The 58,350-nt window shown below is 50.0% G+C and overlaps 6 protein-coding genes and 1 pseudogene across 6 annotated transcripts; 3 read left to right on the top strand and 4 right to left on the bottom strand.

Moving 5' to 3' along the window:
* The first annotated feature begins 2,455 nt into the window (after positions 1 to 2,455).
* LOC112902913 (CRM-domain containing factor CFM3, chloroplastic/mitochondrial-like) lies at positions 2,456 to 8,231 on the top strand. The gene is made up of 9 exons (XM_025972105.1): positions 2,456 to 3,237; positions 4,200 to 4,683; positions 4,774 to 4,904; positions 5,346 to 5,693; positions 6,135 to 6,291; positions 6,847 to 7,139; positions 7,422 to 7,481; positions 7,584 to 7,673; positions 7,794 to 8,231. Exons 1-9 carry the CDS (start codon positions 2,488 to 2,490, stop codon positions 8,169 to 8,171), a joined length of 2,691 nt encoding a protein of 896 aa, XP_025827890.1. The 5' UTR covers positions 2,456 to 2,487; the 3' UTR covers positions 8,172 to 8,231.
* Positions 8,232 to 9,729: 1,498 nt separating this feature from the next.
* On the top strand, positions 9,730 to 13,425 carry LOC112902462 (probable galacturonosyltransferase 4). The gene is made up of 7 exons (XM_025971556.1): positions 9,730 to 9,996; positions 10,180 to 10,232; positions 10,327 to 10,371; positions 11,117 to 11,352; positions 11,459 to 11,816; positions 12,222 to 12,740; positions 12,867 to 13,425. The coding sequence occupies exons 1-7, from the start codon at positions 9,867 to 9,869 to the stop codon at positions 13,140 to 13,142; spliced, it is 1,617 nt and encodes a 538-aa protein (XP_025827341.1). The 5' UTR covers positions 9,730 to 9,866; the 3' UTR covers positions 13,143 to 13,425.
* A 1,323-nt stretch (positions 13,426 to 14,748) lies between these two features.
* On the bottom strand, positions 14,749 to 15,943 carry LOC112902464 (barwin-like). The gene is made up of 3 exons (XM_025971557.1): positions 15,802 to 15,943; positions 15,399 to 15,688; positions 14,749 to 15,060 (listed from the first exon to the last, which is right to left on the bottom strand). Exons 2-3 carry the CDS (start codon positions 15,672 to 15,674, stop codon positions 14,893 to 14,895), a joined length of 444 nt encoding a protein of 147 aa, XP_025827342.1. The 5' UTR covers positions 15,675 to 15,688; positions 15,802 to 15,943; the 3' UTR covers positions 14,749 to 14,892.
* Positions 15,944 to 19,607: 3,664 nt separating this feature from the next.
* LOC112902896 (barwin-like) lies at positions 19,608 to 20,787 on the bottom strand. Its single transcript, XM_025972087.1, has 2 exons — positions 20,045 to 20,787; positions 19,608 to 19,927 (listed from the first exon to the last, which is right to left on the bottom strand). The coding sequence occupies exons 1-2, from the start codon at positions 20,315 to 20,317 to the stop codon at positions 19,760 to 19,762; spliced, it is 441 nt and encodes a 146-aa protein (XP_025827872.1). The 5' UTR covers positions 20,318 to 20,787; the 3' UTR covers positions 19,608 to 19,759.
* Positions 20,788 to 30,530: 9,743 nt separating this feature from the next.
* On the top strand, positions 30,531 to 31,311 carry LOC112903829. The gene is made up of 2 exons (XM_025973023.1): positions 30,531 to 31,051; positions 31,113 to 31,311. The coding sequence occupies exons 1-2, from the start codon at positions 30,531 to 30,533 to the stop codon at positions 31,309 to 31,311; spliced, it is 720 nt and encodes a 239-aa protein (XP_025828808.1).
* Positions 31,312 to 33,761: 2,450 nt separating this feature from the next.
* On the bottom strand, positions 33,762 to 34,698 carry LOC112902023 (barwin-like). The gene is made up of 2 exons (XM_025970918.1): positions 34,319 to 34,698; positions 33,762 to 34,166 (listed from the first exon to the last, which is right to left on the bottom strand). Exons 1-2 carry the CDS (start codon positions 34,604 to 34,606, stop codon positions 33,990 to 33,992), a joined length of 465 nt encoding a protein of 154 aa, XP_025826703.1. The 5' UTR covers positions 34,607 to 34,698; the 3' UTR covers positions 33,762 to 33,989.
* Positions 34,699 to 39,294: 4,596 nt separating this feature from the next.
* On the bottom strand, positions 39,295 to 39,763 carry LOC112903828 (annotated as a pseudogene).
* Between the last annotated feature and the right edge of the window lie 18,587 nt (positions 39,764 to 58,350).

The raw sequence follows: 58,350 nt of genomic DNA, 5'->3' as shown, positions 1-58,350 counted from the left end.
CTAATCCCTCCTAGACAGACAAATGTTATTCAACTGCACACGTGTGATTGTCATCGCCATGCTCGTCGGTTTAAAGCCTTTTACCCTCCAAACAAAAATCAGAAGGAATCCAGGGAGAAAAGGACACAAGACTAGAGAAGGAACAACAGCATTGCGCCACAGATCACAGAGCACATGATCAGATCAACTCAGCGCAAGAACTCTGTGCGTCCTGTCTCGATCTCATCTTCATGGTCAATCATCACCTGCTGATGAATTAATGGACAAGAAAAAAAATCATGTCTCCCTGCGCACATTGGATATATGATTGTGCTAGGCAACCATGACTTGCTACCAACCCTGTATATACACGCATCACCTACAATAATCATAATACTTTTTTGGGTACACTGAAAATTCCAGTCTTTTTGTTTCAGCTGATTGCTGGGGGTGCCGTCGGATCAACAGTCCAGTCTCTCTGAAAGATGCATTGGGATACACATCTCTCTCTCTCTCTCATGAGTGAACAGTTCAACTGCACAAGTGGACATGGTACCTTCAATTTTTCTTTTCCTGGAGAAGTTTCGCTGATGCTGAAACGACCAAAGCTCGAAAGCGATGCAGTAGGATATGCAGAATTAGAGCTCGATCACTGAAAACATGCATGAGTTTGGAAATAGTGTCAAAAGGAATAATAGGATACCGGTTTTTTTTCATAATAATAAAGATAATAATAGGCGCACGCAAGCAACCGACGTCGTCTGTGGCGGGGGCCATTATTGGTACTGTAGGCTGAGAGGTGGCTGACAGTGGCGAGTGGAGCTACTAGGTAGTTAGCTAGGCCCGGTGCCGGTGCAGGCTCATTGGTGCCAATCGTGTGCGGTGCGAACCACCATGCAAAAGAAAAGAAAAAAGAAGAAGAGTTGGTGCTCTCTCGCACGTGTGGCAGGCATGCCTTCAATTTCTTCCTCGATAAACTTTATCTAGAGCTCTGGCTGGCATGTAGCTGGTCATCATCTTACGGCGGCACGAAGCTTGGACGAACGCCAGAAGGAATCATTGCATGGATGGACTCATATCCTCAAACTTTTCTCCTAATTCGTTCCCGTTGACAGCGTGATCTGACCCCCCCCCCCAACAAACTAACGCCGTATTATTCACCGTCAAACATAACCCTGTTTGTTTCCGCTTATTTTGGATTTTGAAGGCTCGATTTTAGAAAATCCAAAAGTCGGAGAATGGTATGACTTTTGGATTTTCTAAAATCGAGCTTTCAAAATTCAAAATTCCATTCTCGATTCTCGATTATGGAAGTCATCCGACTTTTGGATTTTCTAAAATCGAGCCTTCAAAATTCAAAATAGGCGGAAACAAACAGGTCCATAATGGATGGCACGCTTTCTCTTTAATCTCATCATCAGGTAGCCCCCTACGTGCATACGCACGTACTTACAGCTACCGACCAGTGACCACGCACACACAACAAGTGAATCAGAACAGCATTTGCTCTAACCAGAAGCGAAGTAACATTCAGATACATAATAACCTAGCTGGCTAGCTAGCTTCAGGACGACGACGTCCAGGCAAGTAATCTGGTGAGCACGATGTAGACGGGAGATCGAGCTGGCTGCGTGTCCATGCGAGCGCGAGGCTCAGAGCTCCTAGGAATAACCATGCTCCTGATGGGCGCGTGCGGTTGCATGCGGCGGCGCTTTCATTGGCGGCCGGGCGTGCTCGATCATCTCCTCCTCTCAGTACTGGGAAGATCTCATCCGACAGATGATCTTGCGACCGACCAGATCATGATCAAACAATCAAACCCCCACAACCAATCGTGCATCGGTTAGTGAGCGAGTGGCAGGCATGTACGCATCCTTGATGAGTTCCAGCGACCTTCGAGCTGCGTATTATTAGTTGTGGTGTTACAAAATACACTAGCTGGTAGTGTGTGGTCGTAGCGTTCGACGACATGGATCGCAGCTACCGAGCTGAACGACGGCTGGCCGGCCGGTCAGCTAGCTACTCTGCATCCGGACCGGGCGGCAGCCAAAGCTGGCCCGTTGCGCGCGTGCCCTCGCCACCGGGAGGCCGGCCGGGGCAGGCCAGCCAGCCGGCGCGCGTCGGTTGGCCTGGCTCACCAGCGCCCCGGCCGTCTGCCGGCAGCCGTTGACGACGCGCGCGCGCGCGGATCGCGCAGGCGATTCTTTCCCCTCTTGCGTGCGCCACCCGCCGGCGACGTCGCGCTCGCAGAGGAATTGTTCTAACGAAATAAACACGCGGTGTTATAAAAATGCATGGAATTCTGACAGCCTATATTCAGCGGTCTGCGAAAGAAAATCGAATATAATCCGGTGCCATCAAAATTAAGCAGCTCAGCTTTAATCCGAGCCGTCAGTCTCCGATCAGACGGCCGAGGATGGCCGAAGGATTCATCCTGCGGACCAAAATATCCCCAATCCCCTAAACCCCCGCCCCCCCACCACTCCGCCATCCACCTCACCGCCACCCATGGCCGCTGCGGCCATGGCGTCCTCCCCGGCGGCCTCCCACCTCCGCCACCCCCCTCGCCTCCGCCTCCTCCTCCTCTCCTCCCGCCCTCTCTCCACCTCCGCCTCCTCCCCCTACCCGTGGCTCTCCGCCTGGTCCCGCCCCGGCCGGCGCGGCCGCCTCCGCGCGCCGGCCTCCGCGCTCGACCTCCGCCCGGAGCCCTCGCCCTCCTCCGACTCCGACGACGAGGACGCCGTCGGCGCCAGCCGCTCCTCAGGCCGCTCCACCATGGCCCTCATCCTCCGCCGCCTCCAGCGCGCCGGCTTCTCCCCGGAGGCGCCCCCGGCGCCCCCGCCGACGCACCCGCCGCGGGGGTCCGTCGAGGACGTGTTCCGCGCCGACGACGGCGTGCTCCCCAACGCGCGCGGCGGGTTCGACCCCGACACCTCCTACGCCGGGGAGGAGGAGGAGGGGCGGGCGCTCGGGGACGCGCGGTTCCCGTGGGAGCGCCCGATGCCGCCGCCCGAGGCCGCGCCGCGGGCCGCGCGGTCGCCGACGTGGATGGCCGAGCTGACGCTCCCCGCCGCCGAGCTCAGGCGGCTGCGGCACGCGGCCATGAGGGTCAAGTCGAGGACCAAGGTCGGCGGCGCCGGGGTCACGCGCGAGGTCGTGGAGAAGATCAGGGAGAAATGGAGGACGGAGGAGGTGGTCAGGGTCAAGGTCTCCGGCACGCCCGCGCTCAACATGCGCCTCTTCCACGAGATACTCGAGGTGTGTGTCACGGATTCTACTGAAATTGTGCTTGCGTAGCTCCCATTCATGTGCATAAACTACTTGAAGCGACTCGAGCTGCAACATGCAGCTTACTGGAAGTATGCTGGAACCTTTTAGAATTAGCTTGTACTGATGCCTAGGCAGTGCATAATTACTGTGGTTTTAGCATTTCTCTGAGAATACAAAAGATGAGTTCCCACGTTTGCACATTAACAAGGAAAAGAACAATGTTAATGCGTCCTGAAATAAATCCAGAACTCTTTGACAGTCTGTTACAGTTTACAATCAGTGCCAAGGAGAGAATTAGAATCACCAGCCGACCCCACCAATCTACATTGTTCAAACTCCTCTATGCCATCTGTTACCTTCATCACCTGAAGGTCCAAGCTGTTCTGTACTGAAAATGTATGCATTTTGGGTGTTTGCTGTAGTTACCACATGTATCATAAAGCTTTTGGTTACTCTTGGTGTGAGACAGGGTAATGATGAATTGCATCTTTGTAGTGCTTGAAAGTTTCAAATGATTATAGTTTGTATGCTAACTATCAATACTGTTGTTTCACCTATTGTGGTTCTTTACCACTGTAGAATTGAGTTAAAAACAGCACTCAACATCCTATTGCTATTGTTTAGTCAAGTTGAGAAAAGTTGCTAGAAAAATTGCATTAAAAATGCTGATCATATCATGGTATATTTTGATAAACTAATGCAGTATATTTATAGCACAAATTGATGGGTTTGGTTTAAAATTAGATCTTTTAAAAACCACCATACTTTTTTGAATCTCTGTTGCCTCTTTTTATTACAAACTGAACTGTTCCCATGAAAGAAAGAATAAGTTGAATATAGAGGCCAGTTAGACTGATTCTAAACTCAAGTTTGTTCAAATATCTTGAAGTACTTGTCATCTGACATCATTTCCCCCCTTATTTCTTTGTGTGTTGTTGGTCGGTGATTAGAGAAAAACAGGAGGCTTGGTAATATGGAGGTCAGGGACTTCAGTTTCTCTGTACAGGGGAATAGACTATGATGAAGCTGAATCCACTAAGGGGTCAAACAAGGTTTCACAGTCCCTTGGTATGAAGCCCTCAGTTAACGGGTCTCCAAGTCCTTCCTTACGACCCACTGAGAAAGTGGGCAGCGCACAAGATAGCAATGGAGCCTTTATTTCTAATTCTGGGAAAGAGGAACTAGTTGAACAAGCACCAGAAATCAAGTATGAAGATGAAATTGACAAGCTATTAGATGAACTTGGCCCAAGGTACAGTGACTGGCCTGGATCTGATCCATTACCAGTGGATGCAGATTTGCTGCCTGCAACTATTCCAGGTTACAAGCCCCCCTTCAGAGTTCTTCCGTACGGTGTTCGGCCATCTCTTGGCCGAAGGGACATGACCAATTTACGCCGTCTTGCCCGGGGATTGCCTCCTCACTTTGCTCTTGGTAATTCCTATGTTGCTTTAGTGAGCTTTGAGCTTTTATTGGTCAATTGTGCTATCTTGTTTTGATTTTCCACTTATCGATGGATGTTAGGACGAAGCAGACAACTCCAAGGCTTAGCCAATGCTATGGTCAAGCTGTGGGAGAAAAGTTCAATTGCTAAAATATCTTTGAAGAGAGGGGTACAGCTTACCACCAGTGAGAGGATGGCTGAAGATATCAAAGTAAGTATAGAAAGTATTTCTTGTTAGAAATTTGTGTAGCATGTACAGCTTAGAGCCTAGTTACTAGTTAGAAACGTTCATTTATTATTAGCAACAGTGCATTATGGATCCATATGTGCAACAGAAGTGCTTCTAGTTTATTTTATTTTCATACTTGTCCCTTCGTGCACCTTGAAGTTTGTAGTCTTCCTAAATGAATGTCAAGTGCTGTATATGAACTCATTTGGGCTCTTGATCAATAAATGTTTGGCTGTTTTTTGCAAGAAAGAAACCATAGCTTCTAGGATGGCCTAAATTCACATTTTGGTCCCTGGTTATAGAGAACAATCTTTTATCCTGCTGTTGCTGTGTTTCTTTTCACCTTTCCATTTCTCCAGGTTTTTAGTTAGGTCTTCTAGTGAACTAATGATTCATACTTAATATTCTTTTGGCCCACCTTAGAAATTAACAGGTGGTGTAATGCTGTCAAGGAACAACGAATTTATAGTCTTCTACAGAGGGAAGGATTTCTTGTCCTCAGAACTTGCTGAGGTGCTTCTAGACAGAGAAAGATTAGCAAAGTCCCTTCAAGATGAAGAGCAGGCGCGATTAAAGGCAGTGTCTTCATTTTCTTCGAGCATTGACGCATATGTACAACCTACTGTAGCTGGTACTCTAGAAGAGACTCTTGAGGCTAACTCCAAATATGGAAATAAACTGGATGAGGATCATGCGGACAAGATGGCAAGAACAGTTGCAGCTGCAAGACATGCTGACCTTGTGAGAAAGCTAGAGTGGAAGCTTGCACTTGTAAGTGACCAAGTTTGAATAATCTAAGCTCACTTTGTTTGATTCCATCTTATCTGAGCTATGTTTTGTGAAAAAAGTAGTCCTTTTAATCTGTCCATCAATATTTCTTAATTATACTATCACAATAAGGAGTATGGATTACACTCTAATTTAAAAATGAAATATACCTGGTGCTAATTCAATTTTATTTTCCCGTCATATATAACTTGAGAACTTGTAGAGGACCTAATTCAATTTTATTTTCCGGTCATATATAAGTTGACCTAGCTCATTTGTTTTTCTTCAGAGTGCTGATGCGCAATTTAAATTGCAAATAATTTAGTGTGCTGACATTGCAATTAAGTTTATGTGTTAAAATGCTTGCATGTATCATATAAAACACGCTTGACGATGCATGTTATGCAATTTGAATTGAACTGATTGCACTTTATTTATGTGCAGGCACAAAAAAAGATGGAGAAAGCTGAAAGGGTACTAGGAAAAGTCGAGACAGCCCTGAATCCAACTGAAGGTTCCAAGCCGCCTGAAACAATAACAGATGAAGAGAGATTCATGTTTCGGAAACTTGGTCTAAGGATGAAGGCATTTCTGCTCCTTGGTATTTCCTTCTTTTTTTATATATATTTCGTTTGTTGGACTTTTGCACACTTATTTAGGAAAAGAGCAACAGGCACAAGATGACCATATGCCATATTACATTTTTGTCAGCTTGCCTGCCTCTTCAACAGTCTTTTTTTTTTATCTTAGTAACCAAATAACAAATTGATTCTTGATATTGTAAGCGTGGTAGTGGCTATTTAGGAAGATGAAGCTATGCCAATTCTCTATCGTATAACTCTTGTAGCACTAAATAGAAAGCTATGCCAATTCCCTAAAATATCAAATAGAAAGTTACGGAGGTAGTAACCTATGTTAACGTTTTTAAGTGTCATTGTATTTCCTTTTTCATTCTTTAGGGATTGAAAAACTATTTGGATCATACTACGCATTCCTTGCTATCCCTTTCGTTTTTTATGGAAGGATCAGCAAGTTTTTCTTTTTGTTGAAATCTGAGCAGTTATTTACTCCCATGAGATATAGTCTCCTTATTGGCCCCTGTGTCACTTTTTCTTTAGCTCCAGTTTCTAAAGTTTGTTCTTCTCACCGCTTTCAGGCAGAAGGGGAGTTTTTGATGGAACGATTGAAAACATGCACTTGCACTGGAAGTACAGGGAATTAGTGAAGATTCTAGTGAAATCAAAATCTTTTACAGAAGTCAAGCAGACAGCATTGTCACTTGAAGCTGAAAGCGGTGGTATTTTAGTTTCTGTGGACAAAGTCTCCAAAGGCTACGCCATTGTTGTGTTCCGCGGGAAGAACTACAAACGCCCTTCGACGCTCAGACCGAGGAATCTCTTGTCCAAGCGGAAGGCTCTAGCTAGATCCATTGAGCTTCAGAGACACCAGGTACTATTTATATCTTATTGTGTTGGGTTCCTCAAGTTCAGTCTAGTTAGGTGTTCGAAAACAAAGGAGCAGTTCAATCTACGTTGGATGTTTGGAAACAAGGGGAACAGGTTCAATCTATGTTTGGTGTTCAAAAATAAGGGAACATATTCTGTCACAGTATCATGTTCATATTCTGTTTGACTTACTGTTATTCATCTGGCATAGGTTTCCCTAATAGTAAACGCTCATTCATCTCCATCCCTTTTTCTTCACTCGTTCCGTTCCTTGAAACCATGACAGGCCCTGAGTCGTCACTTTGCAAAGTTGAACAAAAGGGTGGAGCAGCTGAAAGCGGAACTGGTATGTACATGGCACCCAACCGATTTGGTCAGAGTGAACTATTTATTACTCGCTTATATAATGGATACATGATGCCATGGCATACTTTGATTTTCTTTTCAGGTCCAAATGGAGGGCGTGAAGGAGCAAGGCGACGAGGAGCTGTACGCCAAACTGGACTCCGCGTACTCGAGCGACGAGGAAGACATGGAGGTGAGCACCGAGCACGCTGAACTTTACGGCCATGCATGGTCAACTGAGTGTACGTTCCGTCGACGTCCTGTTGGAATTTCGTAAACGGTAAACCTTCTTCCCAACTTCGCTGCTGCCCAGGATGAGGACGACGAGGCCTACCTCAAGCGCTTTGACGACGAGGTCGCCGGTGCCACCACCGAGGGCAGGACCTCGCTGGACGGCAGCGACCCCGTGTACGACGAGGCCGATTACCCTGATTCTGAAGACGAAGCCGGTGATTACTACGCCGGAGAAGACGAGGGCGACGAGAGCTTCGATTCCGAAGATGACGAGGAAGACGAGCCTGCCGGGACTCCCGACGGCGATTTCCGGAACGAAGCGGATTTCGAGTCTTCTGCCCGAGAGTACAGGTTAGAAGGCGGTCTGAGTGGAGAGTGTGGCACTGCACGTGAGCCCACGAGCTCGCACGCCGGTGAGCAGCCGACCGAGCTGACTAACACGAGCTCTTGTAGCTAGGCGTTCGTGTATGTACAGGAGGTAAAAATCGCAGCATTATCTGTCGATCTATTCGATCGCTGCCAGGCTCCCACCGTTCGACCAGGTTGCACCGCTCGGCCCCCGCTTGATCCGGTCCCGGTGGAGGTGGCGAGGCAACGGGTGGCTCCTTGCGGTGCTCCCCGCCCGGGACTGGACTGGGCGGCGGACCCCTCCTGCCACGCCGCTCCGGATCATGCGCTGATGCGCCTGACGTCCTCGTACTCCGGCCGCGTCGGGTCAGGACTCAGGAGCACGGATAGAAACAATAACATCCTAGCGTCCGCTTCTATGTTTCAAATAAATAAAATATATAGTAAATAGAGATCCGAGCACAGGGCCTCGGCGGCGTGCACGTGACCGCCGAGCCCGGTTCCTCCGCAAACCGCACATGCCGTGGTTGCCGGATCGAGGCGACGCCGGGTCGACCAGCCGAGTGCAGTGCAGCTGTACCATGTAATGCGCGCGTGGCACCATCTACACGTTACGCTGCGTGTGGTCCTCTCCACTCCCAGCACGGCTCTGGGGTCGCGCCTGAGCACGTCCACAAGCTTTTGCTTCATCGTTTCGAAAACGGGGGGTAGTTTACAAACGCCCGGATTTGAAACTTCACAAGTTCGTAAGTTGGTACACGTTGAGGTCTCATGTTTGTACGGAGCGGTGCAGGATCTGTACCTGACTAACTTAAGGCTATCTCCAGCGATATCCTCCAAATTCCATCCCCTTCCCGCTTTCTACATATCAACTTCATTCTCTATACCAAACTTAACTCCAACAACATCCTCTATTTCCATCTTTTATACCCCACAATTTTACTTTTCTATCCTTTCTTCCAACCTCCGTTTCCCCTCCCGGCGTGCCCGCCGCACCCCGCCGCCCCGCCGCGCCGCCTGCCGCGCCACCCCGCAGCGACGCCTGCCGCGCCCCGCCGCCCCTCCCGCGCCGGCAGTTTCCTCCTGCGCGCGCGGAAGGGGCTGGTGGAGATGCGCTGGAGGGCGACCGGGATGGAGGACGCCGCTCCTGCCTTCCTCTGTGCGGGACGCAGCGCTCCTCCTCCATTTTACCGCACGCGATAGCGGGTCGCGCTGGAGCGTTACGGGTGCTGCAGTATCCCGTATTTTAGAGAACAGATGCTTTTACCGCACACCGCTGAAGATAGCCTAAATCTTGGAGAACTTACCCGGTGGGCCCCATCGAGGGAGGGATGGAGGGACAGGGTCCCAGCACCTGCCCCAAGTCCAATCCATCCAAAAAGCAAAAAAGAAAAGAAAAAAAAGGGAAAAGGGGATTTCCAGAAGCGCGTCCTGGCAGCCGTCCCTCCCCGCGAAAGTCGAGCGCCTCCCGCACCCGGATCGGAAGTTCGGAACCCACACCGCACCCGTCCAGCGGGCCCGGCCACCGCCACGCCTCCCTGCCGTGCGGGGCCCGCTCCTTCCCGGCCCCCACGCGTCAGTGGCACGCGCCCACGATCCCCACCACCGCTCCCCACCCCACCCCCACCCCCCCGGCCCCCCGCCTCCCGAACTCTGAACTCAACCCCCAACGCCCCTCCTCCTGCTCGGCTGCTGCTCCGCCTGCGCTTCCACACGGGTGTGCCAGTAGCCGTAGGCGGGGCGGCCGAACCCGAGTGCGGCGGCGCGCAGGCCCCGTCTCTCCCTGTGTGGCGCCGCGGCGGCGATGAGGGCGGCCGCCGGCGGGAGGGACTCGTCGTCGGTCGCGCTGCGGGCGCTGCTGATCGCGACCGCCTGCGGCCTCGTCTTCGCGCTGCTCAACCTCCCCGACGGCCGCGCCGGCTCCACGCCCCCCGGTGAGTCCAGGGCCCGCTCTCCACCCACCCACTCCCCCATCCCCCGCCGGCGCTGCTGCTGGTAATGCTAGTAAGCCCCGTGCTGTGCTTATGCGGCGCCTAATTTGGTTGGGGGGAGCGCGGGTTTAGCGGCGCGTTTGGTGTGCGTTCGCTGATGGCGACGGGAATTTGCTTTGCGTGCAGGTGGGGAGCGCGGCGCGGGTGGGGGAGGCGGGGCCCGCCTGTCGGTGGAGCAGGTGGGAGGCCGTCCCCGGACGATTCTCTGATTCTTCGTTCGGCCTTTTCGGATTTGACTGAATTCCTTGCTTGTTTTTTTTTCTTTCTCCGCAGGGGCTGATCCGAGAGGCCAGGAGGCTTAACACTGTCGCCGAAGAGGTAGTTTTTGTAACAAATTTGGGAACGGGATGTTCGATTTTCATGCCTGGAAGTTGCCATTCCTGGTATCGATGAAGAGCAGAGAAGTTCAGTGGTTGCTGTGCGATGAGTTTGTACTGAATAAGACTAGTGTCGAGGTGCCGAATTGGTGTGTACTTGTAGCCTGAATATGAAGTGTGGCTGCTGTAGAAAGGGGGATGGGTAGTTATTTACTGTACTAGGGAATAGTGGTTCGAGTAGGTTTATTTTCCCTGCCTTTTTGTTGGTTATAGCGTCCAAGACTGATGCTTTCTCAGTCCACAATGAACATTGCACAGGTTTTTTTCCTACGGTTTCCATAGACCTTTTTATAGAAAGAAATAGAAACAAGTTGTTTTTTTTAATACTTGAAACAAGTAAGATTTTCATCCCTGGAAGTAGTATTACTAGTATGCCTGGGTGCCAATCTAGAGCAGAGAAGTTCAGTGGTTTCAGTCTGCTGAATTTATTCTAAAGAGTAGCACTGAGTTGCCAAATTGTTGTGTTCTGTAGCCTTAACATGAAATGGGACTACAGTACATCGGGGGATGGCTAGTCAATGAACATTGCCCAGTTTTTGGCTGATTTCCTCTGCAAAATGACTTGTTCTTTTTTCTATATGCTTCTGAAATATATAACGATATCTCACTGACCAGGTTTACAATCACTCTTGTCTGCTTCAACCGAATGCACTTAGAGATACTTATGTGGGTGAAGTTTTCTGCAGATAGATGGGCAAACCGATGAAATTGCTGCTGAAGAAGATGAAAGAATTTCAAAATCTCCCCCAGACACTAAAGAGAAGATATGGATGATGCAAGATCAGCTAATTATGGCCAAGGCGTACTTGCATTTCGCTTCTCCCCAAGGCAGTGCACATTTAGTTCGAGAGCTGAAATTGAGGATAAAAGAGATAGAGAGGGCAATAAGCCACTCAAGTGGAGGTTCCCGTATACCTGGGAGGTAAGTTTGTCCAACGATTATTAGAGTTGTTCTGTTAAAACCATGCAAATACTTCATGAAAGAAAACAGCTGTCACTGATATATAAAACACACACGCTCCATGCAGTGCATTGCAGAAAATGAAGGCCATGGAACAGACCCTTTCCAAGGCTCAGAGGACCTACCCACGTTGCTCTCAGATGACATCAAAGCTACGTGCAATGACACACAACAGTGAAGAATTAGTAAGAGCACACCAAAGTGAATCCTCATTCCTTGAGCAGGTTGCTGTGAGGACATTACCCAAAGGCCATCACTGCCTAGCAATGCGACTTACTACAGAGTACTTTTCGTTAGATCCTAAGGAACGTGAATTCCCTAAAAGAGACAACAGGCAGTTAGACGACTATTATCATTATGCAATATTCTCAGACAATGTACTTGCAAGCGCTGTGGTTGTCAACTCTACAATTGCTGCATCAAAGGTATGACCTTACATCCATCAAGCAATAATACCCCGCATGCTTTTCTATGAGCTATGTGCCTTACTGAATGATCTTTAATTGCAAACTTGTGTCCTAGCTTATTCACCCATAGTAAACAATGACTGAACTTCGAGTGACAACTGTTGCTGTAGACAGATGTTTTACTTTCTGTATGCATTTCGCGTATCTATATTTGGTCTGTCTTTGGTTTTCTATGTCTATGAGGGACTTATTTGATGGACACTTATTTTGATTATTTTGTTACTCATGTGGTGTGATGAGAACTTATATGCAAGGAACATGGAACCAAGGCCTTGCACTATAACTTCTTCAGTCTAACTTTGTTGCATGGGTTTTATTTCAGCCTAGAATTTTCTCTTGATTCATCCTTTTTTTTTATGGCAGGATCCTGGAAGGATAATGTTGCATATTGTAACTGATGCATTGAATTATCCTGCAATGAGGATGTGGTTTCTGACAAACCCACCAACTCCAGCAGCAATAGAAGTCGAAAGCCTGGATGATTTCAAATGGTTGCCTGGTGATTTCAGTTCTAGATTTAAGCTGAAGGGTGTTCGAGATCCAAGATACACTTCTGCACTTAACCACTTGCGTTTTTATTTGCCAGAAGTGTTTCCCTCTTTGAGCAAGGTTTTACTCTTGGACCATGATGTGGTAGTCCAGAAAGACTTGAGTGGATTATGGAACATAGATATGAAGGGTAAAATAATGGGTGCTGTCGAGACATGCACTTCTGGTGAAGGTTACCATCGATTGGATAGCCTTGTTGATTTTTCTAATCCAAGTATCTCCAACAAATTTGATGCAAAGGCTTGTACCTTTGCTTTTGGGATGAACATATTTGACCTGAGTGAATGGTGCAAACAGGGTTTGACTGCAACCTATCATAAATGGTTTCAAGTGGTAAGTGTTAAATCTTCTAATTATTCATGGGAACATCAGCTTTTACACGAAGTATTTCTGCACTTTTTTTCTTGTTCTTTTTATTTCTTATCAACACCCTGTTCCTCTTTGATTTCCAATTCTCAGGGCAAAAGGCAGAGGTTATGGAAGGCAGGAAGCTTGCCACTGGGCCAACTCGTCTTCTACAACCAAACACTGCCTCTCGACCGCCGGTGGCATGTTTTAGGGCTTGGCCATGATTTTAGCATTGGAAGAGATGAACTTGAGAGCGCCTCTGTCATCCATTACAGCGGGAAACTCAAACCCTGGCTGGAAATCTCCATCCCAAAGTACAGAGACAACTGGCACATACACCTTAACTACGATAACGCATACTTGCAGCAGTGCAACATCCATGGATAGAAGTGATTACGGGCAAGAAGATATTTGCACAGTGGAACATGGATACAGTTTTGCTCTATAGTGCTTATTAGGAATCTGATCTTATTCTCTCTCTTTTTTTTTCTTTTTCTTTTTACTTCTCTTGCTAGATGCCCTGTTCTGTATTTAGGTGTATACATTTTTTTTACCAAGTAGCTACAATCTGTGCAAAAGGGACAGAAGACTAAAAGTGATTAAAAGGGCTACAATTCCAAATGAGTCTGAAGTTTCGGGGGAAAAAATTAGTAGCTGGCATTGCGGATTATTCCCGTGTTCCCCGAGTTGCCCATGTTGAGTTGAGACATTGGTGCCCAGGATTGATTTTTTACTTTCACGGATTTTATTGTATCCTCTGTTTTTACGAAGAAGATATTACTATTGTCGTTTAGGAAAGCATGGCGTGGTGCTGTCATTGTCACACTGAATGTGTGTCCACTGCAGATATTTCAGCGGAGAGGAAAAAAATATCTGGATACGTGCTGCGTAGCTACATACAGTTACATCTTGTATTTATCTCTACTTCCGTTTTCTCTGACTGGAACGAGAAGCAATTAATTTCCATGTGAATATGGCTCAACACCATGGCAAAAAAAAAAGAAAAAAATTCTAGACCATGGTCAAAAGTATACAGGATACAGTACAGTAGACTCCTCTTCTTCTCAGTTGGGCAGCCGAAACGGCCACACATTTCTTTTTCTTTGTTGAAAGTAAACACACATTTCTTGTTTCTACGGCACTAGATTGCTAAAGAGCCTGGACCATCCATCACAGTCTTGATTGTTTCTTGCAACTTTCCTATCCGTCTTGACTTCGGACGCCAGATTAATCCCCCACTACCGCGCGCAATGGTTCTTCCTGTCGATCCTTCCAAGCCGGCATGACTTTCCACGCAGGGCAGCACCCGGTCGGGCAATCCGATCGAGGTGCCAACGCAGCTGGGCTCATCAGTCGACAGCTACGGACGTACTGTTTGGAAGAACAAAAACCGTTTGGGTTTGCTAGTTGCAATGGGTGGCCACTGACCATGTACGCCTGCCGGCTACGTACAGCCAAACGGGAGTAATTGTGTACCATGTCGAAACACGTTACGCTCCCTCGTAGGGCTTCATGCTTGGCTGATGATGGATGGCGGTAAGCTGATGAAAAGGATATGGTACGGTTAAATGGTGAACGGTCGGTATAGTGTCACGTGTTATGCGTGTATACAATATAAAAACGTACATCTCTCTTTTAGCATAACTTCTCCTGAATCCTCCATTGCCACAACTCCAATTCCTAGTTTGAGAAGAACAAAAACCGTTTGGTTTATATATCCTACAGGGTTACGTGCTATATATATATCTGACTAAGCTACCGGAAAACATTGATCAATATATTCCCGCACGTTGTTCTTGTAATAGAAAATAATAATAATAATAATAATAATAATAATAAAAGGCATAATTCTCGATTATTTAAATATATCTCTCCATGAGCTTAATTTCTTCTGAATATTTTATTTTCCCCAACTTTAACCGGAAACAGAGTAAGCTGACCTAGTATGCAGAGTTTTGAAGTAAAACTGAAGCCGGAAGTGACATAGAGACAGTTAATATGCAAAACCCACTTTATTTACTCCAATACGGTTTTGTTTATTCAGCAGTACTAGCATCATCCGGGCCTTTGTTCCCTTTTATTCCATCACGCCACACATCTAAGCGAGGCTTGTATTGTTACATCCGGCCGAGTTCACTCAGCAGGAGACGAACTGGTAGTCGACGTTGAGGTGTCCCATCTGGTAGCCCTGCCCGTTGGTGTCGATCTTCTTGAACACCGTCTCGAAGTCCAGGTCCAGCCCGCCGTTGCTGCACTGGTCCACGATCCTCGCCACCGTCGACGCCCTCGTCGCACGGTTGGTCACCTACCGTGGTCGAATTCAGAATTGATGATTGAAGCAGGAGTGGATTGCATTGCACAATCGGTTCGGCAATAAAAACAACTTTTAGCAGTTTTTGCGTACACCGTGGTCAACCTCAAAGCATCATTTTCGTATCATCAGGTGCGGTATGACTCGGCAAGGCTTACCAGACTACACTATTTTTGACCTTAAATTTTATTCTAAAACTAGTGTCAATAGTGGATTTAGTGTTGTACTAATCATGTAGGCCAAAGTCTACATAACAAGATGTGAGTTGTTGATTATGCGTACATACTATGCGTTTTAATGGGCATTCAGAACGAATAGAATGTCAAGGGTACCTTGATGCACTTGCCGCAGGAGGCCTGGCCCCTAGGGCCTGAGGGCCCGCAGAAGGCGGTCCAGCCGTACTTCTGGCGCCACGACAGTGGCTTGTTGGCGTCCCACGTGGCGCAGTAGGCGCTGACGCGGTTGAGGTCCCAGCCGTTCTGCGCCGGGTTGTACAGGTGGTACGTCGCGCGCACGTTGGACGCCTGCTGCGCAGCGGCCACTGCCAACATGGCGCAGAGGAGCGCGGCCACCGCGAGCGCCGCCCTTCCGCCGGTGATCGCCGCCATAGCTGATGCTGGGTCTGGATTCGTTCACAGCAACATGTACATCACAAGAAGCAAGTCAGTATCTTGCTGTGTTTATGGCGATCGAGGACAGCATGGAATAGAGGAGGACACCGATCGAGTTACCGACCTTGTCGTGAGCTCCTAGTTAGATGATGATGTGCCAAATCGAAGAAGAATGCAGGGGAACGCTAGGTGTTGTAGTGCAATGGCTTGGAGGTACGCAGCAGAGGCTGCCGCCTTATATAGAGTAGAGGTTGGGTGCCGGACAATGTGGCATTTTCTTTCAAGGACAGAAGAGAAGTCACGTCAGGGTTATAACTGTCATTTCAGCACAAGTATGGCAGTCCTGTCATTACTTTTAAGTACTTAAATTGATTAGGAGCATCCTAGCACTAACAATGTGGTTATATACAAAGTTACACTGAAACTGAAAAGCTATCACAAGACTGCACTTCTTTAAACAGCCAGTTTTACAACTTCTGTTGGCGTGGTTTGTACTAAGACTATACTACTTTGGTGAATCAACTTCATAGAGGTATACGGATATCTTCCGTATCTCACATCGCAAAACTACATATATGTATTCTCATTCTGTACCGTGGAACTTTTCACTTTTAAGTAAGGAAAATAAATGAAGTTTTGTGATATGAAATTAGCATAGAGTGCGTAGTTTTGTAACGCGAGTTATCTTGTGAATGTGAAACTTGCTCAAAAAAAAAGTGGAGTTTTGTGGAATTCACTCTTTCCTCCCTCTTATGAACTGGTGTTTTATTTTTGGGGTGAATGAACTGACCCTCTTATTATTGCCGGTTTCCAATTATTCTACCCCAGCCGGTGAATCGGTGATCGCCGCCGGTCTAGTCCTAGCTTTATCCTCTGTTCCCCATCCTCATGTGGCCATGTTCCAAGTTGACCGTCCGGCGCGGCGGCTCGAGATCGGTCAAGCGAGAGCTGCCAGCTGCCCACTCGCCGATGCAACCTCACTCCTCGCGTTGCGTGCGCTGGATGGCAACGGAAAGCAGCGAGCCACGCATCAGCGTGCAAACGACACGAGAGGTGGTGAAGAACGGTAAATTTTAATCTAGATAATATAATATAATATAATATAAGTACAGGATCCTAAAAGGATCTGTCTCTAATTTTATTCAATTTAAGCTAAATATATATAAGGTCATATTAGATTATGAAGAATGCATTAGAGATATAATCTTATTACCACCCCTACGGCTAGATAGTCGTCATCGCACCCGACTGACGATGACGTGCACTAAAGGATCGTAAATTTTAGTCTAGATAATATAATATAAGTACCGGATCTTAAAAGGATCGGATTCTAATCTTATTCAATTTAAGCTAAATATATATAAGAGTCAAATTAGACTGTGAGGAGAGTACTAAACTCTACGGCACTCTACGGCTACGGCTGGATAGTCGTCGTCGCACCCATCTAACGATGAGGACTGGCCCGTCACCGTCAGCCTCCGACGTGCGTACGCCGCCACGGCATGGAATTCCAGCAGCCGCCCGGACTCCTCTGGACTCTGGGCTCCGGAAGGAGCTGGTCTCTTGTGGCCTGCGCACGTACAATGTGTTAGGATGGATCGAGGAGGAAGCAGGCAAGCTAGGTGGCACACAAATCTTGACCTATCTCACCTAGGAGATAACAGAAAAGATGATTGACGCCTTGACGGCTGTTGCAGCAACCACGTTGGGTGCGTCATATTAGCACACGTCCATGCATTTAACTCCTTAGAAATCCGGTAAAGGCAACTAGGCAAGGATTGGTTCAGTTTAGGTGTTTGGGGGTGATAGTCGGCTGAAAGAAATGGCAATTCCATGGAGGAAGATCCAAGCAAGAGTTCATGCATGTGTGGCACCATGGACAATTTCAACAGGACACGGGCTTTCATTAGGAAGAGTTTCCCATTCTTGATTCTTGTAGTTTTCAACGAACCACCGTAGAAAAGTTTATTAGCCGTCGCGTCAGCCGTTCACTACTACTTCCGGTTTAATATGCAAGATGACGTAGTTTTATTGTAATTCATTTTTTTTCAATTTTAATCAAGTTTATAGGAAAAAATGTTGGCATATGCAGTAACAAATGAATGCACTATCAACACATAATTGGAGATAGATTAAAAACCAATTTGATATTGTAGATGGTGGTGTATTTTCCTATAGACTTGTCAAAACTAAAACGTCTACATTTTCAGTCCACGGGAGTATTTATAATTATCTCTAAATAAAAGAATCGTTCTCTTGTTGATTACAAAGGAAACTTATTATAGAAAGACAGTTCAAAGGTTTGTATTTATGCAACATTTCTTTCTTTAGTGACTTTGTTCCGGCTGGCCGTACGTTTGCACTATTACACGGCAGACTAAATTTGCCATCCACCAGCGCTTAGAGTTTACTATTGGGGCAATGGGAGTTGCTATTGCACATGCAAATCATTTTAAAACTAAAAAGTTGTAGTTTTTAAACCATTCATCAAGTTTAAATTCTGATTGCACAGTTATATCTTTTTCGAAGAGATCTTCAAAACAAGACCCCAAGACTCCACTTGTATATGTTTCGGCAATATTTTTCAAAGACACAGAAATTTCTCTACGTATAATGGAAAAATACCAAAATAAATTAGTTAAATGCTCAACTGATCTGCTAAAGTTGCCTATTATTGATCATGCAATAAACATTCACCTACCCAACAAAGTTGTTTACCCTACCACTAATCATACCAAATAATCTATCTTCACAACATGAGCATCAATATCCACTTAGCTGAACTTAGGCGTATGAAGCAACATTCTGTGAAGCTATAAGCAATTTTTGCAAACATTATAAGCAAATTAGAATAGGCTAAAAAGTATTTTCTCTCACAAAAAATATATAATTGAAATATAGTGTTGTAGATCTTGTTTTGAAGCTCTTATTGAAACAAACACAACTGCGTAATCGGATTTTGATTTTGATGCTCTGTTTTGAAACTATAGTTTTTTATTTTCAAATTATGTGAATGAATGCGCTTACGTCATTCATATCTTTATGGAATAGTTTTTTTTTATTCTGTTGGGGTGGATGGGTGGTAGAAAATATGCGGAAATATTAGGAGTCACACGTGTAATTGACAGTTAAACCATCACACACATGTGGAATATATTTTTATATTGTTGGAACAATTGTTGCGGCAACAAAAAAGATTGTTCCGCGTTCAAAAAAATATTCTAAAATAATCATCCAAGTTACCAAGTATGATCTTATTTTGATGATTTCATCGTAAGAAACATAGTGGCGCAGTCGGATTTTAATTTGGAAATACGATTTTGGAAAATATAACTCCATAACGCTGTAACTGCCGGTCACGACTCCTAATATCCTCCGGAAATATGTCTGCTACCTGCAGCGACAGTGGCGAGGTTGATTGCTAAAATGGGAAGCTAATCTAATTGCTTTCCTAAAACGGGGCTGTCATGCGGCCCGTCGCCGCGTCCTTCTTTTTTAAAAAACTTTTTTTTGTGTGCAGCATGCATTATTTGCACATTCTAAAATACTTTATGTCAAACTTGTGGTATAGGATGTGATTTATTTATTTATTTTGGCGTCTCATTGTGCAAGATAGTCAATTGTAAGGTGGTGCCAATTTGAGATAACACTATGTCCTTGAAAATATTAGTTTTTTTAGGAAAAATCCAATTTACACTTTTGAACTATCTTAAAAATTCAATTTTCAACATTCAACTAACTATGAAACCGAATAACAAGGTGTCTGTTGTGTATGTGTGTTGCTCATAGCGTACTCATGTATGTAGTAATGTCACTCCACGTCTCTTTTTGTCAAGATCTGAGGTGTAGTGGGTACGGTGAACATGATTCATCTCATATGTTTTCGGGAGGTAATAAATTAAAGAACTTCAGAATTATTTGCATGCGAGAAACATTGATAATGCGAGTTATTTCTGCTGTGGTTCCATTTATTTAGCATGCATATGCCTGCACATACAGTTGCAAGCTTATTATTGTGTTATCCATCTTCTTATTCCACGGCACCGAACGTCGTCTGATACTCTGCCTGCTGGCTCTCTCGATCAGCATCCGACGAACTGGTAGTCGACGTCGAGGTGCCCCATCTGGAAGCCGCGGCCGTCGGTGTCGATCCTCTTGAACACCGTCTCGAAGTCCAGGTCCAGCCCGCCGTTGCTGCATTGGTCCACGATCCTCGCCGTGACCGACGCCCCCGTCCCGCGGTTCGTTACCTGCACAATGTCACAGTCATTCATCATCGCCATGAAGAAGCATCCGTGCTGAACTCCGGCGAGCATGTGCTGTTTCTCGATCGACCAAAAAGGTTGCTCTCCTTTCTTCCTACGTACCCGGATGCACTGGCCACAGGCGGCCTGGCCCCTGGGTCCTGCGGGCCCGCAGAAGGCGGTCCAGCCGTACTGCTGCCGCCACGCCGGCGGCCTGCCGGCGTCCCAGGTGGCGCAGTAGGCGCCGACGCGGTTCAGATCCCACCCGTTCTCCGCCGGGTTGTACAGGTGGTACGTCGCGCGGACGTTGGACGCCTGCTGCGCCGCGGCCGCCGCCGCCGCGGCGCAGAGGAGGGCGGCCACCGCGAGCGCCCGCGCACCGGCGATCTCCGCCATCGCTAGCTGCTGGCCTGGGAGAGCTTCACAACAATATGTCAGTGATGGTACTGCTCGAGCTCGACTGCAGTGGTGGTGGTACGGTGCTAGCTAGCTCGATCGGGGACTTTATAGCTAGCGATCTCCCTCGGCGCCGGACAACGTGGACTTCTCATCTCCGGCGCAATTCCTGGATCGTCTCCGATCCATCCATCTCGGCGGCGTTCATGAGATCAGCGTCGTCGATCGCCGGCGGCCGGCCTCATGTGCTAGCTAGCTAGGATGCAGCACCCTGTGTGCCGGAGTTTCCGGACTCCAGAAGAGATCAACAAGCTGTGACTTGCAGGGTTGCATCTCGAGATGGGAAGAAGCTAGTGGCTAGCGAGCCTGCAAATCTTGACCAGTACGTACGCCTTGGCCGTCTATTTGGATCGAGGAGCTGACTGAAACTTCATGTGTATTTGTTGAATGGAGGCCGTATTATCCTTTTACTTCCGATCTTATTAGCTTGTCCTAAAAATTCTAGAAATACTTATTAAATTCATGGTCGGAGGAAGTAAGTGATGATACAATTTGCTTGGCCTAAAAGGAATGATAGAGGGAAGAGGCCGGCAAGGGTCCAAATAGACACAATAATTCTTGTTACAAGTGAATAGAAAGCAGCAGTTTCCCTGCATTCAGAATCTAATATATATGCCGAGATGAATAAACCTAGAAACATCAATTTTCCTATGTGACACAATTGTTGAAGTTAGGGATCGGCTAATGCGTTAATTAGACTAGGAAATACTCTGTAAATTGCTTGATCTAGAAACAGAGAGAGGGATTGAGAGATGCAAGAGAGGGCACGGGGTTATACCTTCGTGCCCTAGGCCGGCGGCGGATGCAGAGGTGCCTGCCATGGCGGTGTAGCGCAGGGATGGGAGTAGTTCGGCCGTAGGCGTACGGGTGGCGGCGGCCGGTCAACCTCGTCGATCCGAGCCGCTGGCCCCCACCCCCTTTTATATTGCGCGGCGCGACGGGGGCCCACCAGTTAGGGTTGAGCTGGGGCGCCCCCGATCAGGGCGCTTGGGTGAGGTAGACCATCGGCCCGTTAGGGTCCGATGGGCTATGAGATCAATCTAACAGTCTCCCCCTTGATCTCACCCTGTCCTTTTCTTTTACTTTTACTTTTACGCGTTTCGTCATGGATTTGTGTATAGAGCATGCCTCATCGTTCACGATCAACTGTCGATAGATTTAGCAGCTACAATCCACGCTTCCATTCAGAGACGGATTCTTTAACCTTTTGGGCCCTTGTAGTCCGAAGATCACAGGCTATCCCTTAGCCCCATGCCAGCTACGTGTTCCTTGAACACGTTGGGTGGTAAGCCTTTCGTTAGCGGATCCGCAAGCATTTTCACTGTGCTTATATGTTCAAGATTTATGATCTGATCTCGGACTTTATCTTTCACAACATAATACTTTATGTCTATGTGTTTGGCAGCACCACTTGTCTTGTTGTTGTGAGCGTACATTACTGCGGGCTCGTTATCGCAGTACAACTGTAATGGTTTAGATATATTATCAACCATTCTCAGACCGGGTACGAACTTCTTTAGCCAGTTCACCTGCCCCGTAGCCTCATAACACGCAACAAACTCGGCATACATTGTGGACGATGTAGTGACGGTTTGTTTGCAACTTTTCCACGATATTGCTCCCCCGGCTAGGGTGAACACATATCCTGACGTGGATTTTCTGTCATCTCCTGCGTAATCGGAATCTGAGTATCCTACGATACGCAGAGATTCTGTTCTCCTGTACGTTAACATGAGGCTTTTTGTTCCTTGCAAATAGCGCAGAACTTTCTTTACCAATTTCCAGTGTTCTGGTCCTGGATTACTCTGGAATCTGCCAAGCAACCCGGTAACATAAGCTATGTCAGGGCGTGTGCACACTTGTGCATACTGTAAGCTTCCCACAGCGGAAGCATATGGTACCATTTTCATTTGCTCAATCTCATATTGAGTCTTGGGGCATTGAAATTCCCCATATCTGTCGCCCTTAACTATAGGTGCAGGTGAGGCACTGCATTTGTGCATATTAAATTACTTCAGGACCTTTTCTATATATGTCTTTTGAGACAGTCCTAATACCCCTTTTAATCTATCTCGATGAATCTCGATTCCTAGAACAAATCTTGCTTCACCGAGGTCTTTCATCTCGAAATGCGAGGATAAAAACTTTTTTGTCTCTAGTAGCAGATTGACATCGCTACTTGCCAGTAGAATATCATCCACGTACAAGATTAGAAAGATGTACTTTCCATTCTTGAACTTTGCGTAAACGCAATTATCCTCGATATTTTCTTTAAACCCGAATTCTTTTATTGTCTTATCAAACTTCAAGTACCACTGTCTTGAAGCTTGCTTTAGCCTATAAATCGATTTTCTTAGACGGCATCCCAATTTTTCTTTGCCTTTCACGACAAAACCTTTCGGCTGTGCCATGTAGACGGTTTCATCTAAGTCCCCGTTAAGGAATGCTGTCTTCACATCCATCTGATGTAATTCTAGATCGTAATGAGCTACAAGAGCCATTACGATTCTGAAGGAATCTTTACAAGAGACTGGGGAAAAAGTCTCGTTGTAATCAATTCCTTCTCTTTGTGTGTATCCTTTTGCCACGAGTCGTGCTTTAAACTTATCTATATTCCCTTGGGAGTCATATTTGGTTTTGTAGACCCATTTGCAGCCTACTGTTTTGGCTCCTTTAGGAATCTCCTCTAGGTCCCACACTTTGTTGGTACTCATCGATTTTATTTCGTCTTCCATAGCGTCAAGCCATTTCGACGAATGTTCACTTCTCATGGCTTCTTCAAATGAAGTGGGATCATCCTCCATTTGAATCTCTTCGCTATTATAGACTTCATAGTCATTCGAAATAGCGCGCTTTCTTATTCTTTGAGGTCTCCCGTGAGCCTGAGCCTGCGGTGCCTCATCTATTTGGGGCTGCTGGTGCTCCTCTTCTTGTGCGGTAACTGGCTCGTCAGGACCCTGATGAATGGGTTCCTCTTCCTCATTCATCGTCACCACAGAAGGAGTCATTACAGGTATCGGCATCGCAGTGACTTGCACTGGCGGTGCAGATACAACGGGCAGCGAGAAAAAAGATTCCTGAATCACGGGATTTGGTGTATACACCCTCTTCTCCTCAAGATCAATTTTCCTTGCTGTGCCGCTCCCCCGGACCATTTGATCCTCAAGAAAAACTGCATGCCTCGTTTCTACAAATTTCGTTGATCTATCTGGGCAGTAGAAACGAAACCCCTTTGATCTTTCTGGATAGCCAATGAAATGGCAAGATACCGTTCTTTAATCTAGTTTTGCAATGGTCGGGTTAAACACTTTTGCCTCAGCAGGACTCCCCCACACCCGCAGGTGATTTAGTGAGGGTACTCTTCCTGTCCACATTTCATACGGCGTTTTCGGCACCGATTTACTCGGAACTCTGTTGAGAATGTGAATGGCGGTTTTCAGTGCCTCCATCCATAACCTCACTGGTAATGTAGAGTAACTGATCATGCTTCGCACCATATCCATTAGGGTGCGATTGCGTCTTTCAGCCACTCCGTTCTGCTGAGGCTCGCCCGGCATCGAGTACTGGGCTACTATGCCTTGTTCCATCAGGAACTTCGCAAAAGGTCCTGGAACTTGGCCATATTGGGTTTGTCGACCGTAGTATTCCCCTCCACGATCGGATCTTACGATTTTAATCTTTAAATCGTGTTGATTTTCTACTTCGGCCTTGAATATTTTAAACTTATCCAAAGCCTCCGATCTTTCTTTAATTGGATAAATGTATCCATAACGGGAATAATCGTCTGTGAATATTATGAACGAGTCATAACCATCCACACTCTTTACATTAAACGGACCACAGATATCTGTGTGAATTATTTCTAACACGCCTGTGCTCCTCTTAGCATTTTTCTTTATTTTCTTAACGAATTTGCCTTTTATGCATTCAATGCATTGTTCTAAGTCAGAGAGCTCTAATGGAGCAAGAATTTCGTTTTTAATTAATCTTTCTATTCTCCCCCTCGAAATATGGCCTAAACGACAGTGCCATAATTTCGACGACGTATCTTGAGTTCTCTTACGTTTTTTATTTGCGAGTGTAGGCGAGGATACATTCGCACTGTTATCGCATACGGAATTAATACTTTCGCGTAACGATATCAAATAAAGATCATTCTTTCTAAATGCAGTGGAAATTACTGTATCATTACATTCAATCAAACATTTCCCATCTCCAAATAGATAAGAATAACCATCTGTATCCAGGCGAGACACACTAATTAAGTTTCTGTGTAGAGAAGGAACAAATAAAACATCTCTAAGTACAATAATGAAGCCAGTGTCGAGTTCCAAATGAACGTCTCCTACTGCTTCAACGTCTGCCTGATCTCCATTCGCCACTCTAACTTGCTTTTCGCTTCTTTGAGTGGTTCTCGTCGAACGGAATCCCTGTAAAGAATTTGCAACATGAACAGTTGCTCCTGAGTCAATCCACCAAGTAGATTTTGAATATTCTATATACAAGGATTCATTTACAAATAAAATAACATTCTCACCTCTTTTTTCCATGATCATCTTTAAGTATTTGTGACAGTTCTTCTTGTAGTGACCCCTCTCTTTGCAGTAGAGACACTGATCCTTATCTACTAGAGCGTGTCCCTCCTGCGGTCTGTGCTGTTGAGAGTTTTTACCTTTAGAGGAGGATGAAGAAGAAGATGAAAAATTGCCTTTAAAGTTGGCATGTTTCTTCTTGTTCACATAGTTTAAGGATCCTCCAGTGGTGGACCTGATCCTTTCCTCCTCCTGAACACACATCGCAATAGTCTTTTCTATGTCCCAAGTTTGTGGTTGGGTGTTGTAATTGACAACAAAAGTGTCAAACTCTTTTGGTAACGAAGCAAAAACCAGATGGACAATGTGATCCTCCTTGAAGGCAAGGTCCAATGATTTTAGCTTGTTATTCAGGTTGACCATGCGATGAATGTGTTCTCTAATGCCACCGCCAGTGTATCTCTCTGAAACCAGTTGTTTGATCAACTGGGTTGCATAAGTCTTTGAAGAACCAGTGTATTGGTTCTTTAATTTTTCAAGATACTCTATGACGGTGGCACAGTCTGAGATTGAGCCCATAATTGCAGGCTCAATCGTATTCTTTACCACTGCCAAATATTTCTTGTTGGCAGGGAGCCATTTTGCATACAGCCTCTCATATTTTGCTTTTGCTTTCTTGTAATCAAGCTCTGTTTGCTTCCAAGAAGCATCTGTGTCTGTGTCCTCCCTTTCAGAAAGCACAGGCTCTGTAGGAGTCGGTGTAGCTAGGACCCAATCTAATTCACCCATGATGAAATAGAGATCTAGCTTTCTGTACCATTCATTGTAATTATCTCCCTTTAATATTGGAATATCGTTGATGGAAAACATCATTGATACTCCTCCTGAAAAATATCCATGAGTGGTGAAAACATTAAATTAAGTTCAAATAAAATTTATTGCATATGTAAAATACGACGTTGGTCATAAATTAAAATATGCAATAACCTTGTGTATTAAAACTAAAACACCGTTGGGCAGAATTAGAATTAATACAGAAAAATTATCTATTAAAATTAAGGCATAATCTCTTTTTGTATTAAATCTAGAATACCGTTGGGCATAAATAGAGATAATACATGAAAAATATCTATGAAAAGTAATTCAGTAAAAAATTGCAATATTATCACTTGTTAACGTTGGTCAAAAGATAATAATATTACAATTCAGAAAAATATCTATTTGCCTCGAAGAATTTAAATTATTCCGTTGGTTCAAATTTAAATTTCAAGGCAATTAAACAAAAACATATAAAGTATGTGATCTTTGCAGCGGAAAAACTGTAATTATATCAAAATATATCGAAAAATATCTTTTATAAACAGTGCACCAAAGTTCAATCAATTTTGAATTTGAAATGCATCAAATTCATCTAAATTCTATTGGAAAATTGCTTCTGGAAATTGAAAAGTGATGCACAGCTCTTTCTTTTGCAACCAGCCCAGCCGGCCCATCCCCTCGCGTCAGCCCAGTGGCAACAGTCCCGCGCACAAACGCGCGCGGCCCGCGACAGTGGCCCACCACTGCTCGGCCTTCTGGCCCTTGCACGCGCTCGCGCGAGCGCTTGCAGCCGCGGGCAATGCAACCTGGGCCCGGGCCGCGCATTCGCTCGCCCGCGTGGGCCAAAAGCAGCCCGGTGCCCTGCGGTCCGATTGCTACCGTTCGATTGAGATCGACAGCTGTGCGTTGATTTCGCGAGATCAAAACCCCGTCGCCGTTCGCTCCCCAAACCCTAGCTTCATTCTTTCCTTTCCCCGGCGCCTGCTTCTTCTCCACCCCGAGCGAGAGTGAGGGCACGGCGGCCGAGCGGGCGGCGGCTGCGGCGGCAGCCGCGGTGGCGGCGCCACGGCGAGCCCCCTCGCCGGCGCGCGCGTCCACCGCTGGGTGGGCGCGCCGCCGTCGAGCGGCTTCTCTGTGGTGCCCGGCGAGCGGCCCGAAGTCAGCTCGCGCGAGCTCTGTCCTCGCTGGGCCAAAGGCCTCGCGGGCGGTCTGGTCGGCGCACCGGTGTGCCGTGTTCGCCGACGGTGGGCGGCGCAAGAAGGGCCAGGTAAGTAGCCCCTTTGCCGCTGCCCCTGTTCTGCTCAGATCTAGGGTTAGGGTTAGGCATTCGGGGTTGAGCTCTGGGGATCTTTTAAGGGGATTTCTTTTGGTGTTTTTCTCTGTTGTCTCCTAGACCTAATCAACGCTAGAAGCTAGAGGTGACTGATACCATTGTTGAAGTTAGGGATCGGCTAATGCGTTAATTAGACTAGGAAATACTCTGTAAATTGCTTGATCTAGAAACAGAGAGAGGGATTGAGAGATGCAAGAGAGGGCACGGGGTTATACCTTCGTGCCCTAGGCCGGCGGTGGATGCAGAGGTGCCTGCCATGGCGGTGTAGCGCAGGGATGGGAGTAGTTCGGCCGTAGGCGTACGGGTGGCGGCGGCCGGTCAACCTCGTCGATCCGAGCCGCTGGCCCCCACCCCCTTTTATATTGCGCGGCGCGACGGGGGCCCACCAGTTAGGGTTGAGCTGGGGCGCCCCCGATCAGGGCGCTTGGGTGAGGTAGCCCATCGGCCCGTTAGGGTCCGATGGGCTAGGAGATCAATCTAACAACAATGGCTTACTTTTTGCTATACTCTCAATGGCTTATTTTGGTATAGTAAGTGCAAGTTAATATAGGAAGAAAGAAACCAGTAAAGTAGTAAACAAACAAATATGCCAATTTCAACTTGCGTGTAAAAGGAAAAATAGTGTGTTTGTTCTTTTACATCATGCAGAATTTGACCAAGCTAGCTAGTAACCGTTCCTAAAAACATCTCCAGCAGGTTACTCATCCCTCATACCCTATATATTTTCTCTCTCCATCATTAATAACACTTTTTATATTTTTTTAGTTAATGCTATAGCAGATTACTCAATAGATACGGTGGAGGGAGGAATCCCCTGCATTTGATCAAGAGTGAGGTGTGTTTTGACGATCATAAAAAATATTTTAGTATTAGCAATGTAATTAGAAATCTGCTGGAGCACCACCCACTACCAAAGGATAACTTTTTGGTATTAGGGAGACAGACGAGTAATCTGTTGGAGATGCTCTAAAGTCTACATTCTTTTTCCAACCAGGAACAATGTCAATCGTGCAATGTAGATGTATGACAATGTCCCTAACCTATATGCTAACAAACAAAAGCAAGATGGAGTGACAAAATTTTTGACAAACAGAACAAGCCTAAGTGCATTTCACTCAAAAGCGCAAGCATGGTTCATGAAACGTTACATCAGCTAAAAGTTAAGAAGCAGCGGGGAATTATCCTGAGAAGGCGTACGATAAAATCCGTTGGAGCTTTGTCAAGGAAGTGCTGGCCAAGAAAGGCTTCCCACATAAATGGATAGATTGGGTGATGCAAGCCATGTCGAGGGGAAGAGTGGTTGTTAACTTAAATGGCAAACTAGGATATTTCTTTAGAAGCTATAAGGGGGTGAGACAGAGCGACCCCCTTTCGCCGTTTCTTTTCAACTTAGCTGTGGATGTCCTCCCAGAAATTCTGAATAAGGCTAGAAGGAAAGGGATAGTTAGGGGGTAGTGCAAGAGCTGGTGGAGGGAGGCTTGACGCAGCTGCAGTACGCGGACGATACTATCCTCTTCACGGAAGATACGGAAAGCAACATTGTAAATCTCAAATTTCTTCTATTTTTCTTTGAGGAGATATCAGGCCTAACGCCTAAGGATTAATTACAATAAAAGTGAAGTTGTTGTGGTTGGAGGGGATGGCTAACATGCGGAGTCAGTAGCACATGCCTTCAATTGCAAGATTGGTTGCTTCCCTATGAAATACTTAGATATTCCAATTGATAAAGATAGACGCTCTAAAGAAGAGCTTAGTGAGCCAGCGTGCAAAGTGGAGCGGCGGGTTGAGACCTGGAAATATGGGTAGCTTTCATATGTTGGGAAGGCGATCCTGATTAACTCAAGCCTTACTAGCATCCCCATGTATACGATGGGGGTATACTGGCTGCATGAGGGCGCACAGCAGAGGCTAGATACTGCCAGAGCTAGATTCTTTTGGCAGGGTGTGGGGAAGAAGAAAAAGTACCACATGATCGAATGAGATGCTCTGAACAAACCAAAGGAGTTTGGGGGGCTTGGCTTTATTGATACTAGGGCCATGAATGTTGCTCTGCTGCCAAGGTGGATATACAGAATTGAGTGTGGAGAGGATAGCCCGTGCATCAATTTGTTGCGGAGGAAATACCTTTGCAGTGGTGGTCTTTTTCAAAAAACCTATAGGAATAGCTCACAGTTTTGGTAAGGACTGCAGAAAGCTAAGGATTGGTTCTACTTTGGGAGAGCTGTGTGTGTAGGAGATGGAAGAAACACAAAACTTTGGTTGGATGTTTGGGTGGGAGATTACAGCCTGAAAAATCTCTATCCTAAAATTTATCATATCTGCTCTGAGCAAACGATATCGGTGGGTGAAGCAGCAGCAAGGAGCTGGTGTCTCAGGTTCAGAAGGAACCTGGGTGAGGTGGAGGCAAATGAATGGCAGCAGCTGCAGGCGACCCTAAGCAGCCAAGTGCTGTCGAATCAACAAGATAGGGTGTGGTGGAGATTAGACAAAAAAAGGCAGCTACACAGTCAGATCTCTGTATAGATTTATGGTTGACCGGGGTGTCGAGACTTGCGGGCGACTGATGTTTGGAACACCACTTTGCCGCTAAAAATCCAAATCTTCTTGTGGATGATGTTCCATGATAGGCTCCAGACAGCGGTTCAACTGAAGTGCAGAAAATGGGTAGGCCCGAAGGAGTGTAAACTTTGTGGGGTGATTGAAGATCTTGATCATCTATTCTTTAGATGCCCCACCTCTCAATTCATCTGGTGCTGGGTGAGAGAATTTCCAACCTCCTTAGAGGAGTTCTTATCAGTGGTGGTAGGCGACCCGGGGAGAGTCTGCAACAGAACCTTCATCTCCCTGTTGGCCGGTGTCACTTGGGCTATTTGGAAGACGAGAAACGATTGGGTGTTTTCTAACGAACTAGTCCCATCTCCTAACGTGCTAACAGACCTCTTTTGAGCTCTGCTGGTTGCAGCCAGTCTCTACCTGTCTTTTTTCTACTGCTGCGTCAGCACCTCTCGTTTAGGCTTGTAAGCACTTTCCCTGAATGCTGTAAGCTGGTAACCCCAGCATAACACTGTAATGCTTTCGATATAAGCAGGACCAAGGGGTCTTTGGTCTAAACATACCCGTCAACCTTACTCTACCAAGTTGTAAATGCAGTAGCAAATAAAACTGCAAAAGCTTCCTTTTGGGCTTCAGTTTCAGCTGTGCAAGCAGAATCAGACTCGAAAGCTGTCTTGTTGGCTTCCTTTTCAACTCCATAGAATGCACGATCAGCTCCAGATGTAACGGTGTCGTTGCAGGTGGACGAAGTGGATGAAAAAGTTGGCTTCACTCCTCTGGGTCCAACAAGGGCCTGCTGAATTTTCTGTGTGTGTGTATCTCTTTTGGAGCGCACCTCGTCTCGGCGAGTCGGCGGTGATCACGAGATCACGAACCCATCATCATCCGATTCCCCTCGGCGACGGCGGCGGCGCCCATGGAAACCGAGGCGACGCAGCAGCCACCCCCCGGCTCGTCGGCAGTCACCGCCGCCTACCCCCGGTCGGTGCTGCTCAAGCACTACGCCGAAGACGTGGACGTGGGTTCCTGCCCCGCTGCCGACGCCAGGACGCTGGCGGTCTCCCGCACCTCCACCGGCCACCCCGTCGCCGTCTCCCTCAGCCTCGCGGCGCCGCCGGCGCTCTCGTCCGTGCGCGTCCACTTCCCGCGCGGAGTCGAGGGCGCCACCGGCTACGTCTTCGCAGCCCACGGCGACTCCCTTCTCATCTGCGCTTATTTCAAGGAAGGGTACCGCGGCGGCAGACCCAACTACTTCGTCTACGACGCGGGCGCCGCCTCCGCCGAGCCCCCGGGGCAGCCGTCGCTGTTCCTGCTGCCGCCGCACTGGCTCGCCGAGCAGGGGCCGGGATCGGAAGGGCGGAGCCGAGGCGGCGGCGCCCCTGCGTGGCGTTTTCGGGACAAGCGAGGCACCGGACTCCTGCGCCGCGGGGAGGACGAGTTCGCGGCGGAACTCAAGATTGCGACGGTGGGATACGGCACGCCGGCGGCGCGGGAGGAGGCCGAGCTCACGCTGTTCCGCCGCGGCCAGTGGAGCGTCGAGCAGCCAGCGGTGGTCATCCACCACGACAGCCAGGACGACGGGGACGAGGACGAGGACCCGCTGCTGTCCTCGTGGTCAACCCACACCGTCCTTCCCGTCGGCGACGCGCAGCTCTGCTGGGTCGACCAGCACCTCGGCCTCCTCTTCTGAAGCGTGAAACTTGCTTCTAAGTTTTGAACTATACATGCTTTTGTATGACGAGTATCAGGTCCGGTGGATTTTTGTCATAAAGGAGTACTCCTGGGAGTGGATTGGACTTTGGCATTTGGATTCTACTGGATTTGGATCTAGTTAGATATGGACACACATTTGCTATAGAACTGGATTCTATTGGATAAAAGGTAGGGGATAATCTAAATCTTGACGGACTAGAGGAGGGGAGCCTACAAGGAATCCAACCCCACGCACTTCTTTCCCCCGCCGCCGTGTGTCTCTCCCCCCGCCGCCGCGCCTCTTCTCGCATGCTCTCACCACGTGGAGCACCTTCAGCCCCGGCTCTTCACTCGGGCACATGCCAGAGCACCTCTCTTCCTTGCCGCTGTTCCCCGTGGTTGTTCCCTCTCGCTCCACTGTGAATTAGTAAATGCTTTATTAGGTCATACGTATCTCGGAATTTCAAGGAGCAGCGGCGAACATTGACTGGGCCAATGTCGATCCAATGGGGAAGAAAACGTACATGTGGTTATTGCACGCGCGCGGCAGCTTAACTTGCTTGGAGAGCCTAGTGACGCTTCAAGTTGTAACTTGCATGTTATCTCTTGCGTGCCGTCGTTGGATTAACAAAGGAAAATGATTTAGTCTCAAAAAAAATCAAAGGAAAATGATTTATTTAATTTTTTTTAGTTTTGGTGCATGTATCTGTATGCATAATTGTTCTCTTCGATATTTCCCTTTTGTATTGTATATCTAAAGAATATCTGCAGCAAGCAAGAAGAAGAGATATCTAGGAACATGGATTTTCCACATGCCACTGCGGTCGCTAGGGTTAGCCGGACTGTCGGAGCACTACCACGCGTGGAGATATGTGAAAAGTAGTGGGACGTAGGGAGTACAGAGAGAGGACGGTGATGTGTGCTGGGATAAAATTAAAAAATCCTCCACATCTCTTTCGTCTCTTCTTCCTCCGTTTAGGTGTTCCCTTCTCTTCTTCCTCTGACGGTCGCAGGATCTCCGCAAGCACCGCGCCCCCGCCACCACCCCACGGCCCACCTGCCCCGCGGGCAACGATGCCGTCACTGGTGCCGCGGCCTCCGTCCGTACCCCTGCTGGCCGCTTCCACCACCCGCAGTTGGCGGCGACCACACCGCCGACCACGCCACGGACCAACCGCCCTTACTGCCTCCACCCCCACCCTCCAATTGCTCGCCCCCGCCTCCTACTCTGCCCACCGGTTCTCATCCACCGCCTGGCAGATGACGCCCTCGCTGTCCCGCCTCCGATCCGCCTCCCTCGCCATCCCACCTCCCACCTCCTTCGCCAGGCCGGACGCCACCCGCGGCCATCTCTTTAAGGCCATCGGCCATGGATACCTCCCCAACAGTCCCAAATCCAGATCTCTAACCTTAATCTCGCGGCGTCCCATCTCCAGCATCTCCAGCGCAGCGGCGAGGAGGAGCGAGGGTGAGTGCTGGGAGGGCTGAGGAGTGAGGCCAGGGCCGGGGTGACGGTGATGATGAGCTTGAGCTTCTGCACCAGCCAAGTGAGTGGTGAGGAGGAGGAGGATCCGAGCATGGCGAGAGGGCGAGCTGTAGCTTCTCCGCATCTGGTCCGCGTGGTGGTGGTCGCAAGTGCATGTGGAATGACATTTTCGGATATCTATTAAGTAAAGCAAACATCTATTAGCCTCTTTGGAGTGGTTTACAAAAATCACTGTTCAAGGCTTGCTCCAATAGCAGATAAGGTCATTTATACCAAGAAAAAATGATCTGGAAAGAGTAGTAATGTACTCTTACGTGATGTCTGCATGAACTTAGTGCTAAGAAACAATTTGTGATCGTTTGAAGCTTAACTCTGAGAAAGCCTCCCATGCATAAAGTAAAAGAGATGGACTTTTCCGAATGAGGTGATGAGAAAGAACAACTTTTGCGAGCAGTGGATCTCCTGGATCGAACACGGTGAGGAAGGTGGAAGAGTAAGCGTGCGAGCCCGTTGCCAACATTGACCCGGGCCAGCGCCCAAGGGCGACGGCGAGGACATGTGGTGGCAGCACCCAGGTGAAGTACGTATAGCCATCAGGCATCCACTACAAAACACCAATCGCTAGTGATCAGAGTTTTCATGTGGTTGCGTTCGACATGATGCCTTGTGATGTTGTTGCTTCATATCAACTAGCTAGAATGCCTGTGACAAGGAACGGGTCGAGCTCGCCGCATAAGACTTCAAAGGGATGACCTGCCGGCCGCCGGCATTTGTCTGGGGCCGGCATGCTGCTCCGAGAAGAAGCGTGTGCTTTCTAAAGTACTCCCTCCGTTCTCTCTTAATAGTCCTATTTCAAAAATTTAAATGTTCACAAATGATAGTCCTATTTTCTATATATATTGGCATGAACTATGGCAATAAATAGCACTAGTAACAAGGAGTTCTCAGTTAAAATATTGGAGGACTAACTTAAAAAGTCTATGTTGCATTTATTATATGATAGGTAAGGTTGCAACATGCCTTGTGTGATACAGTATAACTTTTTATTCCATATTGTTCAACAATAACAAAGCTTTATTTGCATTGGGCGCCCACTTATTCATCCTCAAGTTTAATAATTTGGCCATGTGGGGTTACATATATAATCCTGTACGTGCACCAGCAGCTGCTGCTATCCTACTGGTGATGGAGTCATCATCAGTTGTCGCCGCAGTTGACGAACTGGTAGCTGACGGTGAGGTGGCCGTCCCGGACGCCGTCCCCGTTGGTGTCGATCTTGCTGAACGCCGTGTCGTAGTCCAGGTCCAGCCCGCCGTTGCTGCACTGGTCCACGATCCTCACCGTGATCGACGCGCCCGTCGCCGAGTTCGTCACCTACGTACACAAAGATTGTTCAGAATTTCAGAGATCAGATAGATCATCATCACTTCGCTGCTCATTACCTTCGTCTTCTCCAAACCATCCACAACGAAGCTCGTGCCCGTCATCATCTATCTAGGAGCCTAGAACGAAGAAGCTTATATTACCTGGAGGCACTGCCCGCACGCGGCCTGGCCGGTGGGGCCGGCGGGCCCGCAGAAGGCGGTCCAGCCGTACCTGCTGCGCCACTCGAGCGACTTGCCGGCGTCCCAGGTGGCGCAGTACGCGCTGGCGGCGTTCAGGTCCCAGTTGATGTTCTGCGGGCGATAGTAGTTGTAGGTGGCGCGCACGCCGGACGCCTGCTGCGCCGCGGCGGCCGCCGCCGCCGCGCACAGCAGCGCCGCCACCAGCGCCACCCGCCTTCCTCCTCCGGTCAGCATCCTCCCGGCCGCCATGGCAACTTCAAGCTCAGATGAGAGTTTATTCTCGCCGGTAAGCTGTGCAAGAGATCTCTTCGCTACCAGCTTGATTGTGCTGCCGCTACGAGCTATGCCAGGTGGCCATGATATAGGCGCTAGCCGAGAGAGACTGAGAGCATTGCATTGACTCTTCTCGTCCGAAATTCGCGGCAAAATTGTGGTCGATAATTTCCTTGCCAAATCTAGATTCTAGACGCATGCATGCGGGACCTTCTTGGAATTCCACGAGCCAGTTGCCAACATTGACCGGGGCAGCGAAGCGAGCATGCAGCCCGACGGAGAAGAAGACGTGTGTGGTTGGGCTCCTGCGCTGGACATGGCTGATCTGATATTTTTTGCTTGGGTAGAGTTTTATGCCGCTGCGACGCCGTCTCATGTTGGCTTTTCCACCGGCCGACATACTAGTGTGGTGACATGGCCAGTGGCTGAAATGGCATTTGAATTTCAAAAGTTTCATGAAAGGCTTCAAAACACTAAAAGAAGAATCTCATTTGTACCAGTGTCTATTTACACCCTTAGTTTTTTTAAGTGGATAATGTCAGACCTAGGGTCACGAAACTGTGCACGTATCATAAAATATTCAAAAATAAGGAATGTAGCATGTCTCGTACCTTATATTTGTTGTAAATTACTTAGATACGAGTAGGACTAGTCGGTACTGAAGAAAACTACCCGAGTAATATTTGGGTAGGTCTCCTAATCTAGTATGGGCGTAGGATTTCGGTAACTCTATCCCCACGGAGTATATAAGGGCGGCCAGGGACCCCTCCAAAGAACATCATAAAATTTCTACAGTCGTCTGTAACCTTCTTTCCCAGCGGTCAATTCACCCAACACTCCTCACATGGCGAGGTCCACTACCCATGTCTTTATCCCAGCAGCTCCACCCGTTCCTCCAGTTCATTTTCTTCACTCGGTCTCCTTAGATCCAGATCTCAGCGTCCTTTCTCTTTCTCTTTCCCGGAGGCGATCGCCGGAACGCCCGAGCTAGCAATAGCGGGAGAGCTCCTCGACGGCGGCGGCAGCGCGCACCCCAGGAGGAGAGGCGGCAACCCTCCCCCAGGCGAGCTCCGCAACGGCGGCAGCGTGCTCACCGGGGGGAGCAGCGGTGGGCTAGCTCCCCGGCGGCGGCGGTGGCAGCGCGCTCCATGGGGTGAGCGACAGCGACACCCGAGGTGGAGCGACGTTTTGGTCTTTTTGTTTTTTATGCAAAAGTTTTTCACGAAACATTTGTAAAAGTTTTTTTATTTTTGCCGCAAAAGTTTTTTACAAAACATTTGCAAAAGTTTTTTCCTCGCTGAACACTTTTTTTAGAAAACATTTTGCACAAGTTTTTTTTGCAAAAGTTTTTTACAAAACATTTTCCCAATTTTTTTAATTTTGGATGCAAAACTTTTTTCTTCGAATTTTTTTTGATTTTTCTCAAAACTTTCTCTTTCAAATTTTTTCTTATTAAAATTTTCTGTTCTCTCCAAATATTTACCTAAAAAATTTCTGAAAATTTTTTGTCAGAAAATGACAAAAAAATACTAAAAAAGGAAAGAAAAAAAGACGGTTGGAAGATCGACCATAGGGGGCCCTCCTGTGATCGACGTAAACTAAAATCACTGGTAGGATATTACGCACGTCATGGCTCAAACTTGTGTAAATCTTATGGTTCTTGCACCTTTGAGTTCCTGATCTCGGCGACACCCTACCTACAAATCTACTATCTTGGGGTATACCTAGGTAGACTTGCCGGTAAAATACCAACAGCTGGCGCGTCAGGTAGAGGTGTTCATCAAAGATCCTGGCGAGCTCGATGGCATCGTTTTAACCTCAGTGTCGCACTGAAAGAAGGCGCGGCTTTCGTCTTCGGCTCTTGGGTCTGCATCGCCTATGGCTCTCATAGCTTCGATAGCCACCTCACCAACCCTAGGGAGCCGAAGTCATCAACGCCAATATCCAGCCGCAACATCGATGAACTTGCCGACAATCTCGGCAAAATCCAAATTTCCCTATCGACATTGGAAAAGTTCTTGGATGATCTATTCCAACTCGAACTTCAACCTCAGCTCGCATAGCAATATCGACATGTCGCAGCTACTTCGACTTCACGAGGACACCCGGCGACCCGTCGATGGCTACTTCGACTACTTGTCTTGACTAGAAAACTAGTCGGGAGCAGTCAATAACTAGTCGGGCTTCATCAACAAATCATCACGGCTCCATCAACAATCGCTCACAAATCAAGCTAAGTCACTTATAACTTTCCCGACTAGTTCTCCACAGGATCGGCTACTTATCCGTGTACGCCTCTGAATGGGCATGAAACCATCTAGAGCTATAATTCGCCACCTAATTTCTGCGACAAGCATTCTCTTTGTTGCAAGCCAACTACTTTTTTATGCTCGTTGTCCTCTTTTTTCGGTCGCTAATCTGCTCGGGTAGTATTACGTCTTAATCCGTGAAGCCTCGAGTATTCAGTCTTGACCTAAGCAACTCATATATAGTATGAGCAAAGGCTAGAATGGGGATAGGTTATTAAACGTAGGAGGTGGGCTACCCGGGAGATTTAGATATCCTAAAAAATAGCTCGACACAGCAAATTTTTTTTTACACCAAATAAATTTCGGTATCTTTGCATTGATCCAAATAAATTTTGATCTCTTCGTATTATGCTACATAATGTGTATATCTCCTGGTCAAGCTTCGGTGATGACTCTCCAGGACGCTCAGCATACCTCGACGTGACTCCATTAGCTCCCAGACTTGGGGGCTGGACGCCAATAACTACTTGACGTGGCTCCTTCGACTCTCTTGGCTCATAAGCTCAAGGGTTGGATGACGTGGCTCCTTCGACTCTCTTGGCTCATAAGCTCAGGGGTTGGACGCTGCAAAACTACTCGGAAGACTCGAAAGAGAACCGATTTAAGATGCATTTTAGGATTTATCTCGGGAAGATAATTGTTTAACTATTATTTTAGAGATTTTATTCCGAAATAAGGGGATTTTCAAATTTTTAACACAGAGATCTTATCTAGCCATTAAATTAGCGATATGATTTGTTTTGAGAGATAATTTAGGATAATTTTTAGGAAGTTATTTGATTAACCATTTTTCAGAGATTTTATCCAAAAAGAGGTTTTTTTTAGAATTTCAAACTAATTTTTTCTATTTTTACCACCATTGCAAATATATAAAATACATATGCTATGTTCATTTGGATCTCTTTTTCCAAACTTTTTGGGATTTAGATTTAAAACTCGGGGGTTACGAAATACGTATCATTAATGGCTTATTTTTTAAATTCTTTGAAAGATACGGAAAGAAGATTCAAGACTAATTTGATCCTCAGCCTGATTCTTCGATTCAACGTAAGACTCGGGGGCTACTCCATATGGAGTGCGATTTTCATCGCACCACATATAAAACAAGACTTAAAACTACTCGGAGCATGAGCACCTCACATCCTCGAAGCAGCCAAGAAAGTACTCGGAAGACGCTTTTAAGATAGAGTTTCAGAAGAAACCGAAGATAACTTTAGAAGTACTCGGAAGCGTGCAGTACTCGGCTACAACGAGCTCAGGGGCTTGCTAGACCCGGGGTCACGGGACTGCGCACATGGTATAGAATAATCTAGAATAAAGGATAGGGCATGTCTCATACCTTATATCTATTGTAAAGTACTAGGATACGAGTAGTACTAATCGTACGGAAAGAAACTACCCGAGTAGTATTCGTGTAAGAATCCTAAGCTAGTATCAGATTAGAATTCTACGTAACCCTATCCCCCTGGAGTATATAAAGGCAGGTAGGAACCCGTCCAAAAGACATCACAACAATAACTAATTTAAGGCAATACAAACCATTATACAGAAACGTAGGATATTACGCATATCGCGGTCCGAGTCTGTCTAAACCTTGTGTTGATTGCACCTTCGAGTTCCTGATCTCAGCGATACCTTACCTACAAATCTACTGTCTTGGGGTATATCTAGATAGGTTTACTAGTAAAACACCGATAGATAAAGTATATGAGTTATGAAATATGTAATGTTTAACAATTTTGAAGGTGTATGAACTATTTTAGCCTTGGCCATGTCGCCACATGTGGGCCATGCCGTCTTGAACCTCTCTAAATTTTGAGCCTTGTAAGGTTGAAAAGTGGATGGTTTCTAGTTGAGGGTTACAGTCTATAGTTGAAGGTTATGGAATGAATTTTTACAAAAAGCATGGATGAGCTTTTGTCATTTCTGATTCTGGTGACCTGATTTCTGCATGATTGAGTGGTTTTGGTCTGCGTTTTTTTTCCCCGAAAGGACTGATACTACTACTTGGGCTTGGCTTCCAGTAACCAGAAGTTGTGAGCAAATCAGGCCCGGCCCAAGTGCAAACTCGGCTCGGCTGATCAGGCCATTAGGGGGCCTGCTAAGCCTTTTCTTTTAGCTCAATTTCGGTGCCAGCCAGCGCTTTATTTACTTTTGCGAGGAGCCGGCTTGGCTTCTACTAACAATGATACTTTTTTTCTTCCCGTAAATCGCGGCAAACAGTCCAGAAAACGAAGCAAGATTGCCGCTGGAAACATTTCAGAAACAAGCTAGAAAGATCAACGATATCGTGACCATGCCGATCGATTGCCCATGTCAATGATCGATCGACGATGTAGAGAGCTCGGAACGAAGCTAGTCTTGGCAGTCGACGAACTGGTAGCTGACGGTGAGCTGCCCGGTGACGGCGCCATGGCCGTCGGTGTCGAGCTGGTTGACACGAAGGGGTCCAGCCCGAGCCCGCCGAAGGAGCACCGGTCGAGGATCGTCACCGTTGCCTGCGCCCTGGTCGCCGCGTTCGCCACCAGGGGGCAGCGGCCGCAGGACGCCTCGCCGTGCGGCCCCGCCGGCCCGCAGAACGCCGCCCAGCCGTAGCGCTGCCGCCACGCCAGCGGCATGTCGGCGTCCCACGTCGCGCAGTAGGCGCCGACGGCCCTGAGGTCCCAGAGCGCGAGCGACGCCACGTACGAGCTCCGCACCGCCGTCAGCCCGTCACGCCGCTCGCCTGCTGCGCCGCCGCGCCGCGGGCCGCCCACGCGCAGGCGCCGAGCCGGGCCAGCACGAGAGCAGCTGGAGTCGTCGTCCTCGCTCCGATCATCTCCATGGAGGACGCACTCAATGTGATCGGTGAATGGGTTAGCCGGTGTGGCAGCATCGGCGGTAGTTGTAGGCGAGCGGACGGCCAGTTAGAACATGGTTTTGATTTGCTACCGCAGGTTACAAGGCTGATCCCTGACAATTTGTGCTTTGTCGCGCTGACACGATCAGACCTGCAGCTAGCAGGGCAATCCCAACCTACTACAGTGTCCATTGCTGTATCATCAAAACACCATCTTTAAAAAATATATAATATCTTGGCGTAGATTTCTATTAAACTCACTCTTTTTTCTCCCCTATTATATTTGTTCTCCATTTATTATGAAAACACCGCTTCACTCCTAATGCACAACTTGTAGTGTCTAACGTATTGGTTTACGCGTCGATACCGAGTCTTGCATGAGATCCAGTTTCTTCCTCTCTCCACTCTCTCATTTATTATGGTGCCACATAAGCTAAAAGTTCTATTTGGCAGTATAATTAATGATATGAAAACTATCATACATGGAGGGTTGAGATGCACTTAGAATCGCATCCATGCAAGTCGATACGATCAATAAGCTATGGTTAGAAGTGCAAGACGATATGTCTCATTGCGGCAAAGAAGTGGAGACTATATACTCCATGTCTATGTTAGTGGTAAGCTCTCCAGCTCGCTGGAAATTAAGTCATAGTGGGAAAAATTCATTTGAATAATTGGAACCCTAATCAGAACACGGACAAATTAATTGGAATATTAATCGGAATACGAACAAATCAATTGGAATCCCAATCGGAATCCGGACAATTAATGCCTCATGCGGTCATGGCATAGCTTGTACACAGAGTAAAAGAGCACAAAGTTGATAGTCTCATATAGATCTTGTCGGAGGAATTCTCCAGCCGGGTGGCGGAAAGCACCCGCCTAATCCTAGTTAAGGATGGGTTTGGAGGAGACTTAGGAGCGCTCGATCGGTGGACCGATGAACACAGGAAGAACACGAAGATTTAGAGTGGTTCGGGCCGCCGGAGCGTAATACCCTACGTCCACTTTGGTGTTGTATTGGCTGTGTTTCTGATTGTTGAACCTTGTCTTCTAACGAGTACACTCTCCCTTTTATAGTGCAAGGGGAGTGCTTACACTGTGCGGGACCCCGACAGGTGGGCCCGGCCAATAGGAGCTGTTCTACGAGAGATATAGAGGTCATCTTCTCGAGCTCCTCTCCGTAGTCCTCTCGATCGAGAAGTTGATATGCGTATCTACAGCCAGGATATGGCCGTGTACAGCCTTGTCTTGTACAGTGTCCGGCGTCAGCGTTACCCAACAGTGAAGCCGTGCTGTCACTGTTGGGATGGGACCTTCGGTCAGAGGGCGAGAAGGAGCTGTCCCGTGGCGCGCGCACTGTTGCAGCGCACGCCTTGGCTCGCCTATTACAGGCCATCATCACGCGCGCAGCGCCGTGACGGGACTGCACACAGTCCGCGTACTGTGCGCGGTGATACGACGCGCCGCCTTGGAAACAGACGGGCTTACCGTGGTGTCAGCTTACCTGCCCCGTATGTCAGTGGCAGGCCGCACCTTTTAACTTTGGCGCGCCCGACTCAGCTACCGCATTGAATGCGGGTAGGTGAGGAGGCGACCCGTAAGGGGCCTTAGGCCGCAGGCACGCGGCGGGGCCAGCCCCGCTCCTCCCGCTGGGCAACACGTGGTGGCGCCGGACCCCTAATCAGGGAAAGGGGGGCCCGGGGCCGCCGAGACCGGTTGGAACGGGCTGGTCTGTGATGGTCCGGCCATCACACGTGGCGGCCCCGGACCTCCCAGGGGAGGCCGGGTCCGCAGGGGCTACCCGTGAGCTCTCCCCCTCACCTGGGTGTGCAGAGGCCCCGGGCCTCATGGAGCTCGGGGGAGGGTCCGGAGGCCGCGGCCCCAGCTGTCAGGCCCGGAGGCCGTATGCCACGTGGCCCAGAGGCGAGGGGGAGTATGGATTATGGGAATCCGAAGGCCTGGACACCCTAGCGGGAGGTACCCCTATCTGTGTGTACCGACAGAGGCCCCCGGGCCCACCTCGGGAGAGGGATGAACCCGCAGGTGGGGCCAAATCCCAGCATCGCGCCGGGTGGACAGCTCGTTCCCGCCGGGCAAGGGCATGGACGTCCTTTCGCCCGAAGCGGAATCCCCGAGGGGCCCGTCCTCCGCGCGCACCGTGCGCGTCAGACGGTTCAGATTCTTGTCTTATTTGAGCCCGTCGCGCGGCTCGGGCGGTTCAGATTCCGCCCTTCCCACGATCCTCCTGCACCCACGCCGATGACTGGTGGGCCCGAGCCCACTGGCCATAGAGTGTGAGGGAAGGGGAAGGCGGCGCTGGCGACCGCTCGACTTCTCCTCGGGCGCCGCGGGACGCAAAGGGGGGAGCAGCCTTTTGCATAAAAGGTAAGCGCCGAAGGGAACGGCTACCTTTTCGCACTTGCCAACAACAGACGCCGTAGCGCCCCTTCGTCTCCACATCCCTTCTCGCGATCGGCTCCCTTACGCCCGGCTCCTCTTTCTTCCTTGTTCCTTCGCAATCCTTGCCCAACAATCTCCATGGCTTCACTTCCTTTCCCGCGCCGCTTCCAGACCCGGGAACAGCTGGACGCGGTGCGGCGTCTTCTGGGGTGGACCGCGCCAGCAAACGCCGGGAAGGTTAGGGCCGGCGAGATTCCCCTCCGCGACCTTGCCGCGGGGGAATTCGTCCTTTTCAACTCGTACATTATGTGCGGGTTGGTTCCTCCGATCTCCTCCTTCTTCCTCCTACTCCTGGAGGAGTTCGGCCTCCAACTTCATCATCTCACCCCCCACTCCGTCCTCCTCGCGGCGGTCTTCGCCCATTTCATGGAGATGTTCGTGGGGGTGCGTCCCTGCACCACCATCTTCAAACATTTCTACTCTCTGGTTGGGACCGGGAAGAAGCGCGGCGAGATTGGCGCTTACTACTTCCAGCTCCGGCACGGGATGGCGGGCTCCTACATCGCCGCTTTCTCCAGCTCCAAGTGGGAGGAGTGGCGTGAAGGCTGGGTCATCGTGGCTGACGAGCCTCATGACCGCCTGGAGCTGCCAACGGAGGGCCCCCAGAGCGACCGGAGCACCTGGAAGGCCAGGCTGACAATACCGGCGGAGCTCGACCCAGTGTTGTACCGGATCAAGAAGCTGGCAAGGAGTGGCCTGACTTCTATGATGGTGCTGGGCGACTTCTTGAAGCGGCGAATCGCGCCCCTGCAGCAGCGGTCCCGGATGGCCTACGTGTACACGGGGCTGAATGACTGCTGCAGGATCGCACGCGGGCCCGGCGGCGACTTCACCAGGGCGGAGCTGGAGGCAGCGGTCCGGGCGATGACCGGCGAGGCGTTCATCCCGGAGTCCCTGGTCCTCCCGAGCGGGGTCAAGGCCCTGTGCGAGGACCAGGCATTGCGGTCATCGGTCCTGTCGTTGATGCCGACCCTGGACGAGGGCGGCCTGGCGGTCCGACAACTGGGGGGCGACCCCAACCGCGGGCTCCAGATCCCTGGCGTCTCTCCGGACCGCCAGCATCGCCCCAGCGAAGGTGCTGGGGAGCCGGGACCCGGAGGTCCGGCCCCCAGCGGGAAAGGAAAGGAGAAAGTGCCGGCGCCAGAGCGCCGGCAGAAAGATAGTGCGGGTGCTGCCCCGGCCCAAAGGAGCGACGAGGCTCAGGGGGCGGCACCTGAGCGGCGCAGCCAAGCCGAAGGGAGCAAGTCCCGGAGGCTCCAGCGCGGCGACGGTTCCCTGGTCGGGGAACCGGCGCCGAAACGCCAGAAGACGGCGGGGGCAGAGGAGCAGAGCAGAGCTCCTCCACCCGCGCCACAACGCCAGCAGCCGGAGAGGGGTCCGGAGGAGACACGTCAGCCTCCTCCGCCACCGCCACCAGAACGGTGTCCGGCGACGCCACCACCACCGCCCGAGGCCAATCTACTGCCCCCGTCACCGCCACCAGCAACTCCGCTGGCGAGGGACACCCACCAAAGGTCCGGGGGGTCCTCGGCTGGGAGGAAAGTCCCCCCCGTAGCCCGGGGCAAATGGGAGTGGTCCGACTTCCCGTAAGTGGTTTTGTCATGGTTTTTCATTTTCTTCCTTGGCTTCCGGTCCTTAACCATACAGGTGATACGGCAGGCCGCAGTCTTCGGATGCTCCCACTGGGGGATCCGGCCCCCAGCCAGCATCGGGGCCCTCGGCGCCGCTCCCAGCAGGGCCCCACCTGGAACAGCTCCAGAAGCCCCCGGACCTTTGGGCCCGGAGCCGGAGGCCACCACACCGCCACGACCCGAAGCTGCCCCCCAGGAGGAGGGCACCAGGTCAGCTGCGACGACCGAGGCACCGGCGACAGCGCCGGATGTTGAGGTCGGGCCCTCACCAGCTGAGCTAGCAGCAGAGGGGGCCACTGCCACGGCGGAGGCTGCTGCGCCAGAGGCAGCGGAGGTGGTGGAGGTCGCGGCACCAGAGGCGGCAGAGGCGGCTACACCGGAGGCGACAGAGGCGACGGCTCCAGAGCCAGCAGAGGCAGCGGCTCCGGAGGTCGCCGAAGTTGCCAGCAGCACCCACCCACCGGCAGAGAAGGAGGAACCGGAGGTGGTGCTGGGAAGGTACCTCCTCCCGAGCACAGCGGAGGTCCCACTCCCCCGGCTCATAGCCAAATGCCAGCAAGCTCAACAGGAGCTAGAGGCTGGCATGCGCCGGGAGTGGGAGAAGCTGGAGGCGGAGCGCCAGCGGCTCTTCGACTGGGAGGTCCGCCTGGGGGGCCGCATCAACTCTGTCTCCGCCCGCTACGCCGAGGAGCGCGCCAAACTCGTGGCGAGGCGCGAGCTCCTGCGGGAGGAGCTGGAGCAGGCGCGCGACCGGGAGGAAGCAGCGCGCCAGCGGGAGTTGGCGGCCACACGGCGGGAAGCAGAGGCTCTCCAGGGGCTGATTGCCGTGGAGAGGCAGAAAGAGGCGGCGGCGGAGACGGAGCGGGCCGCCCGGGAGCTGATAGGCGCGGCGAGGGAGGCGTTTGCCACGGCCGAGGCGCATCAGGCCGCCCTCGCGGATCGGGCGGCGGCGGCAGCGAAGAAAGAAGAAGAGCTGGCCGCCCGAGAAGCAGAGGAGGTGGTCCGGCAGCAGGAGCTTCAGAAGCGGGAAAAGGCCGTGGAGAAGGAGCTGGCAGCCGGGAACCGGAGGCTCCAGGAGCGCGAGGCAGCGCTTCAGGAGAGGGAGGCCAAGGTGGAGGGGCTCTTGGCAGAGCAGCGCGCCGGCGCCAACCGATTAACAAGATGGGTTGGTGCGGTGAACCCTCTGCTAGAAGCGCTCGGAGCCAACCCCATCTGGGTACCAGAGGCTCCTTCACCATTTGGTGCCGCACTCCAACTGCTGGACTCCACCGCCAGGCGGCTACAGGATGTGGAGGCCGGCCTTCAGGACCTCCTGGAGGCAGAGGGACGAGTGGTTGCCCGGGGGATGGCGGTGTACATCCTCACCAGCTTCCGAAGCCATGATCCTGCCGTCCAGCTGACTCCCGTCCTGGTCGGACCCCTCCGGGCAACGGCAGCCGCTGCGCGGGAAGGAGTCCAGGAGGCAGTGGACCTGGTCGCGGCCCGCCTCCGGCGACATCCTGAACCTGCAGAGAGTGGGAGTGCCTCCGGACCACCAGAGCAGTAGTGCTAGTATCTTTTTGCTATTTCTTTTGTAATACAACTTTTGTTATTGTAAGATAATATTGTGCATATTCAACGCAATTTTTGTGAGAAACTTAGCTGTTTTCCTGCTGTCGGTTTGTAAGGTGTTCTTGTGCATACCAGGGTCCCGTGTGGCCCCCTGGGAGGTAGTCGCGATAGGACGGGACTAGCTGCCATAGAACCGAGGTCCTGCACATGACTTAGATCGACGCTTAGTAGACGTCCCCACGAGGTACCGGTCCGGCCAGCAAAAGCCTACTGCGTTGCGTAACGAGTCAGAGCACCGGAGCCATAGTTCGGGAATCTAAGGAGTCCCGGCCCCCGGGTCCATTGTTCAAGGTACAACGATTCCCGTTCTAGGGGGGCAGGGCGTGTAGGCTTAGGGTACGGAACCAGGCTAAGCGGCTACACAGCCCTGGACCCCAGCAAAGAACGAGCACGCCTCCCTGAAGCCAGTTCCCGGGTGCCCAGTTCCTTTTCTTCCGCGAGACAGGGGTCCCGGGCAGAGACATAGTGTAGCAACCTAAGTAGGACCTTCGACACGACACAGACGCGAAAAACCACGTGGGGGGTTAGCGTAACAAGAAGCGAAAAAACCCTTAGAATCACATAGAGTTCAAGGACGCGTTTGAGAACAAATTTCCCCTTAAATGAATTGGTACAGAAGAGTTGTGCGATGTACGCCAGGGGCCGGGTTTACGAGGGCGGACCTCTACCGCCCTGGTCCGCACGGCAATGCTACCAATTACAAAGGAAAAATTTCCTCCCAACCAGGTCCTAGGGATAGAACTTACGGAGGTGCTCAATGTTCCATGGATTGGGTAGTTGCATTTCATCCTCCGCAGCCAGGCGAATAGATCCGGGTCGGCACACCTTGGTCACCTTGAAGGGCCCCTCCCAGCTGGGGGAGAGCTTATGCATACCCTCCCGGTTCAAGATTCGCCTTAGGACTAGGTCCCCGACCCGGAGCTCCCTACTTCGCACGAACCGTTGGTGGTAGCGCCGGAGCGCTTGGTTGTACCGTGCGTTGCGGACTGCTGCTCGCCATCTACGCTCGTCTACGAGGTCCACGTCTTGGCGACGCTCCTGTTCCTGCATCTCTTCATCAAAAGACCGGACTCGCAGAGAGCCCATGGTGATCTCCGGGGGAAGGCACGCTTCGGCCCCGTAGACCAGGAAGAAAGGGGTTTCCCCTGTTGCACGGCTGGGTGTGGTCCGGTTCCCCCATAACACACTCGGAAGCTCTTCAATCCATCTTGCGCCATGCTTCTCAAGGTCACAGTAGGTTCGGATCTTGAGCCCTCTGAGGATTTCGGCATTGGCCCGCTCAACTTGGCCATTGCTCCTGGGATGGGCCACCGAGGCGAAACAGAGCTGGATGCCCATATCCTCACAGTACTCCTGGAAGTACTGGCTCGTGAACTGAGTCCCATTGTCAGTAATGACCCGGTTCGGGACCCCGAACCGGCACACAATTGACCTGAGAAAAGCAGTTGCTGACGCCTTGGTGATGTTGACCACTAGGGCTGCCTCTGGCCACTTAGTGAATTTGTCAATGGCAACATAGAGGTACCGGTACCCGCCAACGGCCCTAGGGAAAGGTCCCAAAATATCCAACCCCCACACGGCAAAGGGCCAAGAGGGAGGAATCATCTGCAGTGCCTGAGCTGGAGTGTGTATTTGCTTTGCGTGGAACTGACACGCTTTGCAGGACCTTACCAACTCAGCTGCATCCTGGAGTGCTGTCGGCCAGTAAAAACCATGCCGGAAAGCTTTACCAACCAGCGTGCGGGATGAAGAATGACTTCCGCACTCGCCTCCATGGATCTCCGCAAGCAAGTCGCAGCCCTCTTCCTGGGTGATGCACCGCATAGGACGCCGTTGGCGCCACGGCGGTAGAGATCCCCTTCTACCACTGTGTACCGCTTAGCCATCCGGACAATGCGCTCAGCAGATGCTTGATCTTCAGGAAGGTAATTTTCCTTCAGGTAGTTCCGGACCTTAGAGATCCATGCATCGGGACCTTCCTGAGAAACTGGGCGTGCCCCCCTGAGGTCTTCGGGACCCTCAATGGAGCACACGACCCTTAGTGGGCTCCATGGATGGAGCTCCGCCGGGACCGCCAGCTTCGAGGTGCCAGTCCGACCCCCTTCGCCCAGGTCGGCAGGCTGGGCGGAAGGCTTCAGCAGGCGTCTCTGGAAGATGCCCTCAGGCACGGGTGCCTGGTGATGCACTCGCGAAGTGCTCAGTTGCGTGTTGCCTCGCGTGGAACATGTTGCAGTTCCAGCACATCAAAGCCTTCTCGAGCCTCTTCACATGAATGAGGTAGGCTGCGAGCTGGGGGTTGTTGCAGCAACACTCCCCCCGGACTTGCCTGATGATGAGTTGGGAGTCCCCTTTGACCAGGAGCTCCCGGACCCCCAGGGACAGAGCCGCCGTGAGCCCAAAGATCAAGGCCTCATACTCTGCCATGTTGTTGGTGGCCTCAAAATCGAGGTGCACCATGTACTTTAACTGCTCGCCACGTGGGTCGATGAGGACCGCCCGCCCCGGCCCTCTTGCTGCGGGCGGACCCGTCAAAGAAAAGGGTCCAGTGAGGTCCGGTGAAGACCGGAGCCCTGAACTCCGGACGTGGGGGGTCCGTGCCTTGGTCCGGACCCCCGGAGACGCTTGGTGCGGGCGTCCATTCTGCGATGAAGTCAGCAAGGATCTGACTCTTAATGGCGTGACGCGGCTGGAAGTCGAGCTGGAACCCAGCGAGCTCCGCTGCCCACTTGGCGATGTTGCCCGTGGCGTTGGAGTTGTGGAGGATGGCCCTCAATGGGTAGGAGGTCACCACCACAACCTTGTGGGCCTGAAAGTAGTGGCGGAGCTTCCTGGACGCAACAAGTATAGCATAAAGGAGCTTATGTGTCTCAGGATACCTGGCCTTTGCCTCATGAGGACCTCACTGACGTAGTAGACCGGCTTCTGGACGGTCCTGACTCTGCCAGTTGGACTGGATCCTTCAACTTGAGCTGGGGTCCATCGGCCCCCAAGCTGCTTAACACTTCTCCAGGTCGGGACCGGCCGGACCCTCCGAAATAGGGCCGGTTGCTGAGTGGGGGAGGCCGGACCTCCCCTTCTGCAGGAGGGTCCACGGAGGTCCCCTGCGGGAGAAGCTCGGACCTCTCGGGACCAGCACCATGCTGATCACTTCGGTCATTGCTGCAAGGTAAAGAAACAGTGTCTCACCTGGGTCCGGTGCGACCAGGACCGGCAGGAGGTAAGGTACGCTTCATCTCTTGGAAGGCACGTTCTGCCTCTTCGGTCCATGCGAATGGGCCGGACCCCCTCATCAACTTGAAGAAGGGAAGCGCCCTCTCCGCCAGCCTCGAAATGAAGCGGCTGAGGGCTGCAAGGACCCGTCAACTCTGCAATCCTTGAGGCGTGCAGGGGGCTCATTGCTCATCGCCCGGACCTTATCCGGGTTGGCCTCGATCCCCCGGTGGGAGACCAGGAATCCAAGGAGCTTTCCCGCCGATACGCCGAAGACGCACTTCTCGGGGTTTAAGCTTGGTAGAGGTCGCGCGTAGCTTGTCGAAGACTTGAGCAGATTTTCTAAGAGGGAACCGACCCCTAGTCTTGACAACGATGTCATCGACATATACCTCACTATATCTCTAACCAAATCACCTAGAGTGATGTTCATTGCACGAGCAAAGGTGGGTAGAGCATTAAGTAATCCATAAGGCATCACTATATAACAATAAAGACCATCCACTGTTACAAAAGCTGTGTGCTTCCTATCATCACTAGCCATCTTGATTTGGTGAAACCAGAATAGGCATCTATGAAGGACAGCAAATCACACCCAGAGGTGGAGTCCACAATCTGGTCTATACGCGGAAGTGGATAAGGGTCTTTTGGACATGCCTTGTTTAGATTGGTGTAGTCGATGCACATCCGAAGCTTCCCGTTGACCTTTGGGACCACGACCGGGTTGGCCAACCATACAGGATGGTAGACCTCCTCGATGAAGCCAGCCTGCAGCAGCTTGCGGACCTCTTCACGGATGAAGTTTTGCCGCTCGATGGACTGCTTGCGTGGCTTTTGCCGGACCGGCTTGGCGTCAGGGTGGATCTTCAGATGATGCTCAATCACCTCCCTAGGGATCCCGGGCATCTGTGACGGTTCCCAGGCGAACACGTCGACATTTGCCTGGAGGAAGGCGACGAGCGTGCTTTCCTATTTCTCCCCCAGGTTGCCACCGATGCGGGTGGTCTGGGAGGCCTCCGCTCCGACCTGGACGGTCTTCACGGGAACATCGTCCGTGTCGGACGGACGGACCTTCGGTGCCTTGGCCTGAGCCTTGGCACGTGAGGTCGAGGGGTCGGACCCCTGGGCGCCGGCTGCAGGGGTAAGCCCCGTGGCCAACGCATGGAGCTTTTCGACCGCCACAACAGCCGCGGCACGATCGCTCTGGACAGTGAGGACGCCTGCCGGAGAGGGCATCTTCAGGACCAGGTACCCGTAGTGGGCGACGGCCATAAACCGGTACAGGGCCGGTCTGCCGATGATGGCGTTGAAGGGGAGGTTAACTTCCGCGACCTCGAACTGCACGTTCTCGGTACGGAAATTGTCCTCCGTCCCGAATGTAACCGGTAAGGTGATGGTGCCCACCGGGTACACGGGATCCGGGCCCACTCCTAAGAATGGGCGTGATGGAGCCAGCTTGGACTCCGGAATCTGCAGGTGCTTGAACGCTGCATAGCTGATGACGCTGAGGCCGGCTCCTCCGTCGATCAGCACATGGTGAAGGCGAACATTGGCGATGGTGGGTGCCGTGATGAGCGGCAACACCCCCGCGCCCGCCATGTTCTCTGGGCAATCGGATGGCCCGAAGGAGACGGTGGTGCCTTTCAACCGCTGATGGGGCGCCGCCTTCGGCACCCCTGGCTTCACTGAGAGGACCTCCCGGTGAAGGGCCTTGACATCCCGCCGGGAGACGAGCTCCGAACTGCTGCCGTACATAACGTATAGCTTCTTGCGGCGCTCGTCCCCGCCGGACTCGGAATCGGACTGCTGGAAAAGTCCCTTGAGGTCTTTGTTGGGGGCTTGATACCCCAACTCTCTCTCCGTCGCGGCTGCGTCGGCATCGGAGGCTTTCTCCTTATCGGACCGGCGCGGTGGGGAGGAGCCCTCCTTGGAGGCTTGATCTCGCCTCTTGCTGAGGCGCTCCGCGAGCTTCTGGATCTCGCGGCACTCGGTGGTGCTGTGGCGAGCCCCCGGATGAACAGGGCACGACCCGGGGTCGGTGCGCTGCTGTCGCGGGCGCTTGCCACGGGAGTTCTGGCCCCCGGTCGTCGCAGCTGCAACGGCCGGACCCCCAATCCGTGACTTGTCAAAGCCACGGGCCTTCTTGTTTTTCTTCTTGCCGCTGCCGGGGGCAGCGTCGCTGGGTCCGCTCGTCTGAGCGGGTCCTACCTGGGTTGCAGAGTGCCATGCACGACCTTCTGCAGCCCGGGCGCATTTGTCCGCCACAGCGAACAGGGTGGTGACGGCTTCCACTTGGTGGGTCGCCAGCTTCTCTAGCATCTTCTCGTCTCGGACCCCCTGTCGGAAGGCCGTGATAATAGACGCATCGGAGATACGCGGGATAGTTCCACGTACCTTGGTGAAGCGGGAGATGAAGGCCCGGAGGGTTTCCCCGGGTTGCTGCCTCACGGCGTGGAGTTGGGCCTCCACGCCATGCTGCTGGTACGCGCTGGCGAAGTTCGCAGTGAACTGCGCGCAGAGCTCACCCCAGGACTGGATGGTTCCTGGGGTAAGATTCATGAGCCAGGTCCGGGCTGGCCCGGTCAAGGCTACATGAAAGTAACTTGCCATGACGGCTTCGTTACCTCCGGCCGCCGTGATGGCGGTGATGTAGACCTGCAGGAACTCTGACGGGTTGGAGGACCCGTCATATTTTTCCGGCAGGTGAGGCCGAAACTTGGACGGCCAGGCGACTGCGCGGAGGTGGCCTGCGAGCGCTGCGCAGCCCACGCCCGACACCGGTGCCTGGGGGAGTCCCTGCGACCTGGCCGCTGCCGCATCGAGCTCGGGCGCAAGGTTCCGACCCTCAATATTGAGTCGTCGGTTGCGCGCCCGCTCGATGGAGACCCTGGCGTCCTCTCCCGCATGCCTGCGGTTGAGCTCCGCCCGGAGGTCTTCGGTCCGTGCACTCCTCACGGATGGTGAGTGCACAGAACCGGATGCACCGCCCTGGCGACGGCGCTGCCTGGAAACAGACCCCCCCGCAGAGCCTGGGGAAGCCTGTGCCAGGTTGAGGAGATGGTCGACGTCGTCACGCCATTGTCTGTGCGCGTCTGGCGACGCTGCCTCGCCCGGGGGGTTGCGGAGCAACTCCCTGGCTGCCATGAGGGGCCCGCTCGGTGGGAGCACCGATTGGGCCACAGAGGCCCGCTCCGCTGCACACGGTGGAGCAGCACGCGGGGCCACTTTGGAGGCGGGATGGCGCGAGGCGTGTGGTGCCGTTGACGCCACTTCTTCACCGATCAGGAGGTCATGGTGACCATTTTCCTGCGCCATTGAGGTCGTGAAGGTCGACCGAGCGCAATCCAAACCTAAAGCCCCTACCTGGCGCGCCAAATGTCGGAGGAATTCTCCAGTCGGGTGGCGGAAAGCACCCGCCTAATCCTAGTTAAGGATGGGTTTGGAGGAGACTTAGGAGCGCTCGATCGATGGACAGATGAACACAGGAAGGACACGAAGATTTAGAGTGGTTCGGGCCGCCGGAGCGTAATACCCTACGTCCACTTTGGTGTTGTATTGGCTGTGTTTCTGATTGTTGAACCTTGTATTCTAACGAGTACACTCTCCCTTTTATAGTGCAAGGGGAGTGCTTACACCGTGCGGGACCCCAACAGGTGGGCCCGGCCAATAGGAGCTGTTCTACGAGAGATATAGATGTCATCTCCTCGAGCTCCTCTCCGTAGTCCTCTCGATCGAGAAGTTGATGTGCGTATCTACAGCCAGGATATGGCCGTGTACAACCTTGTCTTGTACAGTGTCCGGCGTCAGCGTTACCCAACAGTGAAGCCGTGCTGTCACTGTTGGGATGGGACCTTCGGTCAGAGGGCGAGAAGGAGCTGTCCCGTGGCGCGCGCACTGTTACAGCGCACGCCTTGGCTCGCCTATTACAGGCCATCATCACGCGCGCAGCGCCGTGACGGGACTACACACAGTCCGCGTACTGTGCACGGTGATACGACGCGCCGCCTTGGAAACAGACGGGCTTACCGTGGTGTCAGCTTACCTGCCCCGTGTGTCAGTGGCTGGCCGCTCTTTTTGACTTGGGTGCGCACGACCCAGCTACCGCATTAAATGCTGGTAGGTGGGGAGGCAACCCGCAAGGGGCCTCCGGCCGCAGGCACGCGGCGGGGCCAGCCCCGCTCCTCCCGCTGGGCAGCACATGGCGGCACCGGACCCCTTCCCGGGGGAAAGGGGGGTCCGGGGCCCCCGTGGCTGGTCGGAGCGGGCCGGCCTGTGATGGTCTGGCCATCACACGTGGCGGCTCCGGACCTCCCAGGGGAGGCCGGGTCTGCAGGAGCTACCCGAGGGCTCTCCCGCCCGCCTGGGTGTGCAGAGGCCCCGGACCTTATGGAGCCCGGGGAGGGTCCGGAGACCGTGGTCCCAGCAGTCAGGCCCGGAGGCCGTATGCCACGTGACTCAGAGGTGAGGGGGTGTTCATGGATTATGAGAAGCCAAGGGCCTGGACACCCTAGCAGGAGGTACCCCTATCTGTGTGTACCAACAGAATGTATGTCTTAAGTAAAGTTGTCTGATATCTAGTTAATCCTCTTACACGAGTGCTCATGTCCTTGCCATCAAGACTTTGTCCTCGTCTTAGTTGCTGTTTCTTTAAGTTCCTTGTCGTATAAAGGTCCTTGTTAGTTCAGGTGTATTTGCTGCTTAGCTAATACATCTCTGCAGCTATGCTTCCGTGGCGGCTATTAGCTCAGCCACTAAGCATCCGTTTCCTTGAGTCTATGATATTCCTATGTAACAGCTGTCAGTCGATACTTCTACCATTGGCTGGTTAGCTGATACGGTTGTTACCTATCTAGTATCGGCTACTGCCGATACAATTCTTTTGTTCTGTCCTACATCAACTGCACAGAGTCGATGTATCGGAGAGACACACACAATCTTAGGGTTCTTGCCATCGGCCGACCCAAGCCAATTTTGGTTGCTTTTCCATATCGGCCAAACACAGCCGATCGATCCTTAGTTTCCTCATCCTTATCCACACACTTCTATCAGTCGATTTATCCACTGAGAGATCGGCTATATACCTATCGGTCACATATCCTTAACCATACTCCAATCGACTGTACGTCACTCAATAGTTGTGCTGACGTAATTAAGCCAATGCAACCACACCTAATTACCTAGAATAACACTTAAGCACATCTCAGTTAAGACACAACTGCTTTAGGAATCATCCCTCTGCTAATATAATCGATGCTTTCATCGATCACTTATGAAACCGATGCACCTTTCCATCGGCTAAACCTCTGTTGTTTCCAATCGGCTCTGTTGTAATCTTCAATGAGTAGCCGATTCTAATTAGTTGTCCTCCTAAAGCTCTGTTTAAGTTTAGCTTCAAATCTTTTTGGTTGTTATGTGAATAGTGTGTTATATGAGTGCTGGATTGCAACTGTATTGTGAAGTAAGATAGTTTTAGATGCACGCTTTGAATGTGATGTCGCATTGCATGTAGATACGACTACTTCAGCAACGGTACCTACAAGATCTTCCCGGAGTCTGCGGAGGATATTCCTGAAGACCAAATGAATGTCACCAAGGGATTATCTAAAGCCCCGAACCAAAGTTCGGAAGATAACAACACTAACATCCCTGACCCCAGTCCCACCAATAAAGGCAAGCTCCGGACATAAACCCTACTTTATTTACTCTGCAATCTATGTTATTATATCTATCTCTGCATTAAGTTCTTAGGAATTGCTTGAAACCCTAGTTGCATTTCCCTAGGAACCAATGTATTGAATATTAACACTTGAGTCCGACTAGCTGCTATTATAATAGGGCTGGTAGAAGTCGGGTGATTTCCTGTCACTCGCGCGATATAGGAGTTGTAATGTTTACATTCCTGTTATCACTATAAGGATGACGGACGGGAGTTTTATGAGGTATCATGGTTGAAATGATACCTCGTCTGTGTTGTTAAACTTGATAAGGTCGCAGCGTGTGGTGATCGGGGTTAAGCGTTTGAAAGTACTAACCACATGCCGCGAAATATGGTAAGTGGTAAGCCTAGTAGCCAATCGGCCCGAGGAGTGGACATACCTCCCACCACTCGTCTTGCTTCTTCTAGTTACTTATGTTCGACGTGTGGGAATACGTGTTGCAAGGGCAACCAGGAGTACGGGTTTTGTAGTCGCGCTACAGACGTACGTCCTGCACTTTGGAAGTGCGTATGGTCCTGCAGTCGCTTGTGGTGGATCTGATCCACGAGTCGGAATGAAAGGTAAACGGTTGCTTCGGAACAACCTTGTGGTGTTCCAAGCGTGTGAGTTAGGTTTACCTTGCAAGGTTAAATTCGATTCAGAATCGTCTGCTTCTCACGATGGTTGAGACTGCTTAATCCCTTTGTCACATTGAGTAACAAGAGCAATCATATTATTATTACCAAAAATGATGAATGATCAAAGATTATACCATGCTTGTTTAGATTTAGATGCTTACCTAGAATGGATATTCAATTAGAACTTCAAAGCTAAAAGGTGAAAATAAGGATCTACTCTTAGTTGCTTTTCCGCTGAAAATTTATCCCATGACCATTACCAGTCTTCATGAGTCTAGTTATGGGCTAAAGTATACCCAATCCCGGGTAAGCCTTGCTGAGTATTAGTATACTCAGCCTTGCTAGTAATATGTTTTGCAGGTAGTGTCTTGAAGATCCTACTCTTCCCTTGTCTTGGCCCTGTGCTCTTCCAGAAGATTGGTCCGTGGAATAGGATCCGTCCCCGACCAACATTGGTGTTACCGAGTGATGTTGTGCCTGGGCTTAGCATGATATTCGTCTTGACGACGTGCTGTGCATTGACGCGTATGTTTTCCGCTGCCAAAAACCATAGCTTTAGCAGTTTGTAATGTACTGCTTTTGAAAACTCTTGTAATGTAAATCCCTGTGATGTAAAATATGATGTGATTGTATCTCTGAACTCACCTTCGTGTGAGGTAACCTTATTTGATCCTGTGTATCGGTGGTTTATCGGGACGTTACCCGACAGGCCAAGGGATTATACCGTTTGAAGCACGTTGAAGCCCTCTGGAGTGGACTCGCGTACTTGAGCCGGTATAATTCAGGTTGGTTCTACCACAGCTGGTATCAGAGCTATAAGGTTACTTTGGAGATACATTTTACCTTAAAAATGCTTTCAGTATAAAAGTTTGACCAACAAAATGTTTGGCAAAGCCGCGTTAGATTCGTTAAGGATTGAGCTTAGTACGTAAAGCCCTAGGGTAATGCTTATGAGGGAAATAGAGGTGGCTATATATATATGTATAACCCTAACTACCAGCATTATTTTCTGTCAAAACTTAAATTTATGCACAACCCAACCTTATATTCTGTAACGACACCTTCGACGATGAGGTAAGGAGGTAAGGATCCTCAGCTAACTGGGGAGTTAGACTTCCCGTCGGTGATGCGAACCGAACGCTGTTTCTCAAGCAGTGGCCTACTTGAGATGCTGCCAATGTACCAACTTCGGTTGACTACATTGGGAGTATATAGTTAGGTAAGGGGGTATGAACAGCAACATCCCCGCATTTTTGCGGTACCCCCGTGAATACGTTGTTTCAATAACGTATGTTAACGTCGTCTGTACGGCGGTAATCGTACAGATGCTGTTTCTATAGTGAACAGTAATGATTGGGGACGCCTTCATGACATGCTGGCATGAAAGGTTCAGTATATATATATTGTGTTTTCTGCAAGAATGCTAGCCACGATTCGATAGGTTCTGAACGGTTAGGATTTATCGACTAGATATTCCAGGGAGAGACATATTTATATGATGCCACCGTACTTAATCACGTAAGACCAAGATTACTTGGCAGTTATTTTTGTTTGTGAGGACGTGTAGAACGTGCATACATCATGACATCTTGGATTGACCTGATTGCCTTGGTTGTTACGTTGATGTACTGAAATATGTGCTTGTATCTGAATGCCTATTTTGACTTTGTGTGATAGGAGCCAACGTAATCTGCTAGGCTAACCTGGAGTGAGAAGGTCTTTTGTGAATCAAGTGAATTGGGTTATGTTTGAACCCTATCACCGATCTTAGCTTGACAGCCAAATCAAATCCTTGATTTTTCTTTGAATCCTTTGATAGTTAAACCTTGATAATCATCAGAAAATCCTTCAATCCATCATTCAGTGATTCATCTATCCTTTCTTGATGTTGTACCTTTTTATTGTTGGCTATTCTGGTTACAACATCTGAAAGTTGCACCTTCGATTTTTGCTCAGATGATTTTGGATAAATTAAAAAGATGTATGACAATAATTACTTCTTGAATATAGTTCTCTCGGCAAAAGTCATGCATCATAATGCATACCATCTTTGATCAGTGCATGGTGTTGCATCATCATCCGAAAATCCGTAGACTGACTAACGGGTGTGCCTCTAGTATAACTTTGGGTTGTCCTCGGTTTCCTAAGTCTATCTTGTTGTTGTTGGCACTACAGGGTTGCTATTCCTCTTTTGTGGTGGTGTTTAATCACATGACCATGATGCCGTGTCGGAACCTAAGGCCTCAGGTGTGCTGCAGCCACATGATTGAGCCATTAGGGGCGCACTAGTGTCTAGGTATATGTGACGTAACCCCACTGCAATCTCTTTTTATGCAAGCTTACTAGTGTTCTAACTTTTGATCCTCGTTTAAGGATATAGAGCTACCCAGATGTTAGTTATGAGAGAACGGTTGCAGGGTGTGAGTCATGTGCATCATCAACTCATGAGGGTATGCATCATATTTTATGCATTTCTTACATGCATACATTGCAAGCATCGTCATCCTTGCATCATGGTGTATGCATCATTTGGTTAGCATCATGGTAATTGCATTGTGTCATATGCACCATTTCGGTCATGCATGAAATCCTCCATCTTCATGTTGCATCATCATTGCAAATATACATTTCAACAGTGTATTACATTCATGATTATATACCAAGCATCGCATTTTGAGTTGGAGCATTTTGTTCATTATTCCTTGATTGCATTGGTACAAATAGGCATGTTTTGCAATCAACATCATCTAAATCATTCTGATAATAAACTCTGAGCAGGAATGTTTCAAACATCACTTATCAATTTCTCGTACTATCCTCACTTGCTATCCATGAGCTTTGTGATGAATGTCGCCGACATTTATCATCCTTATGTTGTGATCTTAGCTCTATGAGAATTTGATCACCTTTTCCTCTCTTATCTTGTCAAACTCATCTATATACAATCTCTTCATGCTCTCGTTATACTAATCTCGTCATGCTCTCGTCATCGACCTCAATCTTCTCTGGTGTGATTGCTTCTTGCCACTTTTGATGGGTGATATACTTCTCTTCCCTTCAGAGTCTTTCGTCCGAATCTCGGGACGAGATTCTTTTTAGGGGGGAAGGCTGTGACAGTTCGTGTACTTGCAATACTAGATATATTTTGTTAGTGTGAAATATGTGTTTGTTTGTATAAAGCTTATGTGTGTTTATGTGAAGCTTTTGAAAATTTAAAGTGCAAGTAAAAAGGGTACTTTTGTAATTACAGAAAAACCTAGGGTTGTTTTTGCAAAATGTATTTGGATGGGAGGTAATCTCAAAATGAGTGAAGGGTAGTTTTG

Source organism: Panicum hallii, chromosome 8 (assembly GCF_002211085.1).
Source record: "Panicum hallii strain FIL2 chromosome 8, PHallii_v3.1, whole genome shotgun sequence".
Lineage (NCBI taxonomy): Eukaryota > Viridiplantae > Streptophyta > Magnoliopsida > Poales > Poaceae > Panicum > Panicum hallii.
The sequence above is the reverse complement of the archived record's forward strand: the minus strand, read 5'-3'. Positions and strand labels throughout refer to the sequence as shown.

Excerpts from the sequence above, each read along its gene's own strand:
- LOC112902464 (XM_025971557.1), bottom strand. The coding sequence starts at position 15,674 with ATGGCGGCGATCACCGGCGGAAGGGCGGCGCTCGCGGTGGCCGCGCTC. Across the intron at positions 15,061-15,398 it reads CCTGCGGCAAGTGCATCAAG|GTGACCAACCGTGCGACGAG; the intron begins GTACCCTTGACA and ends CGACCACGGTAG.
- LOC112902023 (XM_025970918.1), bottom strand. The coding sequence starts at position 34,606 with ATGGCGGCCGGGAGGATGCTGACCGGAGGAGGAAGGCGGGTGGCGCTG. Across the intron at positions 34,167-34,318 it reads CGTGCGGGCAGTGCCTCCAG|GTGACGAACTCGGCGACGGG; the intron begins GTAATATAAGCT and ends TTGTGTACGTAG.
- LOC112902913 (XM_025972105.1), top strand. The coding sequence starts at position 2,488 with ATGGCCGCTGCGGCCATGGCGTCCTCCCCGGCGGCCTCCCACCTCCGC. Across the intron at positions 7,140-7,421 it reads TTGAGCTTCAGAGACACCAG|GCCCTGAGTCGTCACTTTGC; the intron begins GTACTATTTATA and ends AAACCATGACAG. Across the intron at positions 7,482-7,583 it reads AGCAGCTGAAAGCGGAACTG|GTCCAAATGGAGGGCGTGAA; the intron begins GTATGTACATGG and ends TTTTCTTTTCAG.
- LOC112903829 (XM_025973023.1), top strand. The coding sequence starts at position 30,531 with ATGGAAACCGAGGCGACGCAGCAGCCACCCCCCGGCTCGTCGGCAGTC. Across the intron at positions 31,052-31,112 it reads CTGCGCCGCGGGGAGGACGA|GCCGAGCTCACGCTGTTCCG; the intron begins GTTCGCGGCGGA and ends GCGCGGGAGGAG.
- LOC112902896 (XM_025972087.1), bottom strand. The coding sequence starts at position 20,317 with ATGGCGGAGATCGCCGGTGCGCGGGCGCTCGCGGTGGCCGCCCTCCTC. Across the intron at positions 19,928-20,044 it reads CCTGTGGCCAGTGCATCCGG|GTAACGAACCGCGGGACGGG; the intron begins GTACGTAGGAAG and ends GACATTGTGCAG.
- LOC112902462 (XM_025971556.1), top strand. The coding sequence starts at position 9,867 with ATGAGGGCGGCCGCCGGCGGGAGGGACTCGTCGTCGGTCGCGCTGCGG. Across the intron at positions 10,372-11,116 it reads TTAACACTGTCGCCGAAGAG|ATAGATGGGCAAACCGATGA; the intron begins GTAGTTTTTGTA and ends AGTTTTCTGCAG. Across the intron at positions 11,353-11,458 it reads GGTTCCCGTATACCTGGGAG|TGCATTGCAGAAAATGAAGG; the intron begins GTAAGTTTGTCC and ends CGCTCCATGCAG.